Genomic DNA, 69560 nt, shown 5'->3' on the forward strand with positions numbered 1-69560 from the left:
AGTTGAGTCTCGGGTTCACTGATTTCTTCAGGAATATCAGGATTACTCAAATCTTGACCTTCTTTGGGGGTTCTTTTGTAGTATCATTTTTGTTATTCTTTATGCTTCTCTTTCTAGAATTTTTATCATTTGATCCCATTAGTCTACCACGCTTCAGGCGTGTTTGAGATTCAGAAGCTATGATACTAGTAGATGGTCCTTTTGGGACATCAATTCGGATGGACATATTCACTGCAGGGACATGTGACTTAGTTATCCATTTCAAATCCGTAAATGCATCTGGCATTTGATTTGTTATGTTCTGTAACTGGATGATCTTCTGGACCTCCTGCTCATATGTGTCGGTACATGGATCAAAATGAGATAGTGATGAAACCTTCCGCGCAATTTCTCTTATGGGGTCTTTTTTCTCTCCCCTTAATAGCGGGAAAATTGTTTCATCAAATCGACAATCTGCAAATCGAGTAGTAAATAGGTCTCCTGTCAATGGTTCAAGGTAGCGAATTATGAAGGATGAGTCAAACCCAACATATATGCCCAACCTTCGTTGAGGGCCCATCTGTGTACGTTGTGGTGGTGCTACAGGCACGTATACCTACAACCAAAAATTCGTTGATGGGCTATATTTGGCTCATGACCAAATATTATTTGTAACGAATAGTTTTTATTATAATATATTGATCTGAGACGTACAAGTGCTGCTGCATGTAAGATAGCATGACCCCAAATAGTAATTGACAATTTTGTTTTCATTAATAGAGGTCTGACTATCAATTGTATGCGCTTGATAAATGACTCTGCAAGGCCATTTTGAGTATGAACATGAGCAACAAGATATTTAATTTTTATTCCAACTGATAAGCAATAATCATCAAAAGCTTAGGATGTAAATTCTCGAGCATTATCAAGGCGAATAGTCTTGATTGGATAATCTGGAAACTGCGCCCTTAATCTTATTATTTGTGCTAACATCTTCACAAACACCAGGTTGTGAGATGATAAGAGGAACACATGAGACCATTTAGATGATGCATCTATTAGGACTAGGGATGTACATGGACCGGGTTGGTTCGAATTTTTTACAAACCAAATCAAACCATTTGTGTCGGGTTATTAAATCTATAAACCAAACCAAACTAATAAAAGTCAGATTTTTTTATATCAATTTTTCTCGGGTTTTCGGGGTTTTTTGGGTTTTTCGAGTTTCTCGGGTTTTTTGGATTTTTTTGGATTTTTTCGGGTTTCTCATAGTATCTAATAAAAAGCACAGAGCAGTGTTTCTTAAAAATAGTTCTAGTACAAAATATCAACATATAAGATGGAGGCACAACACTGTTTGAAGTTTTAACTTTATAATATAACTTTATACGATAAGTTTTTTTTTTATATTATTTAGATGGGCTACTCAAGTCCAAATCTAAATGTAAGAAAGAAAACAAAAATTATGAAAAAATTTTAAAAAATATTTATAAATTACATTTTAATAATTTTTTTTATGTATAACATAATTTAAAAGTAGCATATCTATAATCGGGTCGGTTTGGGTTCAGTTGACTTTTTTTAGTTAAAACCAAATCAACCCTATAATGGTTGGGTTTTTTTTTCAAACATCAAACCAAGTCAAACCAAACCACTAGTCCATTTTTTTTTTCCGGTTTGGTTCGGTTTGTCGGTTTGATGCAGTTTATCGGTTTGTCCTGTACAACCCTAATTAGGACCATAAAATATTTAAACAATCCACTAGGTGGATGAAAAGGCCAACATATATCTCCATGTATACGCTCTAAAAAACCAAGAGATTCGATGCCAATCTTCAGGGTCGATGGTCTGGCAATTAATTTGCCTTGATAACAAGCAACGCATGAAAATTCATCATTTGTAAGAATCTTCAGGTTCTTTAACGGATGTCCAGTTGAATTTTTAAGAATTTGTCTCATCATTATTGATGCAGGATGACCTATTCGATCATGTCATAGCACAAATGTATTTAGATCAGTAAAGTTCTGGTTTACGATCATATTTGCTTCAATTGAACTAATTTTTGCATAATATAGGTCAGACGATAAAGTTGGTAATTTTTTCAAAATAAATTTATGGCCTAAATATTTAGTATTTATTTCATTTAGTATCTCAATAGAATATCCATTTATGCGGATATCTTTAAAACTTAACAAGTTTCTTCGGTTTAAAGAGAATAGTGCATCGTCTATAACAATATTTGTCCCCTTAGGCAGACATATAGTAGCTCTTCCGGAGCTTTCAATCATTTTTGAATTACGAGAAATTGTAGTAACATTTGCTTTTCTTCTAAGTAAGTTGGAAAAATATTTTTCGTCTTTAAAAATGGCATAAGTTATTCCACTATCAACTACACAAATATCTTCGTGATTGATCATTGATCCAGACAAAATTTGAGGCATATCCATATTTTTTTCTTCAAAAAAATAAAGTAATATTATAATTAAAACATGGCTTATTACACAAATTTATTTATTTACATTAGAAAAATACAAACATATTATTTAGTACATACAAAAAAATTTATTTAACTATTATCAGGGTTATCGATATTTGTATTTCCTTCAGAAAAATTGAAGAAATCAGCTACATCCAGATGCATAGGCTCAAGGATGCCTGATATAGTTGAATCATACGTTTTGATGATTGGTAAGTCCGCGATCAGTGCCCCATACCTCCACATCTATGACATATACTTTCCGAATTTTTTTTTGATAAAACTTTTGGCTTTTCACTCTTCTTTTTGTACTGCTAATTATTTTTCGGTGCCAGCCGAGCATCATGATTATAATTTCTTCTTCGATTGCGACCACGAATGGGGCCATGACCTCTTTTTTGTTGGTTATAATTTGTCTGATTCACTTCATAGAGTAGCAAAGAACCAACGGGGCGACTATCATGATTTTTCTTTAGCAGTTTGTTGTGGCGTTCAGCAATAAGAAAGTGAGAGTAATTCAGAATATTTTTAAACCCCTTTTCGCGATATTGCTGCAGGAGGAGCATATTCGCGGGTGGAAATGTAGAGTATGTTTTTTCAAGTTTATCTTGCTCAGTGATTTCTTCTCCGCATAAATTTAACTGAGCTATAATTCTAAACAAAGCAGAATTATATTCAGTTATATTTTTAAAATTCATTAATCTTAGATTTAGCTAATAATGATGTGCCTGTGGATGGATGACCAACTTCAGGTGGTCATATCTTTTTTTTAGATTCTTCCACAATTTAATAGGATCATTTAATGTAAGGTACTGTCTTGACTAGATGTCGTATTATCATCTTTGATGGTGTCTGCCAGACCCATCAATTTTAGATGTATTTCGACATCTAGTGCCACGATGAGTAGCCTTTTTCAGATATGTCAAGAGCAACAAATTCAAGTTTAGAAATATGATACATTTTAAAAAAATAAAATTCTTACCCCTTTTGTTACCTTCTTAAAAATATAGCTCAAAGCGATGAAAACTCGTGCTGGTAACATGTTATAAAATAAACTAATTTAACAAATTAATAATAATAAAAAAGATAGTAAGAGAATTGAGAGAATTTCGTCTATTTTTTTCTTCTGTGCGTAAGATAATTTATAGCCTAAATTATTAAGAAATATGAGAGAGTGTGCAAATTTTCTCCTAAAAGTGGGTCCATGTCATAACATGTATATCAACTACTACTTTTCATAACAAAATGACACCCAAAGGTTGCTTATACCATTTCAATACTTTGAAAAGTTGGTCTTCAATCGACAACATGTAGTATAGAGTATTCCATTATTTTTGTTGCCTTCAATATTTTTCCCCACAGAATTACTGATCTTGGTCTACATTTAAATGTAATAAGAAATTCTCTCAAGTAGTGCCTTTATTTATTTATTTTCTCTCAAAAGCTTAAACTAATAAATAACTCATAAGTGACTCTTTTTTTTCAAGTGTTCATACAATGTACAATGAACAACTTGTTGATATTGAAATATGAGCGAACTATCAATAATATGGTCAAATATTTTGCTTGCAATATCCAAGAAACTCATGCTAAATGGTGTAACGAAGGTTTGTTGATCTTTGAATTACTTTATTAATAGTTGAAATTCTCTAAAACGCAAGTAAATGATCACTAAGTATGAAAAAAAGACCGTTTTTTTCTATTAATTTTATTAATTAACACGAAACCGATACTAAGGAATATGAAAAACTAAACAAGTTGCAAAATACATATACATAATATATACACGTCAATTGATACTAAATTGGCCCCTGGACTTAACCTATTTTCAAGACCCTTACACGTCTAATAAATCACAAGTAAATGATAGCAATTTAATTTGGGACCACTTGAATAACAATTCTCGTATAGCATTAGACCCATGTTATAAAAGACATTTAACTAATGTATTCAACTATATACACTTAACAGTTGATGTATTAAAAAAAAAATAACATTGACTAACAATATAGTTTTTTCTAATAATTCCATCAACCAAATCATGAATGGACGTATCCGCTATGGCCGAGTATGTTTGGATGGATTTATTATTTTGGGATAAATACATAAAATAGACTCTTTAAACAAATTATTTACCATTTTATACACCACCCCTAAAAAATTTCTTGCCAAATTAATTACCCCTTGTGCCCCCTTTAGTCTAGGCCCAATTCGCATTTATGATAAAAAAAAATACTAGAAAAAAATACTTTTTAATAAATAATTACCGATTTTAGCGACACTTTTTATTTATTACCATTTATAGCAATATATAGCAATATTATGATATATCTCCTATGTATTAAAAGTGAATTATGCATGCAATATAAATGTATTATAAGTGTTTTAAAATATATTATACTTGTTTGGTAAGAAATTGACACAATGTATTATAAGTGTATTAAAGTATGTGATAAATATATTATCCATGAATAAAACTTGTATTATATGAGTTTTATAAATTATTCTCGCTAATATTTATTAAAATTGTATTATAATTGTATTATAAGTGTTCAGTGGAAAAAAAAATATTATTGCTATAAATGGTAAATATTTTCGTAATGTAGTACATTTATGTAAATTTCCCTTTATGATATATATATATTAATATATATATATACACACACACACACACACTATGATGGTATCATTCAGTATTTGTGCAATTTTTCCTAAATGTTTGATTCCTTAATGATACCATAACATATGCAATATATTGTTATGGTATCATTGAGGATTTTAAAAGTGTCTCATTAAGGATATTCAATATCATGATAATATACGAATATACTGTGGTAGTATATGTAATATCGAATGACTTAAATTTTTTTTTATTATACCATCACAATATATAGATATAGATATATAAACTATGATGGTATCTTTCAACATTTGTGATAGTATCGTGCCTGATATATTCTTAAAGGATTGACTTAGTTCTACATGAATGAATGTAGAAAACCTTAATAATAACATAGCAGTATATGAATATATTGCTATGGTATCATTAATAAATGAGTAGTTTTGTGAATAAATGAATAAAGAAAATCTTAGTGCTAGCACAACAATATATTCACATACTGCGATGATATCATACATAATTTGAGAAGTGTTACTAATTATATGAAACAATTCTTAATGATACAGTGCCAATATATGATGGTATCATTGAAATGTCACTGGAGGATTGAAGTAGATATCAATAATAACATTAAAGTATATAAATATACTATAGTAGAATCATTGCGGACTAAAGCAAATCTCAATGATATCATTTCAGTATATTGATACTGCGATGGTATCATGATTGCGACTCGCATGCTTTGGGGGTATGAATTGTAAAGAGATGTTTGTTTGTAATTATTTTGCTTGTGGGATATGAATTTAGTTTTCCCTATTATTTTTAGTTGATTTTTGTGTGTTTAGCTTAAAAATAAGTGCTTAATAAATATTTTTTAATTTAAATACTATATGAGTTCTAAAAACTAGTTTAACTTAAAAGCAATTTAAATAGTTCAATCCAAACAGGTCGTAACTCATTTAGTAGTAAAAAAACACGTATACTAATATTTCATTTTCCGGTTTACAGAATTTAAATATTTTGAAAAGGGCCAAAAGTATCCCTGGACTATTCGAAATGGTTTAAATATACCCCTCATCCATCTATTTGATTTAAAATACCCCTTATTCCACCTTTTTGGTCCACTCTCACCCTTAAAACTAATAGACTTTTCTTAAATTATTTTTTTATTAATATTAATAATAAAAACAATAATAATAATAATAAGAAGAAAAATTTATTTAAGAAAAGTCTGTTATTTAAGGGTAATAATAGACCAAAAAAGTGGAGTGAGCGATATTTTTAGCCAAATAGATGGATTGGGATATATTTAAACATTTTTGAATACTACAAAGGTATTTTTAACCCCTTTCCATTAATTATTTAATAAATCTAATATCAAACCGAATAATTGAAATTGTTTTAAAATTAAAATCACCCCAGGTTGGTCACCTTATTGTAGGACTATAAATTTGATTTTCTTATTTGAAGCCCAATGAATCACCCATTAGCTCTCCTGTCAAGAAAGTGCTAAGCCCGATTTAGTTGGCCCAAGTAATTAGCCCACACAATTGTTGAGTATTCGGACTTAATACTAGACGATTTGATGCTACACCAATTTAACTTATTATATTTACTTTACAAATTCACAAAAAAACCACATTTCAGCCTAAATGAAAATTTGGCACTGCCATGAAGTTGAAAATTTCACAAGTAAAACTCTAGAATACCATCATGAATGTTTTGGAATTCCACATGTAGAATTCGAAATTTCATAGTTATTTTTTTTTTTAAAAAAATAGAATCAAAAGTGGACAATGGACACTACTTCATGAAAAATGAATATGCCCAAAAATTTTAGCCCGCAAAATGTTGAATGAGTTCATCATTACATTCATGAATTATTTAGAGCAAGGGAATGCAAATTCTTGGCCACTATATAGCTGTCTTTGCAAGTGTAGCCTAATTCCATTTTCTATTTCTAGCCAATAATTCCCCTTTTCCACATCCAAGTTTTGTGGGGGATCAACAGTTTCCCCTAGTAAGTAGGCAAGCGCAAGATTAATGTTATGGATTGAACAGGAAAGTCAACCCAAAAGACTAGTATATTAGGTGGAAGTACATGTTCGACCTATGAACCATTACCAATACTTTTTGTAACTAGCCAGGGGCACAATTAATTCATAACAATTTAGCGCTACAATCACTCTCCAGAAAATAAAAATCATTGAACAAAATAATTTTAGTTGACAGCACAAAAGCTTTGATGCTCGCAAAATTATTAGCTAGTATAATAGTGTACGGAGGACATAGATTTGCAACCATTTTAAGTAATATAATTTTTTTTTAAAATGTTGAGAAATAATTAGAAGTAAAAAAGGAGTGGGGGAGGGGGATTTGGTGGTTGGCTATGTAGCTGTCATTAAAGAAGACAAGAAAAGTAAAAGGTAAAACAGCATGAAATCCGCCAAATCCAGCAAAACATACTTGTTAAAAACACAATGCGTCTACAGTGATCAATATAAGACCTTCGTGTGGTCTATGTACAACTTACCTTCTCGAGACTTAACCACTTATAAGATCACACTGGATACGTTCTTATAGTGTATTTTTCTTTTAAACTGATAAATTCTTAAAGACTCACTGAAGCATTGTTCAAGCTAACGAGTCTGTTTCTCTATCTTTCTCCATTAAAAAATAAAACTTTTTAGTCGATAACACTTAACATGCAAATTAACATATATCATGGTAATTATGTGATTCTAACAAGTGGTATTAAAGTCAAAATCATGGACTCGATTTCTACGAACATGTTGCGCGTGGCAAGAGATGGGAGTTTTTTTATTTATAACACCAACATGCTGCCTACGACGAGGCCTTGGTGATGAGTCGGGGATTGCCCTGGTTGAAGCACAAAAGAAAAACATGACGACGATATTATCATTAGTGTATACTCATGGTCGGCACACAGCATTCTCAACGATAGTTAGAAAAAGACACTTCTTGGAAAGTGCATGGGCCACCAATATGCCATTCTTTTATTGTGTGTTTTGTCTTAGCAAAGTGGTGCCCAACACATGACCAAAAGCCAGCCTAGCCTCTACACAAAACTAGTCAGCAATCAACAAAAAATGATCCTTTCATCCATAAAATACAATAATCTGCACCCAACTTGCCTTGTTCAACTTGGCATCTTCACCAATTCTTTATACCAAACAAATCTAATTAGATAAGTACAAAATCCTCAAGCTGAATCACAGAGTTAGTGGCGATAATAACGCGATTAAATGGACTTTTCATATGACTAAACATTACTATATAATCTCTTACATCATTGATGGTCAAAGATTGATAAAGAAATTAATATTGCTATAAAGAATTAGACCATCTTCATTTCTCCTTCGGATTACAATTACTCTGAAGGATAAGAGTGACAAGTTTTTTCAGTCACAAAAAAAGAAGTCTTTCTTTTAAACTCTCTCACACTACAGTAGATAATACAAACTTTGGCCTAATGCTAAATAAGAACCCTAATTAATCCCAAACGAAAGAGAACATTCTTTTGACACATGTCTTTTCTTTGGGTTATACTAATAGTATTTATTTTCCACAAACACTCATTCATCACCTAATAAACATATTCACAAACAGGATTTGAATGACGACTCTCTTTTTATCACTCTATATATACAAGACTAAAACGAATTTGTTATGGTAATTCACCTCATCCCAAAAATCTCACATTTTTATTGTTTTTTTTTGGCAAGACTTTACCTAAGCTACAGCAGAGATGCTGCTGCGGCAATTGAAGCCTTCAATCCTCACAGCAGCTGGCTTGATCCCGAATTTTACCGGAGCACAGCCTCCTCCGCTCTTACGAGCGGATGCGGAGGGTTGTGGTGGAGAAGGAGCAGCTGCTGCTTCTGGAATTGCTAGTATAGGAACAAAATTGTTGTTGCTGAATTGTGAATCCTGAATCAGAGGATTCGAAGCCCTCCTGGGTGGAGACCCGAAAAGAAAAGGTGGAGATGAAGCCATATCAAAATTGGGCGTTTCCATATCATAATTCCCCTGTTTACCAAAAAAAAATAAAAAATCGTCAGCATAATTGATACGAATTACAAACAAACAGTTCGTTCACATCACAAACTTGATCATTTGCAGCTGAATCAAAAACGCATAAATTTTACCTTGGTGAGGATGATATCCAGAAGTTCAGTTCCGGCTTTCAAATCGCAACCCTCCGTTTGCGAATTACTGCAAGATCCAAAAATAGAAACACCAAAACCAATTAACAAAAGAAAAAAAAAAGAGAAGAAATTAAAACAACAGATAAAAAAAAAGGTCTATGAACCTACCTGATTTGGAGGAATCGAGAAGGTCTGATGGGTTCATTGAAGTGCCCATTCCGGCGAGGTTTGGGGCAAACAAGACCATCAGAGACAGAGATATCTCCCTGTCTAATTTCTCCAACACCAACACAACCCATCAAAGCCTTTTGCTGATAAGCGCACCTATTCATTTCTTTTTTTTCGATTTTGCACAAAAGATCTAAAAGCCTGAAGCAAGAAAGAAGAAGATAGTGTATCAAAACTCTATGACCATTCATATATGTATGATATTACTAAATATAAACATAATGATGATAAAAGAAGAGCTGTCAAAAAAAAGGAGTATGTAATTATGGAAAAATAATAGGATTAGAAAGAGAAAAGGGAGACACCTGTATGGGTTGGGAACTGGTGGCGCCTGTGAAAAGGCGAAAATGGAGGAGAGAGATTTTTGATGAAGAAAGGGGATGACGAACCAAGAGGAGAGAGAGGGCCCAAGGGACACACCATTCATACATGGTGCAGCACGCGAGAGAAATTAAAAATAATAATAATAATAATAAAATTACGTTTATAAAATTTCCGTACGGTTTTAGTGTGTAGCAGCACTAATTCTTCCTTCTTAATTTGATGTTTTGCTTCAAGTATGGATCGAAATATGAGTCGTTTTTATATAGGAAATACAAGTAAATTCAAATTAATTGAATTTTTAGATGAATGTCGGATACCGTACGAAAATCAAAGAAAACGTAGATGATCACGAGCATTGTTGATTCAAAATTTCAAATTAAACCTATTGAGATATAAATTAAGCAAAGGTTAAGGTTGCAATAAGTTGGCCGACCAAGGAGAATCAACTTGTTCTTTTTTTCCGACTGGTTCTAGCCTTAGTAAAGGTTTGAATAGACTAGACTATGAGGAACAACGCTTTAAGGATGTGTCAGACTATTGATCTCACTTAAGTATTTGTCTTCACAAAAAAATATAAGAAGAGGCAGGATCTACGATCACTCATCAGATCGGATGAGCTCAACTTCCACTGAAAAGAAAGGCTTGACCTCAATTTTTCGTACGATTTTAGTGTGTTGCACGTGGGATATAACACCAACATACCATATTAATTGTTGTGAAATGGTAAGTAAAGGTGTTCACGAGTTGGTTTGAGCCGATTATTGGTCAAAATTAAATCTAAATTAATTTAATTGATTATTAAATTATTTAAATTAAAATCAAATCAATTTAACTGGGTTGGTTGTTATTGGCTTTGTCTTGGTTTGATTCGAATGTTCAATTATTAATTATACATCAAATTAATAAAAATAATTTATTCAAAAGAGAAAAGAAGACAACAAGGCATTGAAAAATTAATGTATTATCTTCCTGTCATTTTGAATCTTATAATTTTTATACCATAGCTTCTATTATGTTTAACTCCATAGTGCCATTAGTCTAGCAAACACCATTTATCTTGAGCAACTAGCACAATTGTCTTCGTGTTTGCCAACTTATTTTATCAACAATTAGCTAATCCAATATGTATTTATAATTATAAAAAAGTTGTCTGTTTTACTAACCTTTTATTTTGGCATTTTTTGATTTCTTAAATAAAATTAATGAAAACATATATAAGATATTTAAAATTATATATATAGTTATTTCTTCAACTTTTTGGAACAATACCAAAATCAAATAAAAAATTATTGGTTTTTAAAAATGTAAAATCAAATAAATATTTATTTATTTCTTTTATTTTGGTGAAGATTTTTGATTTAGATCGATTTTTACCCAAATCGTGAACACCCATATTGGTAAGTACTCTTTAATTTTGCTCCTTTGTTTTTAGGTCTTTTATTTGAATTTGCAATATAGAGTCTATTGATAGAAATACTAACAAATTCAAATGAATTGGACCTCATAACAGATATCGAATACACAATGAAAATATAAAAGAACGTTCATAATCACCAGCATTATTCATTCAAAATTTCAAATATATGCACCTTTCTTAATTAATTTCCTGAGAAATTAATATTTTTAATGCTATCTTGTAAATTAGATAGCACTAAACTTATATTCTAGGGGAAATATTCAATGAAATGGTTTGCCCAATAAATTAAGACATAGTTAAGAATATTTTTGAATAACAAATTTTTTACTATTAAATAAGGAGAAAATTACGTGAACAAACAAATATATACTGGTTAATTAGTTAACATAGATATAGTTTAGCTAATTTATAATTTACCACTAACATTTAGCGCTAATTACGATTTGAGTTTGTATAATTCTCACGTTTGTATAATTCAAAATTTATATAACTTTTGTATAACGTAATTTTGTATAATATAATTTGTATAACTGTTTAAAGTTCAAATGTTTATATTTGTATAAATTCGTTATTTCGAGTTTATAAAAAATAACTCAATTATAACGTACTCGTGAATTATACAAACTCACCCACGAATTATACAAACGAGACAACTTAAACTATAGCTATAAGTTGTAAATATGCAAACTATAGATAAGAAGCCTAATTAAAATTATTTTGCATGTGAGAATTACCTATTTTAGATAGAATCATAATGGAAAAATTACATTTCATATGTATTTAAGATCCTACATTACACTTCATAAATTTATTAATTAATAATTATTAATATAACAAATCAATTACGAGTGATAACAAATTTGAATTAATTAATATTAATATTAATATTTTTTAATTTGTATTTAATGTATCTAAGAGAAAGTTAAAAGAGTGCATTTTTTTTGGGAGGAGTTATAGAGTAAATCAAACTACTACAATTTAGGGAAGAGAATAAATCAAACTACTACAATTTAGGGAGGAGTTACAAAAGAAATCATATTACTATAATTTTGGAATTTTGTGTTAATGTTTCAGTTTCTCAGACCATGGATGATGATGATGAACTCTTCATCGTTTCTCAACCAGTTGAAGATATCCATAAAAACCCAACAAATTTAGCAGATCCAACATTACAATTGCCCGATCATATTCTCCATTGGATATTTTTCTACCTTAGTTTTCATGACCTACTTCATGTCCGCCTTGTTTCGAAAAATTGGCATCGTAACACACCATCACACTTCAATTCCCACTTTAATGAATCCCTTTTCCGTGAATATAATTCAAGTAAATACTTTCATAACGAATTATGGGATTCAATCCATTCTTCTATCGACGCTTCTAAAAATAATAAGTTGATCAATGCTGAGAAAAGAGTATTGCACGTTCAATTTATCGATGGCAGGTATATCCATGATATAATGAAATTGCTAGACGCAAACAATTTCCACGAGGTTTATTTGAGAATTGAGCTTCAACTTCATTGTAAATATTTTCCCTATATTTTTCAGTCGAAATGTCTTACTATTCTTCATTTAACCAATTGTGAACTTGATAACCATGTGTTATGTGATGAAGTAATAATTCCCTCTTTGCAAGAGTTGAAATTGGAACGCGTCGCGTTAGGTGAAGAAATACTATGCAAGTTTCTTAGTAAGTTCCCTAATATTAGAGAATTGAGTTTGGTGTGTTGCTGGAGGACATACTTTATTATATTTATTAAGTTAAATCGTTTGAAGAGATTCTATGTAGACCTCAATAATTTTCGTTCTTTTATAAACATACAAGTTATTGCTCCGAGTTTACAAGTTTTTCGTTTCGTTTTTCGGAGTCGCAGAAGAAACATTAATGTTCCTGTTAACATGGATATTCGTGCTTGCAAAATGTTGCGGGAATTTCACTTGAATTGTTCGAAATTTCCTCGTGGTCTTGATCCTGAAAATTTCTGTTTAGATTTTCCTCATCTTGAAACTTTGTTACTTGGCCCTTGTCAGACAAACAAGCCCATCAAAATTTCAGGTACATCCCTCAGAAAATGGATCTTATCCATCCCGCAGGTATATGAATGTTCAAGAAAAAGTATAGTCTCTTCTCCTAATTTGTCTTCTTTCCAATATAAGGGTACAATGTTTCAACCATATTTAGCTCCTCCAAGTGATACTTCAAAGCATTTAGAGATCAACTATAATATTGTATTGGTTCCTAAAATTTATGAGATCATGAAAAGAGCTTGGTTCCTCAAATTGAGAAGTTATCTTCAGAATTTTAGCAACCACAATACAAGATTGGACATACGCATTCGTGAAGAGGTACATTAACACATATTAATCATCTTTATTAGTTATACTCTTTAGTTTTATACATTTTATATATATATATATATATATATATATATATATATATATATATTGATGAATCATCTTCTTACTATGTATGAAGACAAGTTCAAGTGAACATCTTACGAACAAGCCAAGTGTACGAGCTCCAACACAGCCGCTACATTATATCAAACACTTAATGGTAGACATGATTCATGAACAAGCTCAAATATCTACATGAAAATTTGATGAGATATATTATTGATAACTTACTTTGGATGTCTCATCCAAACACATTGACTCTATCAATACCCTCTAGTTTTTCTCCAACTGCACTTGTAAGCTTTTTCCCTTCTTCCAATTTAGTTTATGTGGCACAGTTTTAGTTTCTTATTTGTCTTTTCGTAAAAGAATGATACATCTTCTTATTTGGAAATAATTAAATTTGAACAGGGAGTAATCAAGAAGTTGTATGGCAGAAGGAATCGCTATTGTTGTACAGTTACTCATGACAAGTGTTGGCACCATTTCTTAAAATATTTTGAGGTTAAAGAAGAAGAAAAAGGGCATCCCAATGCACGAAGTTCCCCCTATACCCATCCATGGAAGGTTAAAGAAGATAGTGTTAAAAAGGACAAGCTGACGAAGCTCATTTTGATATTTACTTGGAAATTCAATAGTTAGGCCACTCCCTTATTCGTTTTGTGGTTTGTTGCTTTTACAGGATGAATTTTGGTCCGCAATTAGCATGGCTCAAGAGCTTTAATAATTATTTATATAGTCTTTTTGATTGTCATCTAACTCTTCTCTTTAGTTATACAAAAGCTTTTGTATAAGATAGCAACATCCTTCCTGTAAACATTATATAAAGAGCCAGGCTTACAAATTGTACAGTACTAATAATGGCAATCAAGTAACATCTAAAATACCAAATATGGAAAGGGGGATAGTAACTGGGGTGGGTGGGGGAACTGGTAGCGCCTGTGAAAGGTGAAAATGGAGGGGAGAGATTTTTGGCGAAATGGAGAAGATAAATAGCTATATTGAACTCATATTAGATAAAATGCTGCAAAATAATTCATTCATCTCATGTGATGTTTACATACAGAAACTGCTAGACCTTACAGGTCTACAATGTAGTAGTAGTACTAATATATATGCCAACTTATCTTAGAAAATTTACTGGAGGTTCCAGGCTACTGACAAGTATGCTCAGATCAATGTCTTTGTCTTCAAACTTCTTAACGAAAGGGTGACTCTGAAATTGATATTGTCGTAATGTGGTGAGTTGCACATTTACAGACAGCAACTAAAAAGGAAAACACATGAAAGATGATGCACTGAGTTATACTTACCAAAAGGTCCAAAGCTGAAGATCTATCCCTGGGATCTTTTTGAATGCTGTGTTGATAAAGCAATGCAGTTAGTTAGATTATCATTATCAAACTTTAACTCCTTGCAGTACTTGAGAAACAACAATTGAAAATTCAAGCCAAAGAGATTATCAGGAGAGTAAAATCTCCAACACCAACTTGCTTAGTGAATGCTATTCAAAGTCTTAACACAAGCAAAAGATACTGTATCCTTACCAAGCAGAAACAAACGAACAGAATTCTGGGGAAAATTGATCTGCTGGAGGAGAAGGTGGTGGACTGCTAACAATAGCCTCCAAAAGCTCGTAAAAGCTCGGCCGAGCTTGCTGGTCCTCTGACTGTATGTATGGGAACCGTCCAATAGCACATTCAAGGATGACCATGCCCAAGCTCCAGATATCACTCTTGTAGTCATAGGTGCTTCCACTTATTCTTTCAGGCTTAATCAGGGTAAAGAATGTGTCAGTTTACTGCTAAACTGCATTCAATCATGAAACTATTCCTGGAGGAATTATTTACAAATTAGCTTAAGTGATACTAGATAAAAATAAAAAGCAATTATTGTTGCGAGTTTGATTTCCCCACGTACCACAATTCTTTTCTTGATCAAAAAGAGCAATTACCAAAACACAGAATAAAACAACTCTACTGCTGTAGGAAGAGGACTTACTGCCATATAATTGTAGGTCCCAACAAATGTATCCCTTTGACCCATAGAGCTGGCTAGCATTGCACTTACACCAAAATCTGTTATTTTTACCTCTCCTTTGTGGTTCACTAGCAAGTTTGATGGTTTTATGTCTCTGTGGATAACATGTCTCTCGTGATGCAAGTAGACAAGACCTTGTAAAACCTACAAGAAAATATTAAGCAGTGAGGCAAATATTCATCATTTGGAGAGCAGAAACTTGTTCAAAGATTAGTTTCTAGAAAACCAAGAACCTGCTTGCAAACAACGGCGAGGTATGGTTCAAGAATAGTCTTAAGTTGCCCAATTACATCAACTAAAGATCCACGGTCCATATACTCCAAAACCAGAGATATAGCTCCATTGTGATAGAAAGAGTGGTAGCATACAACAACATGTGGACATTGTGATGCTTGATTTATTTTCAGTTCTTGCACTATCTGCTTACGAATATCTTCTTGTATATTCATCTGGATAACCTGGATCAGAAACAATCATCCATCAACATTAAAGGAGGTGACCAGGATGAAGTTAAGTCAAAATACAATTTCGAACAGAAAGCGGCAATGGGTCAAGTTGCACTAAATGGCCAAGATGCAAGGTCAAATTGCACCAAATGCCCAATACATGAGGGTCAAATTGCATCAAATTGACTGTGGAATGAAAGGTCTTGCAAACTGTTATTCCAAGTAACTAAGACACATGTGCTTGTTAGGTTGCTTTATTCAAATGCTAATACGGTTCTCTAATAGGGATTAGAATCTCTTTTTTTACATAAATTAGTGTGGTCTGTTTCAAGTGCTACACCTCAAACAAGAAAAGCTTGCTCTTCTGCAATTCATCGATGGAGGATCACAACCATAGCCACTATCGCATGATATTGATATTTATAGCGACTAATGTGTTAGTATTGTACTCTTCTTGGTCCTAACTACACAGACATCATTAACCAATTGAATTGGAGAAATGAGGAATGCCAAGGCAACCTTGCTTGGTGAGTACTGACCTTCAAAGCAAACAATGTTCCAACCCATTTATGACGAACAAGTTGAACAACACCCCCACTTCCTTTTCCAATGACTTTGATGGTTTCAAGATCTTCCAATGAAAACTGAAGATCTATCTCCTTAGTTTCTGAGGGCTGTGACCATTACACACAAAACATTGAAACTTTCCATCAGATCATAGAAATGTCCAATACCGAATTTTAAATTGATTTAAATTCAAGAATATATCTGCTCACGAATTAAATAATTAATCCTTGGTTGAAGCTAAATTCAAATTTGACAAAATAATACATCAGATAAAGATATCTACAAATTTACAAAAGTTAACAAATTGAAGATTACAAAGTGCGAGTATAGCTAAATAAACAATTAAAAAAGAATCTGCTTGACTTAAATGGAATAACAATGAAGACATATCAGGTTAAAAGTATCTGCAAACTTACAAAAGTTAACAAATTGAAGTTTCCAAAGTGCGACTAGAGCTAAATAAACAATTGGAAATAATCTGCTAGCTTAAAATGGAATAACAATGAAGACATATCAGGTTAAAAGTATCTGCAAATTTACAAAAGTTAACAAATTGAAGTTTCCAAAGTGCGACTAGAGTTAAATAAACAATTGGAAATAATCAGCTAGCTTAAAATGGAATAACAATGAAGACATATCAGGTTAAAAGTATCTGTAAATTTACAAAAGTTAACAAATTGAAGTTTCCAAAGTGTGACTAGAGCTCAATAAACAATTAAAAATAATCTGCTTAACTTAAAATGGAATAACAATAAAGACATCTCAGGTTGGTTTCATAACTGAAATTAATTGCAATTCCAAAACTTAAACTACAACAAGATGTAAAATCGTAAAAAATCAAAAGTATCTCGATTTTGAGCCCTAGGTATGGAAAACTCCCTGTCAGGAAGCACTTCCCCGAATGAGTCCTACGCTGTGCAAATCTGGATTAGTCGGGCTCCAATGCTTACTGGACAAGGATGGAAACCAAAAAAAAAAAAGAGAAGTAGATCAGTTGAACTGTAAAATCTAACCAGAGATTCATTCTCTTCAGAAATCAGTCTGAGTCCTTTCTGGTTCAAAAGTAGATCGCCATCATGAAACGTTCCACTCGCAGTCCTGAATCAGCAACAATCAATGTAGCATCAATTGCCATTTCTTCACTAAATAGATGGGATTTTTCTTTAAAAAAAGTTGTACTACAAGTAGATTGGAGGCAATGAGTAAGAAATGTACTTACAAGAAGCTGGAAATGGGAGTATCTTGAGCTGGTACAGAGAGCTTAAGTTGCTTCAATGGCTTCGCCGTCTTCATAATTTTGATCCCTTAGGGTTTGAACGGAAGTGGAGATTTTAGATTTTGAAAAGTGAAACGGACCGCCCAAATAACCACTGATTTTCAAAATCAGACAAGTGCCAACAAATTCTATTCTATTACTGATAAGTTTGAATTTTTAGTATATACATTTTTTAAAAATAAAAATAAAGCAATCAGTGATACTTTATTTTTTTTACGGAAAAGGATCAAAATTATTTTTTAATTATTTAAAATAGATTATATATATTTTTAAATTATATTTTGACTCAAAATATTCTTTCCGTCTTACTTTGAACTATTGAAATAAAATAAAAATATCATCCTTTTTAGTTTTGGTAGAAAAATAGATTGAACAATTACAAATCGGATAAAAATGCTCTCGTCATTACAAAACATACCCAATTATGCTCCTATCTTATCCCCTTTTTTAATAAAAAATAATAACGTTGAGATGGATTCTACCTTGGTAAAAAGATTAACCTATCTAATTTCTTTTATATATATATATATATATATATGTACATTTTTAATTCTTGAGTTTTTTCCGATAAAAATGAGGTGATTTCTTTTCATATCGATGTCTAGTTTTTAGCAGAAAAAGTTATTCAATATTGCAATATAGAAGTACAATTGAAATAGTTAAATTGGGCGGAAAACGACTATTAAAGTTGTGGATTAAGTGATTTATCAGATAACTTTCTAGAATAATGCATGGTCACTTTCGCGATTTTCATTTGTCCTAGTAAAAAATGCCGTCCATAACCCGTTTGCCCCTTCTTGTAACTGAGCCATTAGTAGGATAAAGTTAACTTTGATTTCTAAGTTTTGGATTTAAACCAAAGCATGTTGAATTTCAAGTAGAGATTCCAGCTACCAAATCATTACAATTATAAAGCAATTACACGATGTAAGCCAAGTGTAAGGTAAACGATGTATTTATAGTAGTTAACAGCACAAACAAAAGCCAAACAGCAATGATAGCCTATATATGGTAGTGCTCGAAACAGCATACAAACTTGAAATGCTTTTGGTTGGAGCAGTTCGAATCCTGCCACAGACAAAAGCTTGGTGTTTAAGTGAAGAAGGTAGAAGAGGGTCCATCATCAACCGAGTAACTACTCCTCGGGTGTTTCTGGATTATAAAACAACACTTTGCTTGGAGCGATTTTCCTTAGTCATCTGGTACGAAAAACCATATCATTCTTCTCGATGAAGTAAGTACTATGTTGAGTGATCAACCACCTGCACATGATGTACAATATATCAAACACATTACACATCCACAAGAGTATTGATGCATCCATTGCATATTGATTAAAAAAAACAGCTATTCACCAAATAAGATTTTATAGGCAAGTTCCACATTGACAATGTTATCGGTCACCAACTTGATGGTATCCGCTTGCAGACTGCACAGCTCATTTAGTGTTTTAATTGCCTCTTTATGACTGTTAAACACAACAAAGATATCTAAACATATGGCTGCAGACATAAAGGCCATTCTCACATTTCAATGTTATACAAGAACAAACAGTGTGTTCAAGTCTCACAATCATCTGTCAATAAAATACTTCTACGAAATTAATCCAAGAAAAAGAATTCAGTCTTCACAAGGAAGAGTGGGAGTGTTGCAGCCCAGAAGAATGTATAAAGAAAAAATGGCATACTTTACCAACTAACAGCTTATATATCACATGAATAAACACAAACTTAGATGTCCATCATATCCCAATAGATGTGATATGGTGCCCAAAGAAATGGGAGAAAAAAGATGCTGTCTCCGGCCTTCCCAGATATCAGTTTTGCTTATCTAAGTTACTTCTCTTTTTTTCTTTTAGCTGATAAATTTGCATATATAAGTTTTGCTCATGAAAGCTTCCTACAGGCTTAAAATCAACTCTTTTTTATAAACAGAAGCAACTAGGCTTAGAATAAGAGCCAATAACAATTGGAACTAATGTTACCTAGAAATGTATGGGGATCATTCCCCTGCTCAATCAACAACAACAACAACAACAACCATTCAGTGGAATCCCACAAGTGGGGTCTGGGGAGGGTAGTATGTACGCAGACCTTACCATTAACTCATGGAGATAGAGAGACTGTTTTCGAAAGACCCTCAACTCGAAAGTCACAGTTCCAAGTAGAGAGAAAAAAACAATATATATAGCATAAAGAAAAAATAATAAATAAATAAATAAATGAAAAGTAAAAATAGAAATAAAAATAAAATGCAATGCAATATTTAGTCTGATTAATCAAAAACAATATTTAGAAAATGCATGTTATCAAAATGTATAAATGTGAACAATTCAACTGTAATAGGAGAAACCAGGAGACCCTTACATTAGTATTGTTCAACTCCAGATTGTAGAAGTTCATCTTATCATATGTAAATAATGCCCCAGCATCCCATGTTCAATGATTCAGCTTACATTAGTATTGTTCAACTCCAGATTGTAGAAGTTCATCTTATCATATGTAAATAATGCCCCAGCATCCCATGTTCAATGATTCAGCTTTATAAACTTTGGACCTGAAAGTCTGCACTTTATCAATAGGAGGCACATAAAAGTGCCAACAATGTGACTGCACAATTTCAGCACCCACGGCATCTTTGATACAGCTGGATCCACAATAGACGGCTTAGCAACTCCAAGGACCATACACTGCCTCCAATAGATCCAAGACATTAGGTCAAATTGGCATGATGCATTATCTTGGAAAATCTGAGTGACCAGTCTTTAAGCTGTATGAATGTAAAATGTGACAGAAAACACCAAGTACAAAGCTCAATTCACTTAATTCCTCAATAACTAATCTAGCAAAACAATATTTCGATAAACAAACTCAAAAGAGGGGAAAGAGGACACTAGAGGGGGCAAATGAAATATAAAATCCTTTAGAAGTTTTAAGTTGCGGGACATAAAATCTTTTACATTTATTGCATCCCATTGATTGATAGGCATATATTGTAACAGTCCTTAGGAACGTGCAAAGTTACATAATTTAAAGGGTTGCCTATTCAGAAGTTTTAGTTGTTTAAACATGTTCTGCATCTAATTAAAAAGGGTATCTCTCCTCCACAACTATTAACTAACTTATCTACTGATGCAATCTGGGAGAGAATGATGACAAACTGATAAAGGTTTCTGGTTATACTACAAATATTAACTAACTTATCTAATGATGCAATCAGGGAAAGTATAACGACAAACTGATAAACGTTTCTGGTTATACTACAACTATTAACTAACTTATCTAATGATGCAATCAGGGAAAGAATAACGACAAACTGATAAGGGTTTCTGGTTATACTCGCACTTATAATGGAAACAATTTGAAATTCTGTCTCTACAGTTAAGCCCTCCTCTTTGGTCTCTATGGACCTGACTATTTTTTATTTTTTTGGAGGACTCAATTATCAAAAAGTATTAAGTGTTGCATTTTGATTTATATTATCAAAAGAGAGCCGGTGTGATTTACATAACTGCTGAAAATGAAAATATGAAGTCCATTTCTTTACTATGCCAAGACTACATAATCTTGTTTCCTATGGTATGAAAATGGGTTCAACTGAAACTAACTTTACAGTCGTTCCTCAAAACGACAGACTTTGTATTTAAAAGAACATCAATTTATACAAACATGCGTTATCTGAACTAAATAAAGAAGATCACTGACCTAGGAATTCCACGGCTCAAGTCAGTGATAGCTATAGGATAAGTTTAAAATCCTCGAGCAGAATCACATGCACATAGTAATGCCAATAATAATGCAAAAACGCACCTTTTCTTTCATTAAGATATGCGAAAAAAATAATACTCTAACTACATCGTTGATAAACAAAGCTGGATAGAAGCAAGGTTCATTACACGCGCTTCCTTGCAATGATAAAGCAGAAATAATAAAAAAATCAGTCGAACGCAGAAAAATAAATTAGCACAATTAGTAGAATAAATACAAGATGAAAAGAATTTGTCAAAAGATGATCATCTTCTCTTCTCCTTTGAATTACAATTACAATGAAGGATAAGAGTGACAAACTTTTCAGTCACAAAGAAGAAGCCTCTTAAGAGTCTCTCACACTACAGTAGATATCATTACATAACTTAGCCTAATGCTTAAAAGAAAAAAACTGACAATCCCAATAGGAAGAGGGCAATCTTTTGGCCTCTCTCTACTCTTTGGGTTTCTCCGTTTATTGTTTTTCCGATCTCAACTTAACACTCATTCATCACCTCACAAACATATTTACAAACAAGATTCGAATGACAGATTAACATAGCTCATGGTGATCCTCATTCTTTCACTCTATATATACAAGACTAAAAGGAATTTGTTTTGGTTTCTCATCTCTCCCCAAAAACCTCACTTTTTAATATCTTTGTTTTTAGTTGTAGTTGTTTTCATTATCATCTCTATGACATGATTTACCTAAGCTACAGCAGAGATGCTACTGCAGCAGTTGAAGCCTTCAATCCTCACAGCAGCTGGCTTGATCCCAAACTTCACTGGAACGCAGCCGCCTCCATTATTACGAGCACAAGTGGAAGTAAAGGAGGATGGTGGTGAAGGTGCTCCTTCTGGAATTGCTAGTATAGGAACAAAATTGTCATTGCCAAATTGGGCATCCTGAATCAGGGGATTCGAAGCCCTGGTGGGCGGAGACCCAAAAACGAATGGTGGAGATGAAGCCATCTCAAAATTGGTTGTCTCCATATCATAGCTCCCCTGTTTACAGAAATAAAAAATAATCAGCTGTAGTAATTGAATTATAAACAGTTCATATATCAATCTACTACTAGTAAAACTAAAATCATCCATAAGTTACCTTGGCGAGGATGATATCCAGAAGTTCAGTTCCGGCTTTCAAATCGTAACCCTCCGTTTGCTGATTACTACAAGACCCATAAAGAGAAACAGCAAAACCAATTAACAAAAGGGGAAAAGAATGGGAGAAATTAAAACAGCAGATAAAAAAAGGTATATGAACTTACTTGATTTGGAGGAATCGAGAAGGTCTGATGGGTTCGTTGAAAAGCCCATTCCGGCGAGGTATGGGGAAAACAAGACCATCAGAGACAGAGATATCTCCCCGTCTAATTTCTTCAACTCCAACAAAACCCATCAAGGCCGTTTGCTGATAAGCGCATCTGTTCATTTTTTTTCCGGTTTTACGCAACAGATCTAAAAGCCTGAATCAACAAACAAGACAAGAAGAATACAGTGTATCAAAAACTTGAGATCTCTATGACAATACATGGAAACACATATTGGTATATATATGTTAGATATTACTAAAAATAAACACGATGAGGGAAATAGAAGGAGTAATTGGATAAGAAAGAGAAATATGGAAATGGAAAAGGGTATTTTACCTGTGTCGGTGAGGGAACTGATGGCGCCTGCGAAAGGCGAAAATGGAGGAGAGAGATTTCAGGGGAACAAAGATGATGATGAAGAAAGACAGGTACACACCAGTACTAGTTCAGGAGTACAGAAGGAAAGAGACGAGACACAAAAATACTATCCATCCAAATTTATTTTTGGGAAATTTTCAAATATGACAAATTTTTTAATTATAATTATTCTATATTGGTATAGTTTTCTTAATTATATTTGTTATTATGTAAATATTGTAGCGAATTATACAAACGTTATATTCATAAATTGTTTGTATACAGAATATACAAACACTGATATATATATATATATTTGTATATCTGACAAGCGAGATTGAGAGAGAAGCGAGGAAGATCGAGAAAAGGAGGAAAGATGAGAATTGTATATATATATATATATTTGTATATCTGGCAAGTGAGATTTGTCATACCGCGTAAATAGATAACTATGTTTTTTGTGAGTCGTAATTATTTTTAAACTATACGCTAAATGCGTAATATAATACTAAGGTTTGCCATACCGCGTAATTTTCCCTTTATTTTTTTCCACCAAAATTCGCATTGAAGTCTCGATTAAATATAAATTGTGAATTGCAGGACTTATTCAGACTGACTCTCCCAATAAAATTTTCTTCATACTTAGGACTTGAATCGAGACCTCTAATTAAAAATTGAGCGTTTCCACGACTGCATCACAACTTATATTGATTTCTCTATTCGATTTCATATGTGTAGTTTGACTTGACATACAATTTAAAAAAGAAACACTTCTAAAAATTGTGATCTAAAATAAGTGATAGATATTTGTGTGAATATAAATTATTTAAATAAGTAAATATTTTAAAATTAAATTATTATTATTAAATATAAAATATAAAAATATATTATTCTTTTTTAAACTCACAAAAAAAAAAGTGAGCCAGGGACAAATAAAAATGATTTTTGCCTTCAATTGGTTTAGGTGTGATTCTATATTAGCACGTGGATAATCATCAACATTTTTACTCGGACCGTCCGTCCCAAGGTCTAAATCAGGAGTATATAGTAATCATAAAATAGATAGGGGAGATTAAGAAGAATTTCGTAAATCTAATATAAATATATAAATTGTTCTATCGCTGATAATTTAATTTTAAGATGAAATGTTCAAACAATTCAATACAGAATTTGATTTTAAATTTCACAAGATCTAAATCAAGATTATATTTTGACCAAGTTGTTAAAATGAGTCTAAACCTATTCGTGAGCTTAATAACTTTTTTTTCCCAATAATTTAGAATGCTAAAACTCAAAATTCTAACTAACTCCATCTTTGTGCTTATGTTATTTAACGTTTTCGTTAAAAAAATTGATAGAACTCAATATTATTTATGCATATTTTATTTATGTGTTAAAAAGTTCACTTAATATCTACAAATAGTGATAGTTCCTTTTTTAGATTAGTTTGACTATCTTCATCCTGGTTGGTAGGCATGCATGAATTCAATGAGATTTCTGTTTCAGCAAGTGTATCCTCCCTCCAGCAAATTGAGAAAGTGGCAGGCCCAATGAGTTTTCCAATAGTGCACCAATAATTTAAAATATTTTTAAAATTAAAAATTCATAAATTTATAATTTGCTAGGAGCAAAAATTAAAAACCTTTCGTTCAACCAACGGTGCAATTAAATGAATTGGGATCTCACAGAATTAAAACTGCAAAATTGTGGCACTGATCAAAGGAGATAAAATAACGATCGAAAAAAGGTGATGGCATGGTAGGTGAGCTTCCAACCTACCTCATTATTTGAGAGTAACTCTAGCAAAGCAATGGAGTGGACAGAAAAATTTAAAGTGTTAGATATTTTGTTTTTGGTTTGTTTATTGTTTTTAGTCGTTTGGACCATGTAAGAAATAGACTTTGTCCAAGATGATGTAAGGTGATATTTTATACTCATTACTTTATTAATAAAATATCAAAATTTAACCGGAAAAAAAAACAGCTTCAAACCTACCACCAACTTTTTTGGGTTTAATTATTACTGTACACGGTTACTCCAACTGTCCTAAATTTAATACGCTATGTTTTTACTTTCCTAATATATGAATCACTTGCGAGACATTGACATGTGAAATACTAAAATCTAGTGACGACTACTCCTAAATAGTTCTCAAATCGCTTGTATAAATAGCATAAAAGAGAAAAGGCACAAATTCACTTCTAAATTTGTCTCGAAAAGTCAGTTACATGCTTAAATTATCGTAATGTTCTATTACACACATATTTTTATTCAAAATGTAATTAATATCACCTTCGAAAGTACAAAATCAGTCACACAATCTAGCATGGTGCACACGCGCTTGCCGAATCTGTAAAAGCTTACACATGTAATTTATTTATTTTTTTCACTTTTTTTCCCAATCATTTTTCCTCTATCTTCTCTCTTCTTCCTCATCAGAATGATACCATTTTTGTCTTTATTTTCTCTCTTCTTTCTCATCTGAATGACTTCATTTTCGACCATTTCTTTTGATTATAAAGAATACCAAACAAACTATTGCGACGGATAAGAACAACGGAGCAACGGTGATGGTTGGAAAGTTCATGAAGGAGTGTGAATATGCACATCCATATGTATACACAGACAAAAAATTCATAAAAAGATCTAACTTTTAGCCAAATCAAACCAGAAAGGGCTAGTGAGTGTGTGAATATGCAACTCTATATGAATACTCAGATTAAACAAAAATCATTACAAATAAGACAAGTGAATGTGTGAAGTGAATGTATGCATATGCATACCTATCCGCTACAAGTATATTTGGGGATTTTAAGGTTGGAGGGTCTGCTTGTATTTTACTAGAAATATGAAGGTGAAAGTGGACAAATGAGGAGAACAACGTTTCAAATTAGTGAATCTCTAGATAATGATGAAATTGAATGACAAATTATAGAATTATGATAAGAATAAAATGAAGAAGAAAAAGTTCAAAGGAGAATAAGAAAAGAGGAGCATGAAGAAGGAGAATAGAGGGGTTGGGGTTAAAATATTTATTTTTTGACTTTATTTTTTATTCAAATGCGTCTATTTTATTTTTATATTTAATTTTATTTTCACGACAGTTTTGGGATGGTATTAATTATACTTTGAATAAAAATAAATATGTAATAAATTACTATAATAATTTAATTATGTAACTGACTTTTCGAAATAAGTTTAGATATGAATTTATGGCTTTTCCTAGCATAAAACTGATGATACAAATGAAAATCTTTTGTTTGGGTGCCATGTGTTGCTGCTAGCCCCATGTGTCTATCTTTTTCCTCTAATCCATTTGTTATATATATTTCTTCCTCCGTTTTAATTTGATTGTCCTATTTTGATTTGACATAAATTTTAAAAAGGTAAATAAGGCTGTTGATTTTTATGGTCCTAGAAAGATATACAGAATGTATTTGTTAGTGTGATATTTTAATATTGGAAAAAGGCATAAATTTACCTCTAAATTTATCTCGAAAAGTCAGTTACACGCTTAAATTATGATGGCGATCTATTACACATCTTTTCTTGTTAAAAATGTAATTAATACCACTTTCAAATGTACAAAACTAGTCACACAATATAGCTTGGTATGCATGCGCCTGCCACATTTGTATAAGCCTACACGTGTTATTTTATTTATTTATTTCACTTTTTTTCCAGCCATTGTTGCCTCTATCTTCTCTCTTCTTCCTCACTTGAATAACTCCATTTTTGCCTTTATTTTCTCTCATATCTCTCACCTGAATAACTTCATTTTTGTTTACAAGAAAATCATCCACAATATCATTATCTTCTTCCTCCATTATTGATACATAAATTGCCTTTATTTTCTCTCATTTTCCTCACCTGAATAACTTCATTTTTTATTTTCAAGAAAACCACTACAATATCATTATCTTTTTCCTTCATTATTGATACATAAATTAGCAAAGCCAATCAATAACTTTATCCAATTTAATCTTTTTTGTTAACTCAATTGAAGCCATTGAAGCAACATGTACCAATCTAGCAACTAAATCAACAGTTAATTCCATGTCAACAGATATCAATGCCTTTTCAATTGTTGTTTTCCTCTGAAGTTGAAGAAAAATACTGTGTAATCGATCTTCGAGAGTTAAAAGCTCATCGAAAATTTTAAACTGATTATTTGGTTAAGAGGAATATGCAGGAATGGGTTTTTCGATTGAGGTTTGAAGGATGGATAAAAGATTGGAAAGTTAATTCAGATCATGAAATTCGTCAAAATCAATGAGAAATTTCTCAAGTTGTGATGAAATTGAGTGAGAGATTGCATAATTGTGATAAGAAAAAAATGAAGGAGAAGAAGTGTGAAGGAGAACAAGAGAAGGACATCATGAAGAGGAGAAATAGAGGGGGTGTGAGTAAATTTAAAATATATTTTGACTTTATTTTCTACTTAAAAGAGCCTATTTTTTTTATATTTAATTTTATTTCCACGTCAGTTATGGGGGAGTATTAATTAAACTTTCAACAAGAATAGGTGTATAATAGGTCGTCATGATAGTTTAAGCATGTAATTGACTTTTTCGGACAAGTTCAGGGGTGAACTTATGCCTTTTCCCTTTTAATATTAATATAAATGTATCATATGTCACATTATGTATCATGTCATGTCCATTGGTGGGCATTAATTTGTGCCTCTTTACTCTCTCATCAATTATAGTAGGATGTGGTCATTAGTTGTTAATAACTTTTGTAATTACCAACTCTTCATTTCACTCATTATTCTACATATTTATTCTTGTAACTTATGTAACCTTTGGCCATTCATTTAGCCAATTTACTACCCATAATCTTCCTATTTACCTATAAATAGTGATGGTCTTACTTGTGTATAATAAGAGATATACAATAGAATTTAGAGTGAAAAAGATGAGTAGTTTTGTATTGTGTTTATATTGAGATTAGTGTAGAGAAAGAGAGAGTTGAGATATAGAAAAATATTCTAAGTCTTCAACTATATTCACTATATAAAAGAGAGTAATTATATGTTGAAAGAAAGAGTTCTTTTTGTGAAACTTTGCACTCTTCAACTAATTCGGAGTTGATTGAGTTATATGACGTTGTCGGGATGTTGTATCTTAGAGGGGACAAGTCAAGAGATATATTGCTGGATCAGTATAGATTATACCTCAGTGGGCTTGAATCTCCTTAAAGAGAGCGAGATATCCGCGCCTCAGCCTGAATATATTTTTATTCATTTTCTTTATTTTATTTTCAACTGTGATTTTTTGTAATTGTGGTTTATTACACCAACGATACCAAAATGTCTTTCAATTTTATGGCTTTAAAAATGTCACACGAAATATTGAAATTAAAGAATTATCAATGAGATATTCTTTTTAAATTGAAACAGATCAAAATTGTTCATTAAATTCTTCTGTCATCCCCACATGCATATTTGAACTTACTTTAACTTCGACTCTGCATTTCTAGTACTTACTTACAAAACATCGTGTTGAACATGTTTAACTGGTTAGAAGTTAACTAATATACATTGTCATCAGTATAAATAGATTTTATACTATCATAGAATATAACATATCTTATTTTCAAAATTTTAAATTCTTTATTATAAGAAGAACCTACCTATAAATATCATTAAGATTTTAAATTCTTTATTATAAGAAGAACCTACCTATAAATATCATTTGAATATCGAGCTGATAGTATAAAAAATTATTTACTAAGACAGTGTATAAAAACTTAAACTCATTTAACCAATGTGTGCTGGGAAGAAAAGTGGTGAAGCATCTCTATGTAATTTGCCATCAGAAACTCTGACTTTGCTCATCTTGTCTTCACACCAATGCAACTGCTCATCATTCACTTCACTCATTCTTAACACTCTTGATACCACTTTTAAGTCTATTAATCCCATCAATATCTCCATTTCTTCCTCTTCTTTTAATCTCCTTTTTCCCAAGCTGCATTTCCCTGACCTACCGATATCCTTCACCCTTGACTTTTTCTGCATATATAATTTTTTTTTTAGATAAGTTCGTTAAAACGTGAGATTTATAATCTTGAAAATAAAATAGAGTTATACATGCCTTTTTGTTAACTTTCTTGAGTAAGAGTAGAAGAGTAGGGTCAGTAGAGGCTCTTTTGTTTCTCCTAAAGAAAGCTGTCATTAGAAGTTGGCAAGGATTCTCTTTGTCTGCTTTGAGGAATTTCATAAATGTTCTGATTGCTTCTTCCATTATCCCAAGAAATGAATCTGATGATATTCTTGACCACAATTCTTCCTGTCCTTTTTCCTCATCTGAATCTAGTCAAAATTTTGTTATTTTATTTCGAGATGGAGACAAAAAGGAGATCTACATTAAATATGCATAATAAGTACAAGTACAAAAAAATGTTCACTATTACTAGTATAGTTTTATTTGCTGCAAAGAGTCATATATAAACTCACTCTGTTTCAATTTTTTTTGTCTGATTTTAATTTAGACATGAAGTTTAATCAAGTGAAAAAGTCATTTGTATTGTGTGATCTTAAACTAAAGATAGTATGTAGAAAGTATCAAACTATCTTTTAATTTTATGGTCTTGAACACGTCAGGTGAAAAGTTGAAATCAAAGAATTGTCAAAAAAGAAAAAAATACGTTCTTTTTTAAACGGACTAATAAGATACTAAGACGAACAAATTGTATCATGCTAATTTGAACAAATTGAAACATAGGGAGTTTCATAGGACACTTATCCAAGCTTGTTATAAAAAAATATTCATAAAATACTTTTAAATAACAGTTAGTTTATAGAAGTTCAACTCAAAAAAAGGATAAATTAATTACCTCGATATTCAGGAACTTGAAGCAACTTTGGAGCTAAACTTCTCATTCTAGCATAAATCTCAGGTCTCTTACCATGTTCATATGACTCATTCTCAATGTATCTTTGTAAAAGCACTTGAAACTGTTGAAAATGTTGAGCTACATAAGCAGGACAACCTGGATCCTCTTCAAGACGGGAAGCTCTTAGGCTTTTGAAGTATTTGTAATTCCAGCTCAGTGCTTCCCATGCTAAGCATACCTACATAGACACGCGTATTCAGAATTTAAATTTGATGAAATTTAATATTAACCTTCTCATTACTCAATTCATCGCTACTCGTCTGTACCTGTGCTACATAAGCAGCCTCCAATTCGTGATAAGGATTGTGTCGAAACTCTGATGATTTCCTGTTTTTCATCGCCAATTTATGAACAATCCTGTCTGATATCGATCTTGGACATGATTGAATGGATCTTAGTGATTCTGAAGAAAAGAAAATGAAGAATTTAGATAATGTTGAAAAATATATGTATAATAAATTCTTAAAGTGTATTACTTCTAATATCTTAAATGTTTAGATGAATGTCGCACATTTCAATATGGTTATCAGAGCAAGACAAAAGTCCTACAGTTCGAATCTCATTACTATTCATTATGAAAAAGAATTTCTACGCATTAACCAACAAAAAATAATCTAGTGGATAAAGTTAACTATTACCTGTTTCATGGAGTTTTTGTACACTGATTCTATCTAAAAACAGCATTTCTTCGTCATATTTTTGGAAGACAGTGTAAGATTCCCATTTGGGGCAACTTCTTCTTGAAGAAGAAGAAAACGGATCTTCTTCTTCTTCTTCAGTACCCGAATCTTTAATGGAGCTTGAAATTGATCCAACACTATAAGAATCCCCATATATTTCATCCTCCATTTTTCGGAATTCAAGTTTCTTGCTCTCTAACTTAGCTGGTGCATAAACCAAGAAATTCTCCTCTCTACAAAACTTATTACTCTTCTTTACTTTCTTATCCTTACTGATTTTCCTATAAAGTTTCCCTGCATCAACAACATAAGCCAGAATTAAATTAACACATTTTTTTAAAAAAATATAATCAACAATTAAACATCGTACGTACCATGATTAAAGTCGCTATCCGTCATGTTCAAATCACAATTGTAAGAATCCGAATTGAGATTCTTCTCTTCAACATCATCATCATCATCAGTATGGACAAATTTTGAAGCTGGTGATGCATAAACGGAGTCTACTTTATTAGCGACACTGCTATTTAAGTTATATTCAATTTTTTCATTTTCGCGAAATGTGTGTGCTAGAAAATGTTTTTCCTCCCCTGTTTCAGCATCGTTATGATAATTATATTCATTTTCTTCATCCGAAAACTCAGCAAATTCATATCTGTTAACTCGATTCCTGCAAAAATCCACAATTGTCTGTCAACATGGAGTTTGAAAAGATCAAATTAAAACCAAAAAAGGAGGGGAAATTTTTGAAATATAAAACCAAGATCTAAAAGATTGAAAAACAAGTCATGCACAATAATTAATGAAGGAATGGTCATTCCTTAACTTCCTTTTCAGAAATCATATGGATGCAATGTAGTACCATCTGATTCAATGTTAAGGATTAATAATCCTTTTTAGAAATCAAATGAATGCACTCTAGTACTATCTAACATAATGTTAAGGATTTTTAATTCTTTGTAGAAATCGAATGGATGCACTCTAGTACTATCTCACACAATCCTGAAACTTAAAACGACCTGCTTATTTTGGATGTTAGAACGGGAGAGGGGGAAAGTCGTGCCCATTCTCTATCAGAAACACATATTGACTATGAAAAGCAGAGAGACAGATCAGTACTAAAAACTTATGATACATACATACCTCCAGAAAAATGGATTTCCGCCAAGAAAGTAGAAGAGTTTGGCAAGTAAAATGGAAGCGAAGTAGGAGAAAATGAGGAAAAGTTGAAATGAACTTGAGACATTATAGAATAGCCTTGCAATTGTTTCTTCACAACATTGCATTGTTTTCTTAAATTTGGTTGAAATTATGAAGATTTTTGAGTTTCTACCGATCCTCTTCTTTACTTAGGTAAAGCAAAAATAACAAAGTAGCACTAAAGAATAAAAAGGTCAGTCCTTTAATTGCTTTCACAAATTTCCTTGTTTGTCAAGATGGTCGTTTGCTTTTTTTCTAGATCAATTATATATTCCTTGCACTTGATTATTTTCTTATCATACTTTAAGCAACATAGTACATGATTTATTTTTTTATTATTATTATTTTTTTTACTATGAGCTATCCTCCATAGTAAAGCTACACAATAAACATAAAAAATATAATTTAAAAAAGTAGAGACCAAAACCCAGCCACACGCATTTGTAACTTGCTCTTTACAAAAAAATTACTCCATTAGAATACTCTGATGCAGGCAGCATGGGCGGAGCTAGGGTATCCGAAGGAAACACTTTGTCGAAAAATTGCACTATCTATGCTAGGTTAAAATTAGCTTAAAATTGGCGCACCTCGAATAATTTTATGAGATACCCGCCATTTTCCACCAACAATAGGTACTAAGTAACACTCCAACAAAAAAAATATTTAGTGACAATTGATATTCCTTTTACTGGTAATATTTATTGCGGCAAAAATATTTAGTGATAGTTGAATTAATGTCATTGAATCTAGAGTCGGTAAAGTCTTTAACGATATTTATATAGAGGGCTGGTAATAAATACTCATATTATATTATTGCTGCTACATAATCCTTTATTTATTGTAGTGAAATTCTATCTACCAAGTCTCTTTGTTAAAATTTGAACCTAAAACCTTGTGATTTCCAATCACTTCATTGACCACTAGGCTTGTGGTCTAAGATTGCTGTTCTTTGCATCCTATAGGAAGAAAGAGCAAGGACAATAGTTAGAAAATAGTAAAATGTATATTTTAAGGTTCTCATATGGACTTCTGTTCTCTTAGGATTAATTAGTTATACGACGGATACAATTTACGAGTAAGTTTTTTAACTTATACTAAGTTATTTGTGTTATTTTCTATTATTGTTGGTCATCTTAATCTAAAACTGTAAAAAAGTTATGAAGAATATATGACCTATGACTTCGCCCCAAAGATTTGTCAGGACTGCAAGTAGGAATGTAGTAGTTCATTTGTGGGACAGCATCCTATCCTAACCGTGATTAATGAACTTAATAAGATCCTTAAAATAAACACCCGACATTAACTAAATTTTATGGTGAAACGTCATATTAAAGCACCGGTGATGTATGGAAAACAAAGTCCAAACGTTTTTGAGTGTGCACTTTTCCATATCATCATTCAATACAGGGGTCAAGCTAAAAAAACTGCTAACCTCAAAAGGAATGATTAAGAACAAAAATAGTTTAAGTGTGCACTCAATATTAAATAGTGGAACACCCCATAAGGCCATAACTATTAAACTACGGTAAGTTAAAGTTGGAGTGAAGTGAGCTAGTCACCATATATTTTAGATACATGTGAATTACATTGGATATATGTTTTTCAAATATTAGATTCATTCTTAAATATAGATATATATGGAGAGAAGCGATCGAGAGAGTAAGTGTATCTAGATACATGCGAATCACGCTTGTATATAGTGTATCAAGAATAAATTATACCTAATTTGACCCGTATGTACCCAATGTGTCAAATATAAGTATCTGACAAAATAAATATAGCACGAAAGATAATTTCAAATAGTGAATACATATAATTAGATTCTAAATTAATGAAATTTGTGTTATTTGGTCGCATTAAAATAGTGAATACGTCCGGCGGGTATTTGCCTGAAGATCACTTTTTTGTTTGGAAACTGAAAAATGGGCAGGCCTATTTTGTCAGTTTCCAATACGGTAGTGGGCTATTATTGGGCCCTGAAATTGGGGCCTGAAAGCCAGTTAAGTAGCAATCACCCCGCCCCCGCCCGGTTCCTCGTTCCTATCATTCTCTTCCTTCCTCCTCTGAGAGTACGGAGATCGACAGCAATAATGTCCGGCGACGGCTTAACGGCGAATATGGCTGGAATGACTAAACAGGAGCTGTACGATATTATGTCTCAGATGAAGGTACTCATATATGTGTATGCGTGTAATAATCCATACACTATTTTCGTTGTTGAAGATTCAAATCAATTTCAATTGTCTTTCTTTTTGTTTGTTACTTGTATTCTTTTCTTACATATACTTGATAAAATTGTGATAAATTATTATGTGTTCTTATGTAGTCGCTAGTGGAACAGAACCAGCACCAAGCAAGGCAAATTCTCATTCAAAAACCTAGCATGACTAGAGCACTCTTTCAGGTCTTATTTTACCTGTATTCTTACTTCTAGTGTTAATCGTTTGATTTACTTTGACCTATATCTAATTTGTGTAAATATTATTTATCTAGGTTCTTATCGCCTTTTTCTCCTTACTGGTTGTTACAATGCTGTAATTAGGGTTTTACTTTCTCTAATTATTGGAATAGTGTAATTACTGAGGAAGTGTGATTTGGTTTAGAACTTGAATTCAGATATCCGTGAGTGATGTGTGGGATCATAAAGCTTAATATTTGAAAGTTGTATGCCTTATTAGTTTAAAAGTTTGATGTTTTATATAATTTAACATTTAGAGAAGTGTGATGTAGCTGGTGAAATATCAATTTTTTTATGGCTTAAAGACAACTCTCCCTCCCCTCTTGTAAGCTCTCAGGATAGATTATGCATTGATTTACATGGATAATGTTTTATGGAATTGCTGTCTGTCTTGTATTATGAATCATCACAAGATTCGGTGTAAGATTGGGATAGTTAGCTTTCACAATAGGAAACCAATATATAAATTTGGAGTTTCTTTGTTGATTTCTCATTCTCTGACGTGGGTTTTTACAATGATGTGTTTATTAGGCACAAATAATGCTTGGGATGGTGCAGCCCCCACGAGCAGTAAGTTGGTGTGCATATCTTTTGACCCTATGAAATATCTATTTTCCACGTCTACAATGTGATGCAGTTCTAGATATTTACTTTTTTCTACTTCTAGATACCAACCATCCAGACGACAGGAACATTGAGTACTCAGCCACCAGTATCTCAGCTTCCACAGCCAATTGTTCAGACCACTCCATCGTTGCCAGGGCATATTTGCATTCAGGAACAGACAAGAAAGCAGCAGCAGAATCAACCTGCTCCAACAACGCCATCTGCGCCTCTTCCACCCTTGAACCTTCAATCCACATCCATGCCATCTCATCCATTGCAGTCAGTGCAGCAGCAGAAAGGACATATTGGTGCCCAGGCCACACCAATCTCTCTACCACAGACTTCTCAAGTTCCTAATATGTCACAGCTTCCTCGTCATTCTGCTGCACCACTGCCATCTCATCTTCAACAACAGATGCATCCGGCATCCCCCAAGTTGGAGCAACCAATGCAAACTAGTGGAAACCAACACCTGGCTATGCAACCACCGCTACCGCCACAAGTGAGACCATCGATGCAACCCTTCCCCCATCAAGTTCACCCTCACATGGGGCCCAGTGCTGGTTATCCGCAATCTGGAGCAACTCAGCACCACCATTCGCAACCTGCTTATCATGTAATCATCATGCCTTTTGTGAATTTAAGGTTTTCCTATTCCATGTATAAGATGTAAATTTTCCTTTTATCATTCAGCCTGCACTGAGGCCTCCAGCAAGCATGGGGCCTTCTTTTCTACCGGGACAACCACCAGGTCCAAATCAGCTGCCACCCCAGTCTCTATATCAGGTGCTCTAGTTTTTAAAATCTATGTGACTGAAATTTTATGCTACCTTTGGCTGGGCTTTCTGGCCATGTAAGCCTGATCATTCTGTTTCCTGCTAAACTAAACTTGTTGATGTTAGTAAGGACCCTTGTTAAATTTTAAGTGCCTCTTAATAGTGACCTCTTTACCAATGCATGAGTTCCGTGCCGATTTTACTGCTTTAGATTGTCTACATAGCCATATTAAATACATCAATGTCATGATCATTCGTTATGTCGGATTAGGAAGTAGGATAGGTGTAGGGGTTTCTTAGTCTAGGGTAAAAATTAGCTAATAGGGATAGACGTATGCTAGAAACATTCATAGTTTGCATTCTATTGTTGCTCATTTACCACGTGAATGGTGTTTTGCTGGCACTTCTTTCTTTTAAAAAATTTGGGTTACCGACTTTCTTTAACATCCCAAACCATTCCTACACCCTTGGTTCCTCCAGCCCAAACTAACTATTTTATTTTGACTCTATTGCAATTGTTATTATTTGACTATCAAAATTTTCCTAATCTATTTGGTAATTTGAAACTAAAATGAAGTATTTACAGGTACTTTTACCATAAATTGTCAAGGTCATAAATCAATTTGGAATATTGTTCTCATTGTTTCTTTTAATTGTACCTTCAACATTATGGTCGTGCCCTTTCCCGGATCCTGCGCATAGCGGGAGCTTAAGTGCGGTGGCTGCCCCTTTTAGATTGTGTGACCATCTCATTTGAGCCGTTTAAACATACTTAATTTTATTTTCAATATTCCCCTTTTGGTCTGATTCACAAACACATGGATATTATTTTGATGAAGGGTGGCGGATAGACTTCAACGAAGGACCTTTGCTTTTTCTAATAACATGTCAAATTGTAGTATAGCCACAAAACAAGTTTATCTAAAATGCATTGTCAAATTGTGTGAACACATCATATAAAAGTTAAGTTGTTTCAGGTGGCGCACTTAATATACTTACTATCTTCAATAGAGGTCAAACCTTGACAAAGTAGAACTTGTTAGCCATTCCCAAATCATCTTTCTGTAACATGTTGTTTCCAACGCCAATCTAACATGGTAGTTCTGGCAACAGTCCAGAGTGCACGATGATTTTTGGTGTCTATTGTCTGAAAGAGAATTCTTAGCTCTTACACGTTTTAGAGTCTATGTCAAGTACTATATCATGGGGTTTGACATGCTTTTGTATGTGCATATATCTAGATGGGAGGTTCACATTTGAGACCAGAATTCAATCAAGTTGGAAGTTCAATGCAAGCAGATCGAGTATCTCCTTGGATTCCTGGTTTACCAGAGAATACCTCAGGAACACAGCTCCCAGGACCACCGTCATTCCCTGCACAGATGGGCCCAAGCAATCAGCCTTCTAGACTGGCAGGAGTAATATCTGCAGTCCTATTGTTCACTTTTTTTAGTTTAAGAACAGACTGCTGGTTTTACTTACGGTTTCAGACAAAAAATAAGTTAATCTTGTTGATGTGCAGCTGTCCCTAGAGATGGAGAAGGCACTTCTTCAGCAAGTAAGGAGTCTGACCCCAGAACAGATTAACATGCTACCTCCGGAGCAAAGGAATCAAGTGCTTCAGTTGCAGCAAATGCTCCGTTAATCAGAAGCAAGTGCTGCAGAAGACAGTTTTGCGAAGAAACTGAAACATGCCTATCTGGCTAATCGATTTTTCTATTTATCCATCAACATTGGGTGTAGATGGACAGTGTGCCCTTGTTCAATGGTGTGTTTCCCCCTTTGTTAAGGTTATTTTTCTTAGCTCAAGTAGGGTTGCCTGTCATGTTGCTAACAAATCATAACGGTTCCTTATAGGCGTTGGTGGATCTCCTTTGGTGCATATATATCCCATCTTTTCGACCCTGGATGCTCTCCTCTATTTTTTTTTATTTTTTTTATATCTACTGTAACTTGCATGTAGCATGTCTCTTGTATTATCATAGCCTAATACTGCTCAAGTATGAGATTGTGAAACAGTATAGTCCCCTCCCCTTTTATCTTGTATCTGAATTTTCTAGAATCATTTGGATTTGCTGATGCATCTTGTCAACAGTTTACTGGACTTTGTGGAAGGTGTAGTTGGATTCATTTTGGGGGTGTTGCGAATTGTTTTATGCTGATGTATGAATAGTTTTCTTTTATCACTAGCTAGGTGCGCACAATGATGTCAAAATTTTGGATGTGATATTTATCAATTATACTTATTACTTCATTCGAAATAGAATCTGATTGGGTGATTAAGGCTGAGCGTCAATGGCCAATCTTCGATTGCTTAGGGTGTGTTTGGCACGAAGGAAAATGTTTTTAATTACTCTCTATAACTTTTTTTCGGAATCTAGTTTCTCTTCTCTCCTTCTCTCATTGAATTGATGTATCATTGTTAAAATCAGTTGAAATTTATCAGGCTAGGTTCTTCATAGCAAAATTTTGAAGTGGAAATTCAGACATTCATGTCTATGGGTGCTAAACTAACTGTGAGGACATGTAGAGTAATATACAAATCGATTACTTTTTTTAGACTTCTTGATAATCTTCTTATAATCAGTATGAAAAGATTTGATTAAAGCCTGGATTGATGCAATATTGGATGCTTCCACATTTAATTCATTAGTCCCAACTAACCCGTATGAAAGCAAATAAACTTGTCCGAATTGTAGTCTAGGCTGCCAAGTACCCGAAAATGCCTTTCTTTGAACTTTTCCTTTAAGAAGAAGAATGTCTCGAAAATTTGGGACCACATAAAAGTTTCCCTATTGTTCTGTGGAATCATAAATACTCACTTCTACTCGGTAGAAAACTTAAAATCTATAAGTTAGAAACTGAAAACTAATTCTTTTTATCTTTCAGTTTTCCTCTTTTTTCCCCTTGGATATGTGATTCATCCTTGACAACGTTCACTCTATAATTTCAACAAAGTAATTACAAAAACTGGAAGATAGGACAATTCACAAAGCAATTACATCTACACCCACTACAATGTTCACCGAAGGTCCAAACAGCTACCAAAGTGGATCGTAAGTGTGGGCGCCAGAAAACAAGCACTTCAGTTAATTCTTCCATGTACAACTCAGGCCAGTTCATTCTTTCATTGGAACAAAGTGAGCTTGGACGGATTGTATGATGTGAAAGCTCTTCCACAGTTTGAATCGACCGGTGATCCAAAAGCTCCGTCAATGGCCGTAAGCAAGTAATTGGGATCTTTGACCTCAAATTATGATCCAAAACCTCAGAAAGATGATTGTTTGTGGCTGCAATGATAGTGTCATACTTGGTCAATAAGAACATACAGTTATAGTTGGGATTCATAGCACCCAAACAGTAGTTCTTATCACATTTAGGTAATGGAAGTTAATGCCACTGTTAGCATGCCATTGGTTCAAGTGTAGTGAGCTTTAAGTGCATACTTCCAACACATAACGTAGTTAGTTTGCTGAAAGAATCTTCGGATCAATCCAGAAATTGCAACTAGGTATCTTCTGGGGAAAAAAATGACCAGTATATTCATTTTGTTTAAAGACCAGTAAAACACCTGTAGTTGAAGACTACTTCCACACTTGGAGCAATTTTAAAAGAGCGATAACATCGTTTTATGGCGGGCATTAGGAGGTTTTAAATATAAACAAGTAGTCGGCAGATCTCGTGCTGCTAGTGTGATCTAGAATTGATTGTGAAACATTATTTCCTTGTTCTTCCATTGACCAATAGGTTTTATAAAGTTAAAATGAATATGCATTTATTCACTATAAAATTTTAAGGAATAAGAGCTTTAAGAGTAGTTTCAAGAATGAAGGCATAAGACCTACGATGATTACCTCAATAGGACTATGGCCATGATATAATGCAATTCCTCATATTATTAACCATGAAGTGTTGTTATCTTGTTTCATTGTCCTCAAGACTGGAGTATTCTGAATCGTCATCATTTTCCCATTCAGGATCTTCATCCTCGTCATCACCAGACTCCAAAGATGAATCTTCATCTTCACTCTGCACACCGATTAATATTTAGTCAATATGGATATTTCTCTATACTGATCATTTTTCCTGAAATACAAAAAAATCACCCTTCCTTCCTCTCTGGGAACCCCTACCCACCCTTCACCGCAAGGAACTATTAACAGCTAAGTCAAGAGAAAGCTCTTCACAGTCGTCAGTTAAAGACAGTTCTCCACTATTATATAAGAAACCTCCCTGATTTTTCCTAGACAGCCAGAGGAATCATGGTAAACTTACTTGGGATTCTGAGACATGATTGAACTGATCAAATGCCTCCAAATTGCTAGTATAAATGTCCACCTTACCAAAATCAACCTATGGACAGACAAGAAGAAAATTCAGCAAACATGTATAGAGAGTAGAATACCCACTATGAACTTCAAAAGTACTGGTGAAGAACACAGTGTAGATGCAACTATGATATTACCAAAACAACTTCAATCCAGAAAGCAACCTTAGTTTTTCCAGCATCTACTTTTGCTTTGTCAGGAGCCTTGACGAAGCGGTAACTAGTTTAGATACTACTTAAAAAATATATGATATATCTCAATGATCTTTTTCTTAATCAAGTAATAGTAAATATCCCACTGATTTTGATCAGAAAGCAAAACGGGGAGAAGACAAGTTCAGACTTGCCTACAGTTAGAATTCCAGAGACATGCAAACAATGTCACGAAAAGATCCAGTTAGCATATATTCCCAACAGAGGCAAAAAACACTAGGTAAATTCCTTCCCACTTGTCCAAGCCTTAGTGGACACAGTTATCCGTTACATGTACTGGTGGGAGGTAGCAGGTACCCCGTGGAATTAGTCGAGGTGCGCACAACACCATGGTCATCAAAAACAAATTAAGATCAAGTAAGCACATACGATGGTGTTGTTCAAAGAGAACCATATTTTATATATAAGTTCTCCACTTCTATATAGCAGGAATTCTCACACCATATCAATAAATTGTTGTTCTATCAAGACAATGATGAAAACAAAAGCCCTTAGATGTACCCTTCAGGGTGGCCCAGTGGTTTGGACTTGGGACTTCCATATTGGAGGTCTCAAGTTCAGAACCCCTTGCTTTGGCAAGGTGCCTTCTGGGTCGAGCTCGTCGCACCGGGCTTGCCTAGTGCTGATTACCTCTCCTGTGTGGTTTGCGAGCTATTGCATAGGAGCGGAAGTTTTACCCTATGCGCACCCAAAGGGTAGCGGCTGCGGGTTTTCCTTGTCATCAAAAAAAATAATCCCTTAGATGTGATCCTTCTCTAGAGATTGTGGTTACAGAGATCAGACTCGGTCTTCTTTGTCACATCCCTATAAGGATTTGGACTTCTAAGGGATGGTAATCTTAATTTAGGAACAATTGTTTTATCTGTTATAATTTTTTTTTATGAAGTAACAGCAGATTTCATTACTGGCATCAAGTACAACAACAACATACCCAGTGTAATCCCACAAGATTATTGACATCAAGTAGATGCATAAATTACAAAAGTTATGAAAGCCAAAATACTGTTAGCTGCTTTACATCAGAAACTATGACAAGACCATAGAGCTAACAAAGTCTAAAATGTTATCGGGGGAATCTCCAGGTGAGACATTATGCCAGCTATACAAATAAACTAAACATCTAGCCTTAAGGAATTATATTGGAGTTGATAAGGCATCAAAAAATCATCTGTTCCTTTCTGTCCAGACACACCAAAAAATACTTGCAGAGATCGTCTTCCATACTTGTTTGATGGCTTTACCAACTCTCCAGGTACACCACCCGTCAATTGCTTCTTTACCAACTCTATTAGTAGTATAATATTTAGAACTATATTTTGATCAGTAAATTTAGAAATATATTTCTCTGTGAAAGCTACTACATATGGACTACGGTCATTTATAGGAAATATTAGTTTTCGAGTTAAGAAAATGGTTTCAAGAGCATATTCAGCTATGCATGATCATTGGCCTTTGAAATATGACTAATATAATAATAATCCAATAGTCTGATCCCACATTAAACTTATTTTCAATATGCTCTATAGTTGATACTAGAAAGATGCAGGGATAGATTGTGTACCTATAAGTAAGGATCCAGTTAACTTTTTATTTAAAGGTAATAAAGTTGGAATCAGAAGCCTCCAAAAGGTTTACAAAAAAATCGGGGAAATATTTCAAACAAAACTGATAGAATTTGCAGCAGAATAAACACCAAGAAAAGAAGCATGAATAATCAGACCATTTGCTGAAGTTGGGACTACAAATTATCATGATACATGAATATATAAGTTCAAGCAGTATAAACTATAAAGCTTGCTACCTGACACTCAGGCACAATAACTAAAGAGCCCAAATCAAGAGGAAGGAGAGTGAACAGTAACATAGAAAAGGGTAACACGAGGTATATTAGCGAATTGCACTACAATAACACATCCAAGCACAGATTTTGTGTCTTACAATTTCACTTTTCGTTTGCTCTATCGTCGTCTCCAGCTCGGCTATATGCTGACTGAGAGCCTACAAGAGAGCATTTAGGATGCCAGATAAAACAAGTAGATTATCAGTAAAAAGTGAGATAACATTATTTTTAATTGGGACAGCTGACATGTATAAGATGAAAAACCTCATAACGCTGCAGCGCCACTCTACGTTTTAGTGCTTTAGCTTTTGTCAGAAGGTTCCTTGGCCTGAGGCTGATAGGCCGCCTATAGTTTTTCCCACGGTAGAAAATAAGAGCATAGCCTTTTGGCACTCTTTCTATTGCCACTAAAATCCCACCACTTTCATATTCCAAAAGTCTAGCTGTTTCTTCAACGAAAGCAAGTACCTTTTCTTTTGATATTAACTTTACAAGTTCTCTGTGTTTCCAATGCAGATGCATATTCTCAATAACACCATCAAAGACACCACGAATACCTGGTAGGTAAGCATATAGATGAGTTCTCAGTTAAATACAGGATGTAATCAACAGATTGACCACAGTATTTTTGTTTATGTCCAAAAACAATGAAAACTCACCAAGTGGAAGGTATGACTTCATTCTTAATCCAACTCTGCGCAACATGACCCTTTCCTCCTCTGTTATTGTTTCTAGATCATCAGAAGGACCAGCAGGAATCCAGGATTCCACAATCTTAGCCAAAATTTTCTCTGCTTTAACCTTCTTGGCTTGGGACTGTTCACCAATCACATAAAAACTATTACTAGAAGACAAAGGAATCACCAAAATAAAAAATAAAACAAGACTAGGCGAAGATAATTTTGAAACAAAGATTAAGGGAAAAGTTTAAAAACTTCTGTTGGCAGAACATTTTCAGAAGAGCCAAACATTATAACAACGAATGAAAGAAAAATCTGAAAATCTAAAGAATCAAAAAGATAAATAAACAAAAGAGAGGGGCAGCCCGGTGCACTAAGCTCCCGCTATGCGCAGGGTCCGGGGAAGGGCCCGACCACAAGGGTCTATTGTATGCAGCCTTACCTTGCATTTCTGCCAGAGGCTGTTTCCAAGGCTTGAATCCGTAACCTCCTAATCACATGACAGCAACTTTACCAGAATAAATAAACAAAAGAAATTTTGAAAAACCAAAAAGCCTATTCACACAAAAGGGTAAAATGAAGAATTCCAAAGACACCAAAACTAAAGGTAAAGAGTTATACAGCTCATCAGTTGATACTTTCCAAACACTTGATAATACCAATACACCTCGATCACTCCAAGCTTTCTTCTTAAAAATCAAAAGGAAATCTGATGGATTTGTAAAAGGACAAACATTTGCAACAGAATGCTAAAATAAAGTGCAATAACAACAGTAGGTCATCACGAAAAAAGCTAATGTGAGAAGTGATTGTAAAACTAGAAAATATACTTACAATCTCAAATTTATGTTCAAGCCGCTTGACTACTCTGGCCGTCTTAGCCATAGCTGCTTCTTTTAACATTCTCTCACGTTCTTCAGCAGATATTTCTCTTCCCCACCGAGCCTGAGCCTCATAAAATTCAGCTAAAGTACCGGCAACAGCCTGTCCATTTGTGGTCAATGGTTCCGCTTCAGCAGGCCCGCCCCGTGTTTGCTCTTCAACATCTTGGATCTGTTTTGTCAACTCTTGCCTTTCAGCTAAAGCAGCCGCAACAGTAGGTGGGACAAAATCCTTTCCTCGATAAAAGATTATGTAATATTTGTTTCTCAGAAGTAGGACTCCCCCTGTTAACATCTGAGATGCAGCTGATATGTTAGTGGTATTACTCAGAAGATTTCCAATTTTAAGGGCACTCAAGTATTTTATTTGGATAAAGTAACAAATTTCACTAAAAAAGGGCAAAAATTTGCCTGTACACAAGAAGTACACCAAAGTAGAAAACCTTAAGAAAATAAGGGCACTCAAGTATTATGTGCTGCTCAGTTAGGTATACCTAGCTACGCCCTAATTCTACAATCCTTACCCCCCACCTCCACCCCCAACAAAAACAATATGGGAGGCATACTTTTACATATTTTCTCTAATTTACCAACAAAGCATAGACTTTCCATTCATACAGTACAAGAATTCTCATAGAAGCTCGTACCCGGTAAAAAAGGATTAAAAATCTTAATATCTGAAAATCCATGGAAGAATATTTGTATGAACATCATTATAAAAAAAGGAATGATTTTAAGAACTTGTGACATTCCTAGAAAACCCGATAACCATATCAGTTAATAATTGAAATCAGCTGATAAGTGATTCCAACATATGATGGCGCCGAGCAGCCAATAACTCGATGGTGATTATTGAAATACTGTATGGCGTGAATAGCTTATGATGAGTCCAAACAATCACATATGACAGGATACAGAGCATGAACTTTTTGGGCAAAGAAATCCGTACATGATGGGCAATGGCACTTTAGAAGTGACAGAAGGAACAACTTAAGATGTATTCTAAATTCAAAAGTACTGTAACATATCCTCCAGACAACCTTTCTGGTTTCACATAAACAGGATCAATTTTTTCTTCTTTCAACTATATCAGCGGTGTCTGCAGAAGGGAAAAAGAAATGGAAAACACAAAATGAGAGCCAACACTTCCTCTTGGAAGGTGGAATTATGAGCTATGATCATTTGAACTACCAAGGACCCTCCAGAAGTATTTACTTGTAAACTAGAAACTTGGCTGATATGACTAACAGCCTTAACCTAATTTCATGAAATTAAAATTCCTTTTGAGGGAAGATAATAGTACCTCCCATTAATATGGCATCGCACAAAGAATCAAAGCAGTCACAAACAGAAGCAACTAACAAATCAAGACATTCTTTTCCATATATTTTTAATTGGGATAAAATCATATCAAAACATTCTAACACACCTTTAACTCCTCTGACATCAGCTTGTTGTTTGTGTTCTGAATTCCACGCTTGACTGCTATTTTCACTACTAAACTTTTCTCCCAGAGCTTGATAATAGCAGCAGCCAACCCTTGATGATTTCTGTTTCTCCCTTAAAGGGACAAAAGGAAGATAAACCGTGTTATAACACTAAAAGATAATTAGTAACAGTACTTAAAGGGTTGAAACTTACCAAGAGCAAAATGACAAGGAAGTGATTTAGCAATTTTCCGTAAATTAGTCATTTCTGCATTTGTTAGGCGTGATCTCATTCCAGTAGGAAGAAGTCGGAAAGGTGTTTTATAGCCAGGAATTCTCTGAGGGAGCAAATCAGCATCAACAGGAAGCTCTCCCGTACCCCACCAATCCTCAAAACGTGGGCCTAAACCATCTAATACCCTATTGAATTCTGATTCCTCCTCAGTCATGCTTTGTCCACGATTAAGATGAACTTGATTACGATTTTCAATGACTGGATTAAGGATTTTGTTGTCTATTGTAATAGATTTGTCAGATGAAACATCTGGAACAAAGAGCGCATTGTCTTCCTCATTCACAGATTGAGATCTTGAAGAAGGCCCCTCATAGTTACTTCCTCGATACACTACCATAACGCTCCCCGCCCTCCATATCACAAGCCCTTTTGTCCGACGCTGACAACCAAAAAAAATAAAAGAAAGTTTGCACACTTCAAAATTTCTTGCAAATACAATATTCAGGTAAATTACAAATGATTAAAACTAATTGTATAGTGGAGAGTAGTGAAGGCTCAGGTCAACTTGTTCACGAAAGACTTTTAGGAGTTTGCAGGGGTAGTCCTCTTGGTTGACAGGGAAAGTCCTTTAGGTTGAGTGATAAATCCATCCTTATAAACCCTATTACCAAAATGCTTGAAATTAAACTTGAGGTTTGACATGCAATCATAAGAGTTCAATTGGTTGTTGCAAAAGGAGGAAAAGGGAATATCTTGTTGGATAATTACTTGTTACTGTACACTCCCAAACATATGTGGTGCAACTATGTTACCGGATAATTTCTAAGTCCATCAATAATCCTTATGGAAATTATGGAACTCGGAGTGATGAACATTGTTCTCATTTAAATCGAGACTATTTAAGTTCAAATAGCAATTTCATTTCTAAATGAAGATATATAAATAGATCTCTTTCTTCAATGTAATGACTGTTTTTATTATTTTTTCATTAGTATTATCTAATCTGGTTGGACCTTTAGTTTAAAATGTAACTTGAACTATTCTTCATAATCGCGGCCAGCACAGGGACAGTATAAGAAGAATAAAATATTTTGGATAGAGTCTGGAAATTATTTTAAAGAATCAAATGACTCATACCAAAAGAACGCAAGACAAATCCAAAAGCACTACACGACCAACTTAATGCGATCATGGTAAAGCCAAGGGCACCAACCTCTACAATCTCGTGGCCGGTTCTCATATCATGAGCCAAAACCTCATGAAACTTAAGCCTTACCAGCTCATTCTTCCTCCATGTATGATGAATCTTCTCCAACACTGCTCCTGTAACCCCAGCCTTAGGTACATTAATCCTTTCTCTCAAAGTCATACCCATTCTCCTTAGCCTCCTCAATTCCTCATCCTCAATGGTTAGCTCAGCCAATGTCGGTGCCTTCACTGTCCTCTTCCCTCCCCTCTGCACCTCCATCGCCTCTTCCTCCGCACTCCGTTCCCATGGCAACGATATATCTCCCTCATCATCACTCTCTTCCAATATCATATCCGGTCGAACCCAATCCCTCTTCAACAAATCTCCTAACTTCTCTTCTTCGCCGTTACACTGCATTATCGTACTAGAATCCAACTTCAAATTTTCCTCCGCTTCATCTTCTCCTTCATCATCAGAACCTAATCCTAAGTTTCTCAACCGGAGCACAATCCTATCGATGGCTGTAGTCCCTACTCTATTGTTCTCGTCAAAATACCTGGTTTCCGTTTTCGAATCGACGGTTCTGGAATTGGATGAATGCTTTAGTGGAGGAGATGTATTGGGCCATTTGTTTAGCCAAGTAGATGAGTGAGAATTCTTTGATTTCACAGGGTTAGAACTGGAATTTGAATCTCTGTAGGGTTTCTGATTATCCTTCCGTGGAATGTTGGTTCTGGTGTTGCCGGCGGTGATAGTGCGGCGAAGGAATAAGAAGAATGGAGGTCGATCAGAAGGAGTAGAGAAGGAAGAGAACAACTGTGGTGCCAATTGAGTAAATTTCGCCGTCGACAAGGCCATTTTTCAATTAGTTCAGCTTTTTCTTCTTCTAGTTAGATTCATAGTAATGGGGGAAAATGGTTTCAGTTGGCAGAGCTTGACGATAAGATATCAATTCCGATATTTTTATATCTACACGTCAGCCTCCAAATTTATGACCCGACCCAAGTGTTTCTCCTTGATCCATGTTCTGCCAAATCGGCCCGCAAAGGATTCTGGGTAGCCACTTTTATGACCATTGTTTAAGTTTTAGCCACTTTAAAACTTCACGACACTAGTATCCTGAAGCTTTAGGACAATGTTTCCTTCAACTCAATCTTTTTCAGTTCAAAACTTTGTGACATTATATCTTTGAGTTCAGTTTTTTTCAAATCAAAACTTCAGTACATTGTGTTCTCTTAAGTTAAGTTTAAAATTGAGGGAATTGTGCCCCAATGTTCGAATTGTGTAGTTCAAAGTTCAAACGTCAAGCTTGTGCCTTGAATTAGCACAGGATAAGCTTTAAATAATTTACAAAAATGATTAAAAATTAAATAGCAGGCCAAATGGTTATTCATGCACCTCGCTCAAAAATGTACTTGTGGATTCTTAATGGAAATATTTTTTACTTAGTCAATATTCTTTCGAAGAACTAGACATCTGAAATGTCTAAAAATAATGTGGTGGGATGGATACATTCCTCTACCCTTAACTAGAAATTCTGAGTTCAACACGAAGAAATTTCTAATTGACACCCAATGATTAAACCAAAAAGTTATATGTGAAAAAAAAAGACATTCATGGAATAAAATAAAATGAGTAAAACATCCACTGAAATATACATTGTATATACAAACGTAATGTTTTTATCAACCAGAAGAGGAAGCTTACTTATATGCTTCTGCATTACAATTACAAAATGTAATAGGCCACGAGTTCAAACTGTGAAATCAGCTATTAATGCTTGCATCAGGATAGATTGCCTATGGCCCTTCCCGGACCCTGCATGAATGCTGGATGCTTAGTTCACCTGACTACCAGACTGCCCTTTCTTTAGCTTGCTGGTTCTATATCTGAAGCCACTCGTTTCATTTTGAAGGCTTGTGAATGTGTTTTTCTTCCAGTTAATATACAGGATAATCAGTTATACATCTTGAAAAATTCAACAAGATCAATATGAGCCCTATGACCTATCTGCTGGAAAAATCACATAAAGTATATTAACAAAAAGGATAACATGGGGTTGTAGTTTATTTCAAGGTAAAGTAGGTCTTCTACTCAAAGCATAGCAAGGTGACGAATTAATGATTTCCTGGCCAAGCTCATTTATCTTGTTGAGTAAAAGTGTCTGTTCAGTTTCAAGTTGGACCATAAACTCTTCTTGTGTGTCATGTAGGCTTTCCATTTCGTGCAGCGATGCTGAAAGTCCTTCCAGATCATCGTCTTCGATAAAAGACTGGAACTTAATCATCATTTGCTTCATCTGATAGAGTCAATCATCAAGATGGCAGGTACAGTTGATCAAAAAGGTAATATATGTCAGCAAATGCTTGAAGAATTGCCGTTATATGGCTTATTCATTGGAAAATTATTTTCTTGAAAAATATGCCTTTTGGTGTTTGGTTGGAGAGTGGAAAATATTTTTGTTTGATGAAATATTTGAGTTTCAAACATTGAAGCGTTGGCCAAAACAAACATATGAAGTTAAAAGAGATAGTTGTGAAGAAGAGATGATCTCGACTCAAAAGCGAGGAAGGTCACTTTTCCTCTTTTTTGGAAAACATTTTTCATCATAGCAAACACACACACAGTGTCAAGTGATCTACGAAATGTAATGAAATAAGGACCTTCTCTTACCTGGTTAGAAATTTGGCGGCGTGCTTTGGTTACTGAGGACTCAGTATCTAAGCTTGTTTTCTTTTCTAGATCTGGAACTTTACGTGTGACTTGAATATGGATCTCTCCCTTCTTGACATTTTGAAGGGGTATCCACTTATCGAACATTTGATTTGGAGGCAACCTCTGGTACTCAACAACACAATCACCAATGCTTGATGTTGGCAGCAAATGGTTGTGGTCCTTAACATGCAACTCCAGCGGACTCCCATCGTCAGGAAATTCTAGCGTCTGGTGCCATTTAGGATTCACCGTTTTATACATAACCTGTGAAGAATGCAGGACGGATAGAAAAGTCCAGTTAAACATTCATATTTTTCAATATAGACAGTACATAAGCCATTCCAGTCTCCAATTTTCATTGCAGCTGGAGTATTTTGCAGTGATAACAACATACCCACTGTAGTCCCACAAGTGGGGTCTGGGGAGGGCAGTATGTATGCAGCCTTACCCCTACCTTGTGAAGGTAGAGAGGTTGTTTCTAATGAACCCTTGGCCTACGTAACACATATTTAAAAGTATTTACTCAACCGTTCATTACAATGTGGAGTTGGAGGGGAACATTCCAAAAAGATCTAGATTTGATGATACAGTTTGCTGGCAACAATAGCTTTAACATGAGACCTTCAGCAGATACTAGACTTGAAGAAAGAAATTGACAAAAAAAATCTGCATGAGACTGCCAATTTAGCACACATATTTTTCCAATGGTATCAGTAGTCTGAAATTAATTACTTTCAAAAAATCTTACCTTAGTTCTTCTCTTCAAGTTCCCATATTGTACCCTCACATAAGGATCACTGGTTCCTCGGAGATCTGCACCAACAAGGTCTTTTGCTTCAATGAGAGCAAGCTCAACCCAACCATTGGAAGCTGAACCCTAAAAAACCAAAGGTAGAGAATGAAAGTGAAATCAAAATCAAGAACATGAGCATGTAGGTGTTATAGTTTTCCTTTCTCTAGCATACAGTGCTTACTTTCGGATAATATTAATTTCCGAAAGATGAATAGACCAGATTGAACAACATCTATGATAGAGAATACCTTGGATCCTTCATAGTCCTCAACTCTGACTGCTTCAATCTGGAGCCGCAATTCTCCAGAATTCACTTTTTCAAGAGGAATCCAAACGTCCCTTGGGGAACCTTCTATAAGTCCTTCTAAGTTTACTCGTGCACTGCCGATGTTCTCATCTCCAAACATCTCCTCGATAAAGCACTTTATCTTCAGATATTCACCACCACCAATTTCATCAAACTCAAACTTCTGATTCCAGACAGCATCTGACGTATGTGGAACAGTTCTCGATCTTTTGAGAGCCTGAGAAAAAGCTTAGGGTTCACTACAAATTCGCTCAAGCACCCTTTATTATGTTATAAGTAAATTTGAAGGAGCTTCTAGTATTCCATTTCTAAATCAGTTCAGAAAAGGCAGCAATGAAGAGCATATATGGGAATTTAGTTTTGAATATATAATGTTTCAAGTGACAAATTCTGTGAGGACAAAAGAGGAGATTTACCTTCCCATACTGGAATTTCACGTAACAGCCAGAACCAGGCTTTCCAAATTTATCTTTTGATGGAAAATCTTTTCCTTCAACTATTGTCACATAGATTTTTCTTCCTGTTCTAGGTAGGAAACTTGATGTGCCATAGAGTGAAGGCTGAGAGCCGAGAGGCAAACCATTTGAGCTATGTGAACCATCAGCAAATTGCCATTCCTTTAAGACAAGTTTCACCGTCAACTGAAACAATCATTTAAAATAAAGAAATTAGCAGTACACTTCGTAGCTACACCAAATAAAAACACAAGAATAATTATTGTTATTGGTCGAAGAAAAACAGTTAGTAGGGACGTAATCAAAGCACTAACTACAGAATGAAACCCTTATGAAACTAGACTTGTGAAGGTCCTTGGGTAAGGACTATTTTTGCTTAATTGATTTGGATGACACGCAAGAAGGCTACACATAGGAGTTGAGAGTATATGGAAAAAAGGAAACTTTACACTACATAAAATACAGAATCTATTCATTACAAATTTGCTCAAGCTCCCTTGTATTGTAAGCAGGATAAATCTACCCATATTTTACTACAGGAGTCCTACCTTTGATGATAAAAGCAATCATGATACCACGAATGGGTGCAAATTGAACGACACCATACTTGTGATGATATGAATGTGAATAATACCGTTTTGTATTATGTTTTTTGCATCATCCTTGTCAACTAAATGATGTGCAAGCTCAAATGAAGCCAAAGTATAGTAATTATAGGGGTTGCAACTTTATACAGACCATAGTTCAAAACTAGATTCCTACCTCCCCTGAATTGATCCCCTCAAATGGCACCGTCATTTCAATTTCTTTACCACAAAACTCAGCACGTCTGGCTATAGAAGTGAAGTCAGCTCCCGTCGCCCAAAATATTGCTGAATCGTCTGCAACATATCTCATCTGTTTCATAAAGCCACATCATGGGTCAAATGTCACTACAGAGTGTTAGATAACTAGTAAATGTTTAAGCCTGTAAAATGAGTGAACTAGCGCCCCTTTCTATGATGTTAATTCATAGTTAATTGTATCTGTTTGAAGATCAAAAAAAGAAAAAGATGTCACTGATCTTTTAACAGATTTATGCATCATGTTATGACATTCAAGTCAACCAGAAACAATTTTGATACTACATCACACAGCCCATTTTCCCCAATGTACCCATGTCAGGCGAGTGTGTTGAGCATGTGGGTATGTCGTGCAGATCCTCCAAATTACACTAAAAATTAGCAAAAAACTACCACATGTGTACAGAGTACTTAAAGCAAACTGGTGTGAGATACATACCAATAAACAAGTCCATGTGACAGAGCTTTAATATATAAAACATGGGTGATAGCATATTAATCTACACATTCACCTTTATTTCACAGCTTGTCAGATAGTCATACTTCACACTGCCAGTAGTGCATTCAAATAAATTGAACTTAATTGTTCCTGCATCCTCGTGTAGAGTCATATTGAACTTCGAGTCCCATCTAGGGCAAGATCCTGGTTGGACATCTGTTCTCCTGGTTAATTCTTCAAGTTCAACCTCAACAAATGTCCGCAAATCCTTGTAATCGTTGCCATTCTCCACATACCCATCTGTTGATGAGCTCTGTTGTTTCTTGGAAGGGCTACTCCTCAGGTTACTCCTTGACAATTTGCTTGCAGACATCACGGTGACAGAGAGTACACCGGCAACAGCCCTTTTGAATAAATTCACCGCGGGCAAAGCAAAACAATTACGGCGAGGTTCAACCATCCTCTTAGCTAAGGAGTCATTAACAAGTTTAACCTGTATAATAAAATAAGCAAAATAACATATCAGAATGCTACTGTAAACTGAGGCCCGAGAGAGGTCAATAACATATAAGCACGAAACTTTACTGATGGTAACAGGAACTGTGAAGTTAAGATCAGAAAATTTACTGCCAAAGACAAGTTTGGGAAGGAAGATGTCATAATGTAATAAATTCAGTCGCATACCAGCCATGCAGAAACCCCTGGCAGCTCAGTTCCTGGAAGAGATTGGCTTCCACCACTTCCAAACGCAACACCTATCCTAACATCCGGGGAAGCCACAAATGAGTACAAAAATGCTCTTCCATCTAGAATTGGCACTAAGCGAAGCTGTAAAAGTTGGATTAAAGAACTGTCATTTCACAACAGTAATTCTAGCAGTCAAGGAAACAACAGAAGTTTCAGAACAGAAATTCGACCCTGAGCAGATGGCTATGCAGTTGCCGCCAAAAATCATGGGAACCAAGTACCAGATAGTTATCATCCCAAGGACTATAACCATTGTAAGTAAATTTGTGTGCAGCAGGGTTATGTGAAACATAAATACTAGCAAAAAATAACTAAATGAAATGCTTGTACCAAGAATCATTCTTCTAGCTACTTTCATGTTTTCCAAGAGACTGAAAAAGTAAAATTGTACATACATCACCCTTGATGTGGATACTGTTAATGACTATCCGAGCAGTCCCCATTAATGGCTTTCCCAACTTGGCAAGCAACATGATACTTATATCGGTAGTGTCCCAGTCAAAACCAAGATGCGCAATTTGCTGTCCATGAAAGTAAGTCAGAATACAGATCTTCTCCAAGTATTAATACAAAGGGGAGAAAAAGAAAAGAAAACACAAATTTATAAATGAAAAGAAAAGGTTTATAATGTCTAGCCAGTGAATGAAACTGAAATAAAGATCATGCAGACAAGGTTTTGAATTCAGCCAAACTTACAACTGTCTAAACTTTGGAGGGCAGAGTTTCTGAACTGGCTATTATACCAAGCAAGTGGGGCCCTTGCTTAGGCCCCTCAAAAGTTGATGCCTCAAAAAATATATGCAAATATTTTTGGTTTTCTGTTTAGTAGTAAAAGTTTGAAATTACTGGACTATGAGAATTTGAAAATATAATAGTCACTTTCGTAATGACGGTTTAGACTTTTTTTAGGAATTAAAGTGCCAAAAAAATTGTGCAAATAGAATATAATACTCTACGTAATTACTCAATCAGATAATGATAAATGGTTATACTTCAAATACCTATATTACTAGTAGAACAATTCTAAACAACTCTTGTAACAATTGTCTCATCTGAAAGAAGTTTTCAAATTTGAAACTAAAAAATTAATACCTTAGATCAAAAATATCCCAAGAAAGATTTAATGGACTGGCTAATATGTTGTTAGCTGAAAAAGAAGTATAAAAAAAAGTTGATTATAGTAAAATCATTAATGACTTTGCATCTCGGAAAGCTAAAAGAATAAACTTTAGGTAAAAATATACATGAATTTTATTGGATAAGTTCATTTCTTATTAAGGTTTCGACTTTATGCTACAAATTCTATTGTACCATTTCCGAGAATTATTCGATGCATGTATTGATTAAAGGATGTTGGCATTGATTAAAGGATGCTGATATCTGGGGGAAAATAGTCAAGTGTACACAAGTTGATCTCAGACACCACAGTTATAATAATAATAATAAACAACAACAACAACAATAATAATAATAATAATAATAATATAATAATAATAACAACTATGCCAAATTAAGCATTACTAGAACAAGGTGTTTATATTGTAGCTGGTAAAGATACGTGCTATGACAGGGATTATGATTACATACAACCTTTATATGTATCCCTTGCTGTCTGTTTAGACATGAAGCTGAGTAAACTTTAAAAAAAAAATTAGTTACCAAATCAAAGTACATCCAAGGTACGTAAAAAGAACCAAACCTGATCATTGGACGTTGACCACCGTATTCCACGAAGCCCTAAAAGTGGAGGCTTAGAACCAAGTGAAAATTCTTGTAATTCAATCTTTTCCTACAATCATGATCAAGTCTGCAATCAGTTCTTGTAACTTAGGCAACATTTAGTACTTCTAAGCACTAATCGTCAATCTCATATGAAGGGATGGACAAGAAAACTCACAATCAACTTTGTTCTTCGTTGTTTCATGCGTCTCTGTTTCATAACAATTTAAAGAAGAAAAAAAAATGAAAATAGTTAGATAATAAAACAGCTGAATCTGTGTCAAAAGAAAAGCAGTGTCATTATAAAGCATCACATATACATTATATTTCCAAACCTTCCAAACATAAACATAAGATTAAAGCACAGAAAGCATTTCTCGGTTATCACAAGAAAAAGATTAAAGCAAAGAATGCATCAGTATAAGCTATACATGAAGCATACACACATCAATCATATTGAATCAATTAACTATACACATCATGCAGATGCCTCAATCACGAGCTAGTTGGTGGATCAATCTTGTTACTTCAGGAAAGAAAAAAGTTAAAGCTTCTATGTGTCCTAAGGGGCAGCAAGTTGGAATCCTTTACTTGGTTTCTTCTAATTTCCAGTAACAAGCATCTGAAATGATGGAATTTCTTTTGAAAGTTCCGATCAAACATGACTTAAAGAGCTTTGTAACTATTTTCAGACGTTTAAGGTGGCCTTTGCTTCACAAAGTGGGGTGGTGAGCCTTTAACTTTGAACGAGGTTTAAGGGTCTAGGATTAGCATGTGCATATCATAGATGCTTGGACGGTTGGACTCTTAACTAAAACTTCCATTAGGCTATTCATAACCTCCATAGCCAATTAATACACTCCCAGATGTCAGGATTCAGCGTTCAAACCTAGGATCACAATGTAACTTTCTCTTAATACTACTAATTCTTATACATTAGGCAAAAAACTTGTATGCGGATCAAGAGTGTAAAATATGATCAATCTGACTCAGATTATCTGAGTAATATACTTAACCAGGATAGAGTAAAATAGCAAAGAAACAAAACAAAAGAGAGGGGAGATGCTTGTGGTTATCAGGTATTTGTAAGAATAAAATAGAAAGTCAGTTAAGTTTCTGGTATTAATGATACATCAAGATCCATTGGAAAACAGGAGCTGGGTAAAGATCAACCTAAATTCTTGTGCTGATGAATGACCAGATTGAAACTTCTAGAGAGCAGTACACTAGTCACCAAGACAAACCACAATTTTTTCCAAGCCCAACATCTCCCCACATGAACTATATAGGCAAAAGAAATAATAGAAACTACAGCCATCAGGTCCTAAAGTTGAAGACACATATCCGACTCACTAAACACCTACTATATATCCTATCCACTTGTTCCATCAACATAGACTATCACGTAAGATTCTGCTGCTTACTGAGCAAAACACAAGCACCTGCACATATAGAGAGAGATAGAACAAAGTAATTTACCTCAACAATAGAAGAGAACCTCAAAGAAAGCCTCGGGCTAATATAATTAGGCCAAACTTCAATTAATAGCTTATTCAGCCACTCACACTGTTCCAAAGGTGTTGTTGGCTGTACATCATCGTCGAATACCAAAAAAAAAGAACAAAATGAGAATAAAGCATTAACCTAACTCGTTCGGGAAACAGTGGCCAAAAAAAAGTAGCAAGGAAAAAGCCAAAGAAATTACTGATGTCTCCAGCAAGACTTGCTTCCATTTCTTATTCAAGTCTTCTGCAAGAATTTTGCGCTGGTAACTTCCATACTGCAAATAGAAAGGTTGGTGTTTTATTAGAGCCTTATTGTATACCTTTTGTCTCTATTCAAATATAATAGGACACAAATTCTGGGAAAGAAAGGAACGCCAGACTCTACCTGGCTTAATAAAAATTAACTAATTGAAGCTACCACTATACCAACTCTAAAGATCACTTCTTTCACATTGAAGAGTATGCTTAAAGACAACACAAGTGAGGTCTCAGGGGTAGTGTATACGAACTTTATCACTAACTCGAGAAAGCTTATTTTCAATAGACACTCAGCTTAAATAAAGCATGTCAGGATGTTTAAAGACATATTTGATAAAATTTCACAGCAAATATTGATCATCTAACTCATTGATTTAGAAAGAAAAAAAAACTAGCTTGTCTGTGGAGACACATCAAAGTACAAAACCATAAATGATATCAGAAGAAAAAAAAAAAAGATCAAGCAATATGTCAGCAGGAAAAAATAAAAGTATAATATTTGATTCTGTATAGACCCAAGAACTTGTTAAAGATCAACATAGTTGAAGAAATTCACATCCAAAAACCAATCAATAGTAAATGTTACCTGTAAAACTGCCCAGACAGCCACAGCAAGAGGAACCCAATTGGTGAGAGAGAAAATCCATTTTTCTATGCCCCAAACAACTAAAAACACAGGAATTACAACTGGAAGAAATGGTTTATCAGCCATCATCTGATTCAAGAAATCCATAGCTTCCCTCACACCCAAGGAACTTGCTCTCTTTTTCTTCACCATCTAAAAAATGCAACTAACTACAGTTAACCAAATTCTCAACAACAGTACTTCACTTGGTCAACTTTAGGCATTCCCAAAAAAAAACAAAGACTTAAAGACTCTGTCTTTTTCACTTCTTTTTTTTCAAGAATCAAGAATTCAACAAAGGAGGGAAAAAAGGAAAGACCCCCAAAACAGAAAGATTAAAAAAAAAATCTTTATTTCTTTGGAAATATTAGAAAGAGGAAGGAAATACCCCTTCTGATCCGTTAAAGAGAATTCAGAGAGACGGCTATTAGACTTGGTAAATATTGCGCCTTTTTGTTTTCCCTGTCCAAAATGGAGAGCTGGAAGATTGGTAGCCAAGAAGAAAAGTCCTAGTCAACTGAGCCTCCTCGACATGTTGAGAATTACTACTACTACATATATATTCCATATTACATATGCAAGAGAGCTTTGAGTGACTCCTTTTCCCTATATTTTTTCTTGGTTTTTTTTTTCCTTGCATATACTAACCTCGTTTGGTCCTAGATTTTGAAATTAAAATTTAAAAAATAAATAATTTTTTGAAGTTGTATTAAATTTAAAATTTTATAAGTAGAAGTTTTAAAAATTGATTATTGAAAATATGTGAAGATAAGATTTTCAAAATTTAATCTGATTAAATTTTATAGTCAAATAAATTTTTAAAAATTATTCTTAAAATTTAATGATCAAATGCCAGTTTAACTTTCAAGGTTTTTGAATCAAGATTTCTTTCCTTTTTATTACAACATATTAATAATGATTACTATTGCATGAAATAGCTCCTTAATATAGATAACTACTAAAAACGTAAATACAATACAAAAAATGTTCCTTGATAGTATAGAGTTCAGCACAAGATCGGAAGGTCAAAATCTGCCTCAAATGATTGATGTTGGATATATACCAATTTATTAATAATGGTCTTATAAAATGAAAAGTGTAATACATTTTTAAAAAACTAGAATTCATTTTTAAAAAAATATTAAAGCATTTTAAAATATAACATTATTTCATTAAAGAAACACAAAGGTTATCACTTATCGGTATTATATGAATAGGGTGTAGATTACAATTATTATTGAAAATACTTGTATTTCCTTCGTCCGTCTTCAAATATTTATCATGTTTTTCATTTATATTTTTTTAAAAAATATATTAATTATGATAACTGTTTTAAATTTACTCTTATTAATTAAATTATTTATAATTTTTAAGAATAATTATTATTAAGAGATAAAAAAAATTAAGTGTATCTTGGATATTTAAACTAACAATAGTTTGACATAATATTTTTTAATAAAATAATAAGTATTTTGAGATGAAAGAAATATAAAATTAGCTAAAAATAGGATATAGCGACCAATAATTAAATAATAAGAATTAGTCAATTTATCTTTTTTCAATCATTTTTTTTCTATAATCGTAATATTCAATTAATACTATCTTTTAATTTATGTTGTTTTTTCTGTCACCTGTGAATAAAAGTCATTATGATATGATGATAAAGACAAAATATGTAGAATTTAATTACATAACTTTATAATTAGGTGCGTATATACAGAGAGAGATTCTTCATTTTAGCCAAATTGTATTATTATTCAAAAACTCACCTACAAGGTTTATGTCCCTCACAAACACTACTTTAGTCCTTTTATCATGTGGGGGTAACTTTAATTTTTGACATTATTAGTAAAGTCTTAAAGTGTTAAGATTTTAGTATATTATTTTGTTAATCTGATATGAACATCAATTTAAACTTAATTAATGTATAATAAGCATGTCATTATCTTTTATCTTCTACGAGTTTTTCTTTTAATTTCCTTTATATTATGGTGAGTTCAAGAGAAAGTGTCAACACAAGAAAAGTATTAATGGCAGCTTAATTGAACTTTTTTTAAAAATGGAATTTGGTTGACCTGAATAATAAAATAAAGCTTTTTATATTTTTATTAATTATATGCCTAATATAACGATGTACTGTAAACTGTTGGGGGTCCCATTATATTTATTTTTTTCTTCAAATTTTACCTTCATTATTCTCAAAACCTTAGTATTAATCAATTGACTCATTGACTGTAATGTCATTCATTTTTTGTTTCTTTTCCTTTCCCTTGATAGCAATTTGTTCTGTTACTTCTTTTTTTATGTATGGATACATCATGTCAAGTTGTAGTTTTTAGGGGATTTGTGGGATTGATTAATCAATATTTTCCTGTTGATATATTTAGATGCGCCTAAAAATTTAATAATTATTTGATAATTTCAACTTTTAGGAAATTTATCATTGAATTCATCACACATTTAAAATTAAGGGGTCTAAACTTAATATTTGTAATGATTTTAGTACTCTAAAAGAAATCACTTGTGGTGCACCGTATTTATTTTTAATTAGATATCTCAAATTTAAGTTCAGAATCACTTTTATTAGGAAGCTAGTGTTTTTCCCGCTCAAATTCCGATATAATCGACCAATAGAGATGCCAAACATTGAGTATTGAGAAACCGAAAACACATCCATGAGAAAAAGTATACATATGATATTGCATCCAGAAACCTTTGGACATGTTAATCAGAAGCCATCGAAGGACGCTAGCTGGTCGAGAAAGGTTGGCAATTGGCATAGACATTTTGTTCAATTCAACAATGTCCACATGGGTTCTTAATTTTTGTTTACTGTTCTAACTATGCTTTAATTAATGCATATTTACATCGTATTCTAGTGGCCGATTAATTAATTATTTCCTTTGTTTCATATCTTAAGAAAGCTTTATTAAATGTGTATTATAGTACTAAATTAACTTTATTAATGATGTTTTAAATTTTTTAATTTGACTATTACCTAATTTATGTAATCATTTAATTAATACTAAAAATAATATATGAAAAAGATAATAAAACATTTTTGATTTGTTGAAATTTACAAATAAAATGGAGCATTTATTATTTATATAAAGATTAAATAAAATGAAACGAATGGAGTAGTACGTAGTAATGAAAGTTCCTCTTTCTAGAAAATGGGATAAAAATAAACCTAGCTACTAGAATAACTTTGATAATTCCTCAATAGTATATAAAGTTGGAATATATTATAAGAAGAAAGACGCCAATGTAACAGATTATGTCGATTTCACACATATGACATTGATTTCCTAATTGAATTTTTTTATCTCAAATTAATTCTTGACAAAATATTTTTGGGTTGATTTCTTATATGATCAGGGAAAGTCATGTAGGGTCGAGGAGGCTCATTCAAATCTCCTTTAGCTGAAAATTACATTATTTAATTTATATATGATTAAAATTATTTTTTATATATATATAGTAAATATTGAACTCTCGTTGATTTTTTTTTGTGTTTGCTCTATGACAATTCTAGTTCAATCACTCATTTATTATTTCATAAAATCATTTTAATTGAGTGACCATACGTACAGAAAATCAACTCAATTATTACTGTAAACTGCAACAGAATGTAACAATTTTATTTCTTAAAAAAAATAAAAAATAAGTAAAAGGATACCTAATAATATCTTATCTTGGTGTAATTACTGGATGCACTAGTTTCAGGACCACCTCAATCAATTAGCATCATGGAAAACATTTGATCGATCACCAAGAAGCTTATAGTACATTTCTCTGCCATTATTCAAGATTCTTGTCTGCTTATATAACTACAACTAATTATATTTTGTTAAATATATTCATACGAACTGTTTATTATTTCCATTTTATTCCTTATAATTAGAGATTAGTTCAAAATTTTAGTTTGATCGATTTGACCATGGTAGGTGATTTATACTAATGGACTAATGATATTTTTGTAGTTTTTGGTTCAAATTTTAGTAATTTTTTTTTATGAGGCATTGAGTAGAATGAAGCTTTGTTTAATTTTGTTCTTAATTCATTTTCATTTAAGTCTTGTTTATCTATGATTACAAACCGTGAAATTTAGTTGGGAACATCAATCTAGGAAGGAACAAATAATGTAACCCCACCATTGTTTTAGTGGATTTACTTTTGTATTGGTGCCGATTGAATATTATGACTAAGAGTCCGTTTGAATGAAACCAACTTAAAGTCCTTTTTTAGCTTTTGGGCGTATTTGTCTAATGCTAACTTTAATCCAGAAAGTTCTTAAAGTCAGCCAAATATAAAAAGTTAGGATTCCTAACTCTTTTTTTTCTAAGTGCCTAAAGTCATTTTCTTTGACCATAAAAATTACTTTTATATCCTTTATATTTTAACTAAATTCTCAAACTACCTTTTTTATTCTTTTAACCCTAAAATTCACATAATTTTCCTCATTTAAGTACTTTTATCCAAACACTCAACTGCTTATTTATAAAAATAACTCTCAGCACTTCAAAGTTCTAAAATCACTTCATACATAAAAGTTATTTTTTTAAGCTCATCCAAACGGGCTCTAAGGCATCGGTTTGGTAGAAGGGATAAGAGATAATTAATTTTGGAATTAATTTTAGAATAAGTTTATTTCATATTAGATTAGAATAACAGTACCGGATAAGTTATTTCAAAATTGTAATATTATTATTATCATCCCATATTAAAAGTGAAATAACAATTCTGAAATAACATATTCTCCAATCAAGCAAGCCCAAGAGTTAAAAAAAATGTGATATATATAGGAGTATATATATGTAATAGCTAACAGCGAATTAGTTCGTCATTATCAAGTGTAAGGCCACACACAAGATGAGAATATTTTTGAAGCTATTGGTAAAGTAAAGTGGATGTACAATATGTGCCACTTTTAGTGCCAACGTGATACAGTATGAATAAATTTAAGGTAAAGGGGATATATACCCATCAACTTTATTATTTAGAACTGATATATTCTTCATTATAAAAGTGACTTATATCATATATACCCTTACAAAGATGGCTTACATATTTCCTTTTCTTCTAATGGAAGTGAGAAAATTAATTATTTTTTTAAAAATTTTTTATTGAAAAAATAAATACATATAGGGGTATATTTGATCTTTCTCACACATAATTTATTTTTTGATTCAACGGTTAATTTGAAAAAATAAATACATATAGGGGTATTTTTTGATTCAACGGTTTATTATTTTATACATGCCCCAATTTTTTTTTATAGATAGAAAAATTAAATTACAATATAGTAGCAAAAAAATAGTTTTAAATTACAATATAGCTGCAAAAAAATAGTTTTAAATTTTTTTCTCTTTTTTCCATTCACACTTTTTTTTATTTCTCTTTTATTTATACCAAAGAATGAAAAAATAAAAATTAAATAAAATAAGTATTAGAAACTCAAGTAATGATAATCAAAGAAGTCAAAAAATAATTCATGCGTGAAAAAAATTACATGTACCCCTAAACTTTGCTAAAAAAAATAATCACATGTATGGATATTATATTTTTTATTATTTTTTTACTTTCTCAAAAAAAAATATACCCCATACATGAAATTTTTAAAAAATTTAAAAAGTATTTTTTTTCAGTTTCTTGAGATGAAAAGGGTATATCTAAGCTATTTTTGTAATGATGGAAGGTATACATGAGCAACTTTTATAATGGTAAGGGTATATGCGAGTCATTAGTATAACGATAGGAGTAAATATGAATCACTTTCATAATTGAGGTATATCAGTTCTAAATGACAAAGTTGAAAGGTATATCAGAACCTTTTCTCTAAATTTAATTAAGTCACAAAGCACATCATGACAGAGAAAAATACAAAATTTAAACCAAGTGAATTTAATACTTAAGATTCTTTACATTGAACTTATTGTATTTTGAGATCATTGATGAAGGGACTAGTGAGAAGTTGCAATAGTACTAGAGGTATTGATGGTACAAATGAAGATCATGGCCTACATTCCCTTTCTAGTCTAGTTTAATTAGCACCAAAGTCAATTAATTGCGATAGCTTCACATATACTACGTAGTTATACAGCAAAGCCAACCACTCATTTCTTCTTTATTAATGCCTTTGTATACTGTATAGTATATATTTCTTTCATTTTGTTGTAAATAGTAGAGGTAGATTGCAAGTATAATTACCCGGTTCATCTTATTCGATAGATTTTCGATTTAAGAGAAAATATTTAAAACAATTTAGAAAACGAAGTAACAATATTTAACATCTTATTATAAAAAGATAATGGACCTTGCTTTGTTAAGGCAGGATGGTCTTGTAGGCTGGGCCTGCCTCATTGGGTTTAGATATGGGAAACTTACATAAATATACAATATTAAGAAAATATTTATCATTTATAGCAATAAAAAAAATTTATTGAACACTTATAATATATTTATAATACAATTTTAATACATATTGCAGAGAACTATTTATAAAACATATATAATACAAGTTTTATAGATGAATAATACATTTATCACATACTTTAATAGACTTATAATATATTATGTCAGTTCTTACTACACAAACATAATATATATTTTAAAACATTTATATTGTATGCATAATTCACTTTTAATACAGGTGTAGATTTATCATAATATTGCTATGTATTGCTATAAATGGTAATAAATAAAAAATATCGCTAAAATCAATAATTAATTTTAAAAAAACACTTAATCAAGTAATTTTTCCTTCAGATATTTCCTGAGAGCCCATCCAGGGTTAATTGATGAGATTAGGGGTGTTAATTGGGTGTCATCCCAACTTTTTGAGTATTTTACTTAAATCCCATGGTGAAAAATCTCAATTACAATTTATCTCGATTTTTTGGTAATTATCTGAATTTCTTTTTTTTCTTCCAGATTTCTGATACATACGAATGACGTTGATACATCGCGATTTGATACAGAAGTCCTTTTTATGATACATCGCTAGTTGATACAAACCAAACATTGTAATATCAATAAAACTTATGAATCAACTTATAACACTTAATATATCATGAACACAACAAAAATAGCAGTAAAACTTATATTTCACTGATATATTTTATGTTTGGTTTGTATCAACTAGCGATGTATCATGAAAAGAACTTATGTATCAAATCGCGATGTATCAGCATCATTCTTATGTATCGGAAGAGGGATTTTTGATTTTTTTTTACAAATGGTAGAGAATAATTGAAAATATAGGAATATAAGGTGTGTAATTTGGTAATTTTTTCTATTTTATAATGTATAATCAAAATTAGATTATTATTTTTTAAATTCATATTGATTTCTCTTCAGCACGGTTCGATTAGTTTTCAACTTTTTTACTTTTAAGTATCAAATCAATATACATTATTATTAAAACATTTCTTTCGCGAATGTGTTTTTGAAGAAACAATTTAACTCTTCATCAAGAAGTCAAGAATGTAAGACCTTGTTGTCGTATTCTTTGATCTAAATCTTTTAATATGAGTGTTTACATAGATTTTGCAATATTATTTGATGGAGTATATTACGGTAGTATCTTTTAATTTTAAACCTAGTTAATTAAGAGCTTAAAGGGAAAATACCTAAAGTTGTCTAGTTACTAAAGACCTAGGACATAAGTTATATTTATATTTGAAAAATGTAATAAAATATATGTATACATTAAATTTAGCATATTGTTGATGTATAAAATGTATTTGCATATATTTAAGGTTATTCAGTTTGATTCGATTTAAAAAAATTTCAAGTTTCTTATAAATTAAAAAGATTATGAGCCCGTTTGGATGTGCTTTAAGTTGGTCAAAACCAACTTAAAACTCCTTTTTAGCTTTTGGACGTATTTGTCTAATGCTAACTTTAAGCCATAAAGTTTTTAAAGTCAGTCAAAAATGAAAAGTTAGGACTCCTAACCTTTTTTTTCTAAGTGGTTAAAGTATTTTTTTTTGACCATGAAAATTATTTTTATATCCCTCATATTTTAACTAAATTCTCAAACTACCCTTTTTATTCTTTTAACCCTAAAATTCACATAATTTTCCTCATTTAATCACTTTTATCCAAACATTCAATTGCTTATTTATAAAAATAACTTTCAGCACTTCAAAGTTCTAAAAGTACTTCATATATAAAAATTACTTTTTTAAGCCCATCCAAACGGACTCTATATCAATTATTCGGGGAGGTTTTAGGATTAAATAAAAATTCATGATTTTATTGAGAAAATGATATAAATCAATTAGGTATAATTAGATTAGATCAATTTTTCATATTTTTTTGACACTCTTAGATGAAATTTTAACATTTTAAGATCTCTAGTTTTAACTGAGATAACTATGTTGCATTTTTTTCACCTGTAATCTTCCGTGCATCCATAATTTTATTTATTTTTTTCGATGTTGAATTCAGGAAAAACACATTCCATTTTTTTAAGAAGTTTGGAAAACATCCATAAAAACTATTTTCACTTCAAATTACTTGCGAAAATTCAAAATCAGCTTTAACACAACTTTAATTTTGAAATATCATATTTTCCACGAAAATAAAAAAAATACTTTTTTTTCAAAAAAATACATGACCATACGGGACCTTAATTTCATTTTCCCTTTCGTTCTTTTTTCTCCGCAAAAGCTACTCAACAGCTCCAGAACTCCGTGGATTAACAAAGAAGGAAGCCCTTCTGCTGCCTCAGCTTCTGTTTCGACCAAATACGAATCACGCCGTCGATAACAGGTATCCACCTTCTCCGACCATTGGTTACCGGAGCTTAGATTTTCTAAGCAAATTAAAAACCTAGGTTTTCTATTCATACTTTCCTTTGCTCCACGCCTTTTGTTTGATTGATTGAAATTGAAAAACTTTAATTTTTCCGTCGATTTTCCGATTAATTAGCGTCTGAATTTCTCACCGGTTCATGTTTATCTATTCTAACAATGTATCTTTTTCGATATAAGTAGATAATGACTTTACCTAATATCTCCATCATAAACTAATTTTCGCATTACTCAAGGACTTATTAGGGTTTGAGGAATTGAAATACTGCAATGAATCCGTTGACGCTAGTGAAGCGTATTCAGAATATTAATGCAAAAGAAGCATCTTTAGGGATTTCCGATCAGGCATCCTGGCATGCCAGATACAAAGACTCAGCTTATGTATTTGTTGGCGGCATTCCTTTTGACCTCACTGAAGGTGATCTCCTCGCTGTTTTTGCTCAGTAAGTCATCTTACACTTTCAGGATTTCTCATGCCTTACCCACTTTGTTTTCATCTAATAGAAGTATCTTATGGGGTCTTTGATGTTAATTAGGTATGGGGAGGTTGTTGATGTCAATCTTGTTAGAGATAAAGGTACAGGCAAGTCAAAGGGTTTCGCTTTTGTTGCTTACGAGGATCAAAGGAGTACAAATCTTGCTGTGGGTGTGTCTCTATCTCTCTCTTTCTCTTATTCTTTAAGTTTCAACCTTATAAAGAGTTTCTAGTGCTTGATTTGTCCTTTCTTTAACTGATAAGCTTTTAGATTAGGTCACATAGTTCAACATATTTTGACTACATATCTTACTTTTTTGGTATTGGACTTGTAGATAACTTAAACGGTGCTCAGATTCTGGGTAGAATAATCAGAGTTGATCATGTTTCCAACTATAAAAAGAAAGAGGAAGAGGATGAAGAGACGGAGAGGAAAAAGAGGGAGGAGCGAGGGGTCTGCCGCTCTTTTCAGAGGGGTGAATGCAATCGTGGTGCTGCGTGCAAGTTCTCTCACGATGAGAAGGTTTGTTCTTAATCTTTCCTTTTGTTCTTGTATGTCATCTTCTATGTAAATGTGATTATTATTTTATCTCGTATTGTGATAATAGTTTGGAAAGTGTTTTCACTTCTGAATTTGTATAATGCTTGTTGCTTGGGTTCAGTCTGTCTATATTAGTTTGTGTAAATTGAGTTCAATGGAAGTATCTAGCCATATACTTCAGCTTTACCAGGTGGTAATAGTGGCAATGGCTCCTTTAAATGTATGAGTGGATGCTAAGGATGTAAAACACACTCCTCTTTCGGTTTAGAAACACACACACACACACACTCCTCTGTCAATTTTGACTTTGGCATGTTTATTGGGAGAAAACAACATACCCAGTGTAATCCCTGTCTAATCCCAGTGTACTGGGAGGAGAAGATTGAAAATCGCTTCTGATTGTGTAATTCTAGATATTATTGCATTTAGGTGGTAACATTCCCATTTTATAGAAATTCAGTATGAAAGGTAGTGAAACTCCAATAGTCCTAGTTTTGACTAATATCTTGAGCAAGCTGTTGAATGTTGAATTGAAAGTTGTTTGTCCTTCTGCACCCAAGGGTGTGGGTAGCGAGTAGCAGTCAATGAAGTGGAATGAATACTATGGGATATCAAAATTTAACCGTCTTTTGTTCCATAGTTGGGGGTTTTCCTCATCAGCTCATTAGAAATTTGGGTTATCTTTCTTATGATCTTAGGCCTTAACTGCTGCTAGTTTCCTTGCATAGCGCAATTTTCCGGCTTTTCTTTTGGAGAAGCAGCACCTTTTTTTTCCCTTCAAAATTGTCTGTTGATTCTTCTCTTGAAGCTTTACTAACTAAGGTGATCATACGAGTTTCCACTTTCCTGTAATTGTGAAACAGGAAAGCAGAGTTTTTCTTTTCTCACAATGCTCTGTTATCTATTGACTCTCTTTCAATATTTAGAGTTTTAGCTTTCTAAACTTCTAAGACATCTTTTATATTTTTAGGGTACTAAAATTCCTATTCTTTTTTGCTGTTAGAGAGCTGCAAACACAGGCTGGGGTGCTGCGGAAGATCGAAGTTTGAGATGGTCCCATGACAAAGTTGAAGATTCTAGGAAGGATGGAAGATCTGGCCAATGGGGTCGGCCTCCGTGGCCTGATTACAAGGAAGAGGTCAAAGTCTCTGATAAAGATCCAAGAAATTCTAATGCAAAAATCAGTGATATAGAAAGGCATGAGCAGAGAGATTCGACTGCAAGAGATCATTATAAGAGAGATGTCGAGCAGCGCAGGTCAGAGCGGAAGGAAAAGGAAAGTAATTACAAAGATGATGATCTGGATAGGTCACATGTGGAGAGAAGATCTAGGAGGTATGATGGTGTACAAGACTCGGGGGAAGCTACAGAGAGAAAATCTAGGAGGTGTGATGATGTGACCTCAAAGGAATATGATGATAGGAGAGATGAAAGAAGACAAAAAAGATATGAATCTGAATCTTATCATGCAGAAAAAAGAGAAAGCAGGGAAAGGGAGAAACGAGCTCGCTTCCACGGTGATGGAGGGGATGAAGAAGACCGGAGCCAAAGATCTCGTAGATAATGGTCCCCTGATTTAGGACTACTGAATCGTATTAAATTTGCAACTTCAGTTCCAACTTTGAGTACAATGCCTTATCCGACAGCCAGAGGTGATCCACCTAGGTTAAAGGTGTTTGGCACTAGTTTGGTGCAGTTACATTAAGGAGCTGTCTCGGAAAGGGTTAGTCCTCATAAGCAAGACCTTTTGGAAAGCACCTGAGAAATGGAATCTCGGCTTCATGTGCTCTAATACTAAACAAAGGGATGGTGAGTATTAGCATCTCAAATACAAGTGGCCATTTGCTTTACTTTATTAAGCTGATTTTGTCTCCATTTTGACTTGAAAGAGCAATATTCAGCCCTTGAATTTTCCGTTTCATTAGATTTGGTCTTATTTCCGTTTTAAATACTCAACCTCTTCGAACGTGTGATCCCATATGACATGTCTCATTGTTGTATAACTTGACAATTCACTAGTTTTCAGCACGTGAAACCTATTAGCTTTACTTGTTTTAGCTGATCTAGATCGAGTTAGCTGCGCTAGTGCATTTATTTTGATCGCTGGCTCTTGTTTTTTCACGTTGGTTGTCATTATGATCAAATTGTGGAATTGTCTAGTTACTCTTTTACGTTAATTTTTTCAATTGTGGGTGAGAAATAACGCAAAGGTATAACAAAATGGAGTTAATACACTACTGAAGAACAGAGGGAGGGAGGAAGGAAGAAACGACGGGAGGTTTAAAGAACAGATCAAGAGATTGTGAAGTACATTTCCAAACCTTTGCATACTGTCATGTAAAATCATGTTTATTAAAACAACTCTGAGCGATCTAACAGCAGTTCACAGAACACTATTTGTCTCTCTCCCTTTGACAGCAGTACGTATTCACTCATCTTACATCAACCAAAAGAGAAACAAACAAATCTTTGACATCAGTATAACAGTTCCTGCAATCGACTCTTATCCTCCGGAATTAGATGTCAGCATCAAGAAAGTTCCCAG

General features: G+C 33.3%; 10 protein-coding genes across 15 annotated transcripts in view; 3 read left to right on the forward strand and 7 right to left on the reverse strand.

Annotated features, from left to right (window-relative positions):
- Window positions 1-8420: 8420 nt before the first annotated feature.
- On the reverse strand, window positions 8421-9887 carry LOC129896718 (uncharacterized). The gene is made up of 4 exons (XM_055972671.1): window positions 9778-9887; window positions 9413-9613; window positions 9245-9311; window positions 8421-9125 (listed from the first exon to the last, which is right to left on the reverse strand). The coding sequence occupies exons 2-4, from the start codon at window positions 9574-9576 to the stop codon at window positions 8829-8831; spliced, it is 528 nt and encodes a 175-aa protein (XP_055828646.1). The 5' UTR covers window positions 9577-9613; window positions 9778-9887; the 3' UTR covers window positions 8421-8828.
- Window positions 9888-12273: 2386 nt separating this feature from the next.
- LOC129896785 (uncharacterized) lies at window positions 12274-14510 on the forward strand. Its single transcript, XM_055972751.1, is given in 4 exon segments — window positions 12274-13561; window positions 13692-13778; window positions 13780-13908; window positions 14024-14510. Coding segments are annotated over 4 exon segments (1710 nt in total). The 5' UTR covers window positions 12274-12298; the 3' UTR covers window positions 14255-14510.
- Window positions 14511-14624: 114 nt separating this feature from the next.
- Window positions 14625-18077, reverse strand: LOC129896786 (mitogen-activated protein kinase kinase 6). The gene is made up of 8 exons (XM_055972752.1): window positions 17885-18077; window positions 17679-17763; window positions 16638-16772; window positions 15886-16110; window positions 15614-15796; window positions 15160-15383; window positions 14926-14971; window positions 14625-14828 (listed from the first exon to the last, which is right to left on the reverse strand). Exons 1-8 carry the CDS (start codon window positions 17956-17958, stop codon window positions 14736-14738), a joined length of 1065 nt encoding a protein of 354 aa, XP_055828727.1. The 5' UTR covers window positions 17959-18077; the 3' UTR covers window positions 14625-14735.
- Window positions 18078-18756: 679 nt separating this feature from the next.
- LOC129894959 (uncharacterized) lies at window positions 18757-23496 on the reverse strand. 4 transcript variants are annotated; one of them, XR_008767708.1, is made up of 6 exons: window positions 23343-23496; window positions 22962-23159; window positions 22796-22862; window positions 22399-22695; window positions 20308-20630; window positions 18757-19203 (listed from the first exon to the last, which is right to left on the reverse strand). XR_008767708.1 is itself a non-coding variant. In XM_055970561.1 (4 exons), the coding sequence occupies exons 2-4, from the start codon at window positions 23123-23125 to the stop codon at window positions 22399-22401; spliced, it is 528 nt and encodes a 175-aa protein (XP_055826536.1). In that variant the 5' UTR covers window positions 23126-23159; window positions 23343-23496; the 3' UTR covers window positions 21939-22398. The 4 variants fall into 4 exon arrangements, 1 of the variants encoding a protein (XP_055826536.1); XR_008767707.1 differs by having other exon boundaries at window positions 20308-20710; XR_008767706.1 differs by having other exon boundaries at window positions 20308-21845.
- Window positions 23497-29047: 5551 nt separating this feature from the next.
- On the reverse strand, window positions 29048-32274 carry LOC129895503 (uncharacterized). 2 transcript variants are annotated; one of them, XM_055971227.1, is made up of 7 exons: window positions 32087-32274; window positions 31318-31613; window positions 30902-31237; window positions 30530-30666; window positions 30204-30441; window positions 29462-29673; window positions 29048-29379 (listed from the first exon to the last, which is right to left on the reverse strand). In XM_055971227.1, the coding sequence occupies exons 1-7, from the start codon at window positions 32227-32229 to the stop codon at window positions 29125-29127; spliced, it is 1617 nt and encodes a 538-aa protein (XP_055827202.1). In that variant the 5' UTR covers window positions 32230-32274; the 3' UTR covers window positions 29048-29124. The 2 variants fall into 2 exon arrangements, with proteins under 2 accessions (XP_055827202.1, XP_055827201.1); XM_055971226.1 differs by having other exon boundaries at window positions 29462-29679.
- A 1776-nt stretch (window positions 32275-34050) lies between these two features.
- LOC129896037 (cleavage stimulating factor 64) lies at window positions 34051-38062 on the forward strand. Its single transcript, XM_055971856.1, has 7 exons — window positions 34051-34311; window positions 34470-34547; window positions 35133-35171; window positions 35269-35823; window positions 35901-35993; window positions 37225-37401; window positions 37506-38062. The coding sequence occupies exons 1-7, from the start codon at window positions 34066-34068 to the stop codon at window positions 37626-37628; spliced, it is 1311 nt and encodes a 436-aa protein (XP_055827831.1). The 5' UTR covers window positions 34051-34065; the 3' UTR covers window positions 37629-38062.
- A 681-nt stretch (window positions 38063-38743) lies between these two features.
- On the reverse strand, window positions 38744-47722 carry LOC129894297 (CRM-domain containing factor CFM3, chloroplastic/mitochondrial). Its single transcript, XM_055969918.1, has 10 exons — window positions 46800-47722; window positions 45566-46025; window positions 45354-45484; window positions 43878-44219; window positions 43023-43179; window positions 42628-42920; window positions 42462-42521; window positions 40259-40336; window positions 39838-40012; window positions 38744-39273 (listed from the first exon to the last, which is right to left on the reverse strand). The coding sequence occupies exons 1-9, from the start codon at window positions 47631-47633 to the stop codon at window positions 39899-39901; spliced, it is 2469 nt and encodes an 822-aa protein (XP_055825893.1). The 5' UTR covers window positions 47634-47722; the 3' UTR covers window positions 38744-39273; window positions 39838-39898.
- Window positions 47723-48392: 670 nt separating this feature from the next.
- LOC129894209 (uncharacterized) lies at window positions 48393-57743 on the reverse strand. The gene is made up of 15 exons (XM_055969779.1): window positions 57569-57743; window positions 57142-57333; window positions 56498-56572; window positions 56272-56379; window positions 54971-55003; window positions 54773-54862; window positions 53469-53594; window positions 53011-53154; window positions 52400-52819; window positions 51808-51942; window positions 51007-51231; window positions 50532-50807; window positions 50239-50367; window positions 49449-49754; window positions 48393-49074 (listed from the first exon to the last, which is right to left on the reverse strand). Exons 2-15 carry the CDS (start codon window positions 57331-57333, stop codon window positions 48847-48849), a joined length of 2487 nt encoding a protein of 828 aa, XP_055825754.1. The 5' UTR covers window positions 57569-57743; the 3' UTR covers window positions 48393-48846.
- Window positions 57744-65836: 8093 nt separating this feature from the next.
- Window positions 65837-69079, forward strand: LOC129894049 (zinc finger CCCH domain-containing protein 25). 2 transcript variants are annotated; one of them, XM_055969545.1, is made up of 5 exons: window positions 65837-65958; window positions 66236-66442; window positions 66536-66645; window positions 66810-66997; window positions 68019-69079. In XM_055969545.1, exons 2-5 carry the CDS (start codon window positions 66270-66272, stop codon window positions 68577-68579), a joined length of 1032 nt encoding a protein of 343 aa, XP_055825520.1. In that variant the 5' UTR covers window positions 65837-65958; window positions 66236-66269; the 3' UTR covers window positions 68580-69079. The 2 variants fall into 2 exon arrangements, with proteins under 2 accessions (XP_055825520.1, XP_055825521.1); XM_055969546.1 differs by having other exon boundaries at window positions 66246-66442.
- Window positions 69080-69294: 215 nt separating this feature from the next.
- The window catches only part of LOC129894050 (anamorsin homolog), a 4741-nt gene continuing 4475 nt past the window's right edge, over window positions 69295-69560 (reverse strand). The window contains exon 8 of the mRNA XM_055969547.1: window positions 69295-69560. This exon is cut by the window's right edge and continues 10 nt beyond it. Within this exon, the coding sequence (XP_055825522.1) occupies window positions 69532-69560 (29 nt within the window). The 3' untranslated portion in view covers window positions 69295-69531.

Source organism: Solanum dulcamara, chromosome 7 (assembly GCF_947179165.1).
Source record: "Solanum dulcamara chromosome 7, daSolDulc1.2, whole genome shotgun sequence".
Taxonomy (NCBI): Eukaryota; Viridiplantae; Streptophyta; class Magnoliopsida; order Solanales; family Solanaceae; genus Solanum; species Solanum dulcamara.

Coding starts and splice junctions, on each gene's coding strand:
- LOC129896718 (XM_055972671.1), bottom strand. CDS start 9,576: ATGAATAGGTGCGCTTATCAGCAAAAGGCTTTGATGGGTTGTGTTGGT. Junction 9,312..9,412: donor TCTCGATTCCTCCAAATCAG/GTAGGTTCATAG, acceptor TGGATCTTGCAG/TAATTCGCAAACGGAGGGTT. Junction 9,126..9,244: donor TGGATATCATCCTCACCAAG/GTAAAATTTATG, acceptor TTTGGTAAACAG/GGGAATTATGATATGGAAAC.
- LOC129896786 (XM_055972752.1), bottom strand. CDS start 17,958: ATGAAGACGGCGAAGCCATTGAAGCAACTTAAGCTCTCTGTACCAGCT. Junction 17,764..17,884: donor ACTCCCATTTCCAGCTTCTT/GTAAGTACATTT, acceptor TTGCTGATTCAG/GACTGCGAGTGGAACGTTTC. Junction 14,972..15,159: donor TGTTCGTTTGTTTCTGCTTG/GTAAGGATACAG, acceptor TTATCAACACAG/CATTCAAAAAGATCCCAGGG.
- LOC129894959 (XM_055970561.1), bottom strand. CDS start 23,125: ATGAACAGATGCGCTTATCAGCAAACGGCCTTGATGGGTTTTGTTGGA. Junction 22,863..22,961: donor TCTCGATTCCTCCAAATCAA/GTAAGTTCATAT, acceptor TGGGTCTTGTAG/TAATCAGCAAACGGAGGGTT. Junction 22,696..22,795: donor TGGATATCATCCTCGCCAAG/GTAACTTATGGA, acceptor TTCTGTAAACAG/GGGAGCTATGATATGGAGAC.
- LOC129895503 (XM_055971226.1), bottom strand. CDS start 32,229: ATGCAATGTTGTGAAGAAACAATTGCAAGGCTATTCTATAATGTCTCA. Junction 30,667..30,901: donor ACAAAAACTCCATGAAACAG/GTAATAGTTAAC, acceptor TCTTTTCTTCAG/AATCACTAAGATCCATTCAA. Junction 30,442..30,529: donor AGGCTGCTTATGTAGCACAG/GTACAGACGAGT, acceptor GTGTCTATGTAG/GTATGCTTAGCATGGGAAGC.
- LOC129896037 (XM_055971856.1), top strand. CDS start 34,066: ATGGGCAGGCCTATTTTGTCAGTTTCCAATACGGTAGTGGGCTATTAT. Junction 34,548..35,132: donor TGACTAGAGCACTCTTTCAG/GTCTTATTTTAC, acceptor TGTGTTTATTAG/GCACAAATAATGCTTGGGAT. Junction 35,824..35,900: donor ATTCGCAACCTGCTTATCAT/GTAATCATCATG, acceptor TTTATCATTCAG/CCTGCACTGAGGCCTCCAGC.
- LOC129894297 (XM_055969918.1), bottom strand. CDS start 47,633: ATGGCCTTGTCGACGGCGAAATTTACTCAATTGGCACCACAGTTGTTC. Junction 45,485..45,565: donor TCCTTGTCATTTTGCTCTTG/GTAAGTTTCAAC, acceptor TGTCCCTTTAAG/GGAGAAACAGAAATCATCAA. Junction 40,337..42,461: donor AGCAAACGAAAAGTGAAATT/GTAAGACACAAA, acceptor GTCTGTCCATAG/GTTGATTTTGGTAAGGTGGA.
- LOC129894209 (XM_055969779.1), bottom strand. CDS start 57,333: ATGGTGAAGAAAAAGAGAGCAAGTTCCTTGGGTGTGAGGGAAGCTATG. Junction 56,380..56,497: donor AAGTCTTGCTGGAGACATCA/GTAATTTCTTTG, acceptor GATGATGTACAG/CCAACAACACCTTTGGAACA. Junction 49,075..49,448: donor GCCGCCAAATTTCTAACCAG/GTAAGAGAAGGT, acceptor TGACTCTATCAG/ATGAAGCAAATGATGATTAA.
- LOC129894049 (XM_055969545.1), top strand. CDS start 66,270: ATGAATCCGTTGACGCTAGTGAAGCGTATTCAGAATATTAATGCAAAA. Junction 66,646..66,809: donor GAGTACAAATCTTGCTGTGG/GTGTGTCTCTAT, acceptor TTGGACTTGTAG/ATAACTTAAACGGTGCTCAG. Junction 66,998..68,018: donor AGTTCTCTCACGATGAGAAG/GTTTGTTCTTAA, acceptor TTTTGCTGTTAG/AGAGCTGCAAACACAGGCTG.